The sequence below is a fragment of the Dermacentor albipictus genome, chromosome 7 (genome assembly GCF_038994185.2).
Source record: "Dermacentor albipictus isolate Rhodes 1998 colony chromosome 7, USDA_Dalb.pri_finalv2, whole genome shotgun sequence".
Taxonomy (NCBI): Eukaryota; Metazoa; Arthropoda; class Arachnida; order Ixodida; family Ixodidae; genus Dermacentor; species Dermacentor albipictus.
The window spans coordinates 57,324,902-57,396,990 of NC_091827.1; the positions used below are offsets into that span (position 1 = coordinate 57,324,902).

At 46.3% G+C, this 72,089-nt stretch overlaps 1 protein-coding gene across 1 annotated transcript; it reads left to right on the forward strand.

Moving 5' to 3' along the window:
• The first annotated feature begins 9,889 nt into the window (after positions 1-9,889).
• On the forward strand, positions 9,890-47,304 carry LOC139047993 (uncharacterized). The gene is made up of 5 exons (XM_070522248.1): positions 9,890-10,115; positions 26,710-26,839; positions 37,553-37,698; positions 44,596-44,728; positions 46,935-47,304. Exons 1-5 carry the CDS (start codon positions 9,959-9,961, stop codon positions 47,191-47,193), a joined length of 825 nt encoding a protein of 274 aa, XP_070378349.1. The 5' UTR covers positions 9,890-9,958; the 3' UTR covers positions 47,194-47,304.
• The last annotated feature ends 24,785 nt before the right edge of the window (positions 47,305-72,089 follow it).

Consider the following 72,089-nt stretch of genomic DNA (forward strand, 5'->3'; position numbering starts at 1 on the left):
TCCATTCTTGGTGCTCCCGTAGAGCCTAGTACCAGTGGGCCGCCTAGTAAATTTTGTAGAAAATGTTATGCGTGGAATATGTCTCCTTGCCAGATCTACTTGACCCATCACTAACAGTTCGCGCCTCTCGTCTAAGTTTGCAGCCGAGGTTATTCCGCCGCACCGCCTACTGCACCATTGACTTCAATGTGATGGTGCAGATGCGGCAGCTGGCGGCGCGGACTGTAGCGAACCCTGCGTTTGAGCCAGTGACGGGCGTGGCCACGGTCCGAGTATGCTTGACCCGGTGAACGGTCTCGAGTCCAGTCGGCGTAAAGTTGTCCGCAGAGAGAGGCGTTGGACATCGTAGCGAGGGCTGGCACACAATAGGTGCTCGATGGTTTCCTCGTACCCACAGGAGCCGCACATCGGGCTCTAGGCAATTCCCAAAAGATAGGAGTATGCGCTCTGGAACGCCATTCCCAGCCACAAGTGACACAGCAAGGTTGTTTCGCCGCGGGAAAGGCTAGTTGTAGCGGTAGCGTGGGGTCGAGTTTATGTGATCGGCAATTGAAGGCACTTGAACTCCAGAGATCTTGTGACTTCTTGCGTGTATGAAGGCGAAGTTCCCTGGATGCGTCCGACCTCACCAAAGGTGCTGGACGCGTCTGTGTATCTTCGTGCGCAGACCAGGCAGCCTTGTCAGCTAGGTTGTTGCCGACGATGCCAATGAGCAGGAATCCATTGAAACATAATGTGGTACCCTCTTTCCAGAGCATGGTGGTGCACTTCCCTGATGTCTGATGTCATCTGCTCGAAGTAGCTGCCCGTGGATCGTCACTGCCCGTCACTTGCACGAAAAGCGATTCGTGCACAAGCGCAATACTTGAAGTGCACCGGCTTAACAGACCGGCTTAACTCTAGCAGGTCTAGAGGGGCGGTGCAGTGCTCCTACTCAACTCCACTTATATAGTTTTGCCCAGCGCGAAGGCGCATCTACCACTTTTTTTTTCCTATAGAAATTATATGAACAATCCAGGCACATTCCTGTCGTCGCCGTCGACCGCGCTGTGATGTGCCGCATAAAGTCCAAGGTTGATAAAATCGTCGTCGCGCGCCGTACGCAGCATGTGCGAGTAAACGCGCGTGAGAGTGAGCGCGGCTATCGCGGCCCGGGCGGCCGCACCCGCCCGCCTGGGCCGCCGTATCTTGAAAGACATCTGGGACGACGACACAGTCCGCCACGCGCTGTTTCCGCCGCTTAGTCAGTAGAGACCTTTAGCGTGTCCGGTTTTCGGGCAAGCGCGGGCGGTTTTCCGGTTTAGCGGGGGCGTCAAGGTGAGCGGTCCGACCGGTGGCGCCAGCTGGTGGCGCAAAGCTCAACCACACAAACACAGAGCTAATTACTGTATTCTGCTTAGCTGCTGGCGTAAATTTTCGACAGTGGCGTAATCGTGTTCACAATTACGCCGCTGCCAAAAATTTGCACGAGTGGCGAAGCAGGATATGGTGAGTTACTGCAGTTTTAGCTATGCGTTTGTCTGGTTGAGCTCTACAACACCAGGCGGCTTCACCGCTCACGTTTACGCCCCGACCATCCGGTAATCCGCCCAAACCACTCCCGTTTACCGGAATAGCGTACAAGCTAAACGTCTCTAGTGTTGATGCGGCACGCAGCACGAAGGTCAATTCGCTCGCTGCTGCTGCCAGGCTTCCGCACTGCAGCGTTTTGTCAGCGAGTTTCCGCGGTCATCGAGTGAGATGTGTTCATGTCTGCTTGTGCGAGCGTCACATCATGCTCTTTAATTTAGATACTATGCCCATGTTCACAAGTTTACATTGCTGATAAATCTACTATCCTTACTTCGTATAGCTGTTTACTAATTTGTTATCGCAATCGGTGATTCGCCTCTCGGTAGAAACTGCGACATTTTTTGAAATGCAAAGTATTCTCCGAGCGCTGCCACTTTTTTTCCGAGAGAACGACTAGGCAGGCGGGCAGGTGGGAGGTTGGTGTATCTCGCCGTTTAAGTGGGCCAGTCTCGGTGTTAGTGAAAATTAAAACTACACGTGACAGGGCCGACTCTATTTGCAACTGGAATGAGTAGTTATGTGCCACTGATACTTAGTTTGACTTAAGTCTTGTGTGTTGCCATTGCCAACATTCTGTCTCATTTATAAAAATCTTATACACCCAACAGCTTATATTGTCTGCTTAACAAACATTTCACTTGCTCATGCAACCGTTCTGTACACATCAGGAATGCTTCACATTGGGAAGAGGTCAACTATAGCTTAGTATGCCAATTTTTTTTCTCCACAGTATCTATAACGAATTATTGGACTGTTGCTCCAAGGCCCTTGCACCCTGCGAGAGAGTTCATGCCAAAGAGTTCGTTGTCGGGATCCTGGAGGACATCTTCGGCGAGATAGTCCACCTCGTATGCGGCCAGTACATCAAGAGCACGGATGCCTGCAGTGCTCTGCCGCCTTTGGCTAGCTTGGACGAGGATGACGAAAGGTTCAGCACTTACATCGAGCTCATCATGGAAGCAGCCGCTACCTATGGCCACAGGAACTAGTGCCTCGGTCTCTTCGCTACCTTTGTTGCGCCAATTTATTAGCCTTCTTTCTTTTCACATCTTCGCTAAGTTCTTTCGATTTCGCTAGAACTCAGGAGAGAAAGACGAAAGAAAAAAGATGTTTTTCAGGAATATGTTTGTTAACAGTCACGTCTAGGGTTCATGTGTTACCGCCATGGTGACTTTATACGTGGTGTTAAAACACGCGTCGCAGCGGCGATTGTCTGCGAGTAACAGAACGATCTTGAAGGCTGTGCGGTGCTAGGCTGCATGTGCCGGGAACGATTGCAGGGCGAGAAACACATGATGGCTGCAATCAATTACACGTTATGGATTCTGGCAACCACATTGTGCATGGAAGGACCTTGTGAAACTACTGTGACCACGAAAATGTCAAGTTTAGTACTTTTGTTAACCGTGACACCCTCGCAGTAGCACTGAAAAGCAAGGGGCTTTTTGTAAATTTGCTTGGTCGGGATTCTGCGCTAATTAGCACTTTTTTAGTTGCGTTCTTTCAGAAAACGTTATAGGTCTTCGCTATCATGAATTGGGACGTCTGAAGTCCCGAAGCTAGGAAATGACACCAAAGAGTTCAGCAAAGTATGCATGTTCACGGGAGCGTGCCCTGTTCGTATTTCCTGCTTATACTGCAGGAAGTGTGGGTTTTATGCTGCGCAATGCGCATTTATCAGATGCTTTAGCTTCTCAAATATAATACTTAGAGATGTGTGTACTAAGTCTTATGAGATGATACTTTGTTTAAGATGCTTTCACTGCAACATATCGAGATAAAGCGAAAGAGAAATGATGTGTGAGCAATCAGGGGCTGTAACAAAATGTAGCTCTGGTTCGGTGCCCTGCACCGGGTGAAGAGGCAAAGAGACAACAACAACGAAGCGCTGAGCAGCTCGAAAAACGCAGCGATCGCATGCACTACAGGACTAGCACCACATCGCTCTAAACGAAATATATCACTTAGATTCATAGACCTCAGAAGCGGGAGACGTAGAGGCACGGCATTCTGCGTGGACTTGATTTGGGAGCAGTGAAGTTAAATGTTTGCTCCTTTTAGTCAGCCAGTTTTCAGTTGGTCAAACATATGGCATATCTCATGCCTCTTCGCGTAATGGGATGGAGAGACACTGAGAAGGGCCGCAAAGGTTTCGTCAACGCACCACGTGTCACTGCATGGTGTGCAACGTGTCTTGTGAAGTGTTGTGGGAGGAGAACAGGGTAACTATGCAAAACTGACGTAATATTATAATATTACTTGTCCTCACTAAATAGCACTTTTGGGTTTCGTAATCAGATATCCCACTGCATAGAGCGTGATGGTTTTGAAACTGGAATATGTCTATGGATTGTGTTGCTTATTAAGAAAAGTTTTGCGTTTGAAGTATGCAATAAAATACTTTCTTTTTGTATTCTCGAGTAACAATGTTTGCCTACGGTCGCTGTTTAAGCTTGCGCAGTCATAACCTATTCATTCAGAAGCGATGATGACTCGTGATGCTTGGATAAGACCTCCAATCCTAATATTTACCAGATACCTTGTCCGTTGAACATTAACTCTCATTGATAACTGTTATGCACGCCATGTGCATGAACCATACTGTCTTTTGACGACAATTTGTGTGTTTCTTTTATTATTGCGAAACGTGGTACGTCCCTATCGAGAACGTTTCCCAGAATAATTTGTAGAAAGAAATGTTGTGTAGCCATCGTTCAGATAACATGAGAATTTTTATTGATTCGGGTGATTTGCCGCAAGGCATAAGCATTGAAAAGATAAAGAAAAGGATATTAAACGAACACTAGAGGCAAATATTAAGTCAAGCTAAAGTGATAGATTAATGCTCGAGTACACCTAAGGCGTCAATGTAATCGCGAAGAAAGTTTTAGTAATCGATAAATTGAGGTAAATGCAGGTCGCTATCTGTGACTTACTAGGGACATTATATGGCACAAGCCCGTTGACGAAAGCACTCCTTATTTTATTTCTGTCTTTAGGACGCAACTTCTCGTAGTAAGAAGATAATTGCATTGCATCATGCAACGGAAGAATATGCCGCTTTCCAGGTTCTATTCGATGTTTAGAAAGAGCGACTCATTAACGTTACCCTTGACAACGACGCGGGCAGGCAGAAAAGTTTCGTTTTTGCTCGACTCTGCCCCCCCCCCCCCCGCGTCTTCACATTTCAGTTGCTTCGTTATCGCGTAGCGCTGCGCTGATTTTGCTGGCTCGCAGAACTCTGCTAAAATGCAAGTAGCATAGATTTTCACGTTTATGTGATGTGGCGGGATTCCGAACGGTCCAGGTCACTTAAGCAAAAGCAGCTGCAACGGCGAAGTTAACGTTCTGTCTTGGCTCGGTTTCACGCGCGCGCGTGCACGCACGCACGCACACACACGCGCACACACACACACAAAGCGTAGCGCCGTCTGCTGGGCGCCGTTTTACCCACAGACGGCTGTAAAGGGCGTATGCGTATGCGACGTCAGCACTCCCCCGCTCGAGGGCAGGCGATTTGAATTGCACTAAAGCTATCCGCACACTTCTGACGCAGTTTTCTCTTGAAGTCTTTCCTTGGCACGAAACAAGTACTGCGATGTTTCTGGAATGGTACTTTAACAGTCCACGTTGATTTACCATTTGCCTTTAGTGTCACTTTGAATAAATGCTTACTTTCCCATGTGATGTAGATATTTGGTCAATGAGATGACACAAGTGTCTCCAACGTGCAAAGTCATCTAGGACATCCGGTATTTGTTTGGTCTTCCTGATTATCACATGCCTAACATCCCGAGTACATGCGTACAGCCACAGAAGTTGACTAACGCCCACCGTAGAGGCAAGTAACCGGCACTGACGACTTGTCCTAGGGTTGTCACCCGGAAATAACGTGTACTACGCCAATTATCCAATGCTATGGGGATAATTTTGACTCTGTGGTGTATGGCTGCGCTGCAAGGGTGGTGCACACATGAACACCAACACGAAAAACTAGAGACGAACAGGGACTTGGCGCAAGGTCCGTGCATCTTTGCAGCGGAGCCACTGGCCATACAGTCTAAATCCACGCCATAACATTGGATAATTCACGCCCCACTGGTGATTCTCAAGGCACAGTTCTACAGCGTGTACTAAATTCTCGACACCTATGTGTGCTGTGGACGTGTGTACCACCTGTGCAGTACGACCATAGACCATACAATCGTGCCCAACAAACTATACCCCGTCGATGCAGTTCTAAAGAGGCGTGAGTTTGTTTAACAAGCACGTGCAAACTGTTAATAGTTGGTGCGTTGCAGTTCTAGTGTTAGAAAGCTCCTGTAGATCAGATAAAAGGTTTGGAATTCGCAGATATTTTACCCGACAATTTATTTTCAATGGCTAAATAAATCACGACACTTTCGAACGCGCCTGAACGCTAAATCAAGATAATTTGGATGCAGCATATTACCATATGTAATACTGTGCCATTAGATCGAAAATTTTACAGTGTAAGCTCTCAAGGGCTCATGGCAATAGCCGTTTTGGTTGGCGATAGTGTTTGCCGCTGCCGGTGTCCGGTCCGTAGCAGCTATCGCCGGGAGTAAGAAAAAAGAAACACATCGTTCACGTAGGGAGCGAACCCGGACCCGCTGCGAGGGAATCAGCTACTCAACCAGTGAGCCACTAGACCTTTTATTCGCAATTGTAAGGAATTATGCGTAGTGTCATGCGAAAATTAGTTACATTACATTTGCACTCACATGAAAAAGAAATGCACACATGCTACGCAGTCCAAGGAAAGTTCCTGAATTGGGCAAACAAAGACAAGCATCCCGATTAGAAATCCATGCAGAAAGGGGATCAGATGTTGCAACCACACTACCGTACTTCAGCAGCCTCTTCTCGAAACACAGACCTTGTGGAGTGAGGTGGCTCAGCATATAGAAAGCTAATAGCATAGAAAGGTAATGCGAGGGGAAGAATGCAAACAACAAAAATCGGCAAAGCTTTTAAACCATGACGCATGCACTATGATAAACGTGTACGAAGGAATGCGAAAGACCACGCCACCCAGATACACCGTGAACGCTGCCATTTCTAGATAGTGACACATATACAAGCTAGTTATCAGAAAGGTGCAAAGACATGTTCAAGCAAGCGTGGACCAAGCCCACAATTTGTTCCACCTCTATGATTTGACTCATTCTGTACAGCTCTGCGCAGGAACTGAACGAAGCACTTGCCGGCTCAAGCGCCAGCGAAATGCACACTATAGACCAACTTGCTTGCACAGTAAATACAATCGAACGCTATATACGTGGATGAAACTGTTGAATATTCCCTTACCTGACAAACATTGCTTCAGGAGCCTAAATGATGCAGTATAAAACGAACCAGGTACCTGCTGTCATTAGGAAAAACAAATGTTGCCTGCACAATTGGAACATACCTGTTTTGGCATTTGCGAAGCTACTGTTTGCCAGAGAGCGTTCGTATCACTATGGCTAGTAATGACGCAAACAAATCTGCATTATAATACGTTTTTGGGTAGTTTCATTTACAAAAGTTACAAACTAAGAGCGATGCGTATATTTTCTACATTTTAGTGTTCGTTCTCACAGTATTTCTACCAAAAATAGCAAATGATTACTTTCATTCATGTTCCTTGAGCTGCTTCCTTGGAATCTTACATATAAATTCTCGAAACCTATGTGATAAATTATTACTACTTTATACACATTCATTACTCCACTGATTAGGCTACAATTTTATGTGTACCGGCATACGGTGCGACAACTAAGTCTTGAAATAAAACATTTCAAGATAAGCGGATCGAAAATGAGCACATTTATAACGGTCTGCAAGAGACATCATCCATGTCAGGTAAAACTACTGTAATTTTTCTTCTCTCCAGTCTTCCCTGTCGACCGGCACTGCTTCTTACGGCTAGGTTCCTTCACGACCTTCAGCAAACCTCCCGCCACACACAGCATAAGACATTGAGAGAAACCGGCATTCTAGAGCCGGGACATTTGTGCGAGAAAGCTTCATCCACCTTGTGGTGGCACGACTAGCACAAAGTGCTTTGCAATACTAAGTGCGCAGTCGCATTTTTAACCGGCTTGGAGAGCCTAGACGAGAAGGACAGCAACGCTTTCTCAGCGCGGCTCTCATGCAACAAGGATGCCATCCCGTAAGCAACAGTCTCAAATCAAGGAATCTGAAAGGAATCATTCTCAGGAAGCTCATTCATAACTCCGAAAGGTCGAGGCTCATCCTCTAGCACTTACGGACTGGGCTCGACATATTGCTCACAAGCTACAGGATCTTCCGCTTACAAGACACAAAAATCATCTAAAAACCGGTAGATACTTACGACATTGGTTCTCTGTAACTGTGAAGCAATATACCCGTCAGCCTGTCCCAAGAAGAGGTCACTGAGAATTGGCGCAGTGCACGACCCAAAGATTACCTGACGTTGCAAATGCACACCACCACCCCGGCAGAAACAGTCGAGCTTATGTACAGGGAGAGGAGATAAAAAAAGAAAAAGCTGGCGACTGGCAACCTTGACGTGCCAGAAAAGGTAGCAGCACCAAACGAGTATGTTGCATCATAAACCCACACCTACAGTTTTATTTGGGGTATGAAATGAAAGGGGGTATTTAAGGTTGATTGAAAAAACGAGAAGAGACTGCCCAGAATCTCCTTTAAATATTGATAACCTTATGAACTTTTCTATTCACGAAGGAATCAGCCAGGTCCAACAGCACAAACTTTTCTTTTTGCAAGAACTTTTATTGTACCACGTTCTAAAATAATGGTCCGTAAGCAGCATCGATCCTTGGGGGTCTTCGAGGAAAAGAACATATCCAAGCAGCTATTCTCGCTCTTCACAATGCTGCGAGCCAAACCTTCCGATCGTATTCGTATGTCTCCGCAAAGTTTTGAGCTCATACTTTCACTTCAAACAAGAATACGTCATTCTGGCGACCAAGTGAAGAATCAATAGACTTGCCCGCCTTTTCTTCCGAACAGTTTAAAGGCGTCGTCATGAATTCGCGCTCCGTAACAGACGCGGACAAGCTTAAGTCATTTTCGTGGAGAAAACGCCTGATGCGACCTACTGGTGTGACGACGCAGGACTGCCTAGGCCGTGGCAGTACGCCTAGCTGGTACGTTCACTGTCATCTGCACGGAATGAACATCGATGAAGATTTGTAATTAATGATATACTTCGCTGGTCTGAAAAGCGAAAAGAATCTTGAAGGCCTTCGCGGTTGAGAGGGGTGAGGGGGCGGCAGTAAGCGCCAGCTCTCTGAAAAGGACCTAAATGTGGCACGAGCGGTTGAAACCAGCCATCAGCTAAGAACTCGAAGAAAAGCAGCTTTGGCGTGGCAGGTGTCAAAGTATGGATACCAGTGAGGAATTTCCCCTCAGAGGGCCACAATCTCTTGAAGCGAGGCACTACTCGATCTAATGAGAACGAATTTGTTCGAAATATGTTGAATCGTGAATCCTTCCAATCACACTTTTATCAACCTTTGAAGTTTTTTATTTGAAAAATTGATTACAAGACAGCAGACTTTGAACTCACGCATTTCTTGTTGGAATGCTTGACTTCTTCACTGCAAGGTTTTAATGTCCATGGAGCATGTTGGAGGTGCAAGCAAGTAGTACTCTCGCATGCAGTTATGTTGATGAGATAAACCTACAGTGACATGTCAACCGACTGACCAATGGCGCTACCTCACATTCCTCCTCCTACGTTACATAGCACATCTTTCTTTTCAGTTTTACAGCTACGCCGCTAACACATCCTCGGTCATTGCTTCGCCCACAAGCCTTTTCCTCTCTCCCTTTTAGAATAACTGTACCTATATACCCTGTGAGGAGGAGAGCATATGTCGCCTTGAAAAGGACAAGTCCACTTGTCAAAACGTTGGCTCCTGCTTTCACTTTGCTTTCATTTTGCTCATGCTCTCGAATTTCCATTTCCCGCATTACCCATGTTTCCCCTGCATGTTTATAAACAGTTACTTGAGAGCGAGAGAGAGCAGGACAGACATTTATAATTGTAAAAAAGGTTATGCGTATATGAAAGCCAACTCCAAACACGTAACAATTAAAATATTTTACGCACGTGCGAGTGGGCACAATACCCACACAACGACAGAACAATATGAATATTGTTGTGGTTGAGTTAGCACCAGACTAAGGCAACTGAGCCAGTCCCACACAATTGCAGTGATCCGAGATGCACCGATAACAAAGATGACAATGATGGAGAAGAAGAGGAGAACGAAGGCATGGAAGACTGTAATGGCAGATGACTAGTATAATTAAACTGTTGAATACTTTTCTCGTGTGTGGAAACTTTATATTTGGCGCAGACGACGACATGATCCAGATGTGGGTGGTATTGTATCTCGAAAGACGGGACGGCCACCCCCCTCATCACGGGCTATGCTTTGGAAGATCAGAACTTCATTGCAGCGCCGCAAGAAGTGACTATACCAGGCCTACTGGAAACCATCATCAACAAAGCCACGGCACCGGTAAGCGACTTCACCGAAAGAGGTCCTGCGGAAATCGACATGCAACTGGCACAACATGAATCTATTAGGCAACAAATCGGAAATGAGTGTCATGCTCAAAGCGATACAGATCAGAACGCACTGCCGCAGCTTGAAGGCATATTATATGCGATGGCACAACTAACGCAAGCATGCACAAATGCAGCACATGGAACATCAGGCAATTTTGAGTATATGCTTGCCACTGGCTCGATACACCAATAGACATTAAAGCCGGAAATGTTTGCTGGTAGCGCAGCTGGTGCCGCTCTCTGGCTTGACCTTTTCCAGCATGTGTGTGAGCAGAAGGACTGGTTAAGTGACTCCTATCCGATACTTAACATGAGCCCGCACATATGTGGCAACGCTAAAGAGTGGTATGACCTGCGCATCACAGAACACATGAAATAAACATGGGAAACATTGAAAAAATGTATTTTTCATGTTTGGGAAAAAACATTTGGGAAAAACCCAGTCCACTTGTGGGAGAAAGCAATTTCTTTACAAGCACAGAGACAGCAATATTCTGGATTATTACTTTGACAAGAGGCGTCTACTGCGATTGGCGAATACCACGCTTACAGATTCCTGTCTCGTGTCGCTAGTGATACAAGGGATGACAAAAGATTGCCAGAGACAAGTCCAGGTCTAGGCACCGTCCACTTACGAGCAGCTCCTCTACTGTTTAAAATAAATGTCCTTCAATTCCTGGCCTCAACATCCGCCAATACGTGAGGTGCAACCCAAATTGAAAAGAGAAGGGACACAGAACAGAAGATTCCTCTGTAAACATAAGTTGACACATCCCTAGTGAAGTGAAATCCGCTAAGAACGTGTTCGGGAAATCCGCAAACGTCACGACATCTGAGACGCAGGAGACAATATTCGTTGTGGAATCGAACATTTTGTTGGTCCCAATGATCGTCAATAATGTCAAGATGCCCGCGGACATCGATACAGGTGCCTCGGTCAGTCTCATAATTGAGAAAAGATTTGACAAAGACGAAATTCTTGGCGAAAGAGCTGTCATAGTTCAAGGTTACAACGGAAACGATTGAGAGCTAGCAAAATGGACCGATGAAAAAGGTAAATTCAAAGATCTGGAACTCACTATGAGGGGCCTTGTCATGTCAGGACTGGAGTTCGATGTTCTTTTATCGTGGCCTGATATGAAACTATTCAAGATGAGCATTCTTTGGAGCGACGTCATCACCACCGAAAATTCCAGTCTCATTCGTCACAAGATAGGACAATCACAAGCCCTGACGAGGTTTCGTTGAAATTTCCACCGCTCTTGTGTGGCGACAACTATCCTCCCGCGACGACTGCAATTGAACTGCCTTTTGAACTTGTATACAAAAGTGTTGTGAGGAAGAATCCTTATGAGCTAAGCCAGGCAAATAAAGTATGCCTTAAACAGGAGCTACAAGGAATGTTGGACTCTGGTATCATCAAACCTTTAACCTCTCCGTCTGCCTCACTGATTAACATAGGGCTAAAAGAAGAATCCTACCACTTGTGCACAAATTACCGCCTTATCAACCGACAAAAAGGTTTGTTCCCTTTGCTGAAGCCACGAGTTAACGAGAACAGCAAGTGTGAGTGGTTTTCCAGAATTTACGTATGTAAAGAGTATTGGCAAATACCACTTAAAGAGGAAACAAAGATGTTCACTGTGTTTATTACACCTTTTGGACACCTAGAAATATATCTGGCTGCGATTTGGGTGAAAAAACTCAGTGCCTTTCCACTCTGTGAAGAAGGATGACTAGTGGAGCTGTGTATGTGGGCCTCTTAATGGCGAACTGCACCTCCGCTACGGGTCGGCCCGGTATTGCACTATCTTCGGCATCGGCTCACGTATGGGGAGTGCTTAACGCCTGCTTCACCTCCGCCGCGGGTCGGCCTGGCATTGCACTATTGTAAAGATTTTGTGTCTACACACGGACATTATCCTGAGAGAACTAGCCCTTAACTGCTTCGCTGTAAATGTCAGGTGCATGGTTCCAGAAAATGATGAACTCTGTGCTGAAAGAATTCATTGGCCAGTCTTGTAGTGTGTATGTCGACGACCTACTCGCCTATCCAAGAACAAGAGATGACCGCATTAGTCATTTATGAATGGTTCTAGGTGCATTGAGCAGGGCACGGCCTAAGATCAACGTCAGAAAGAGTGAAGCCTTCTGCCAGATGGTTGTTTTTCTCGGAAGAGTATTCAGTGAGAAGACAAAGAGTATCAAAGACAAAAGTGTTCAACGCATCAAGAGTCTTCTCAAGCCCTTTGATCTGCACTTTTTTCGAGTTTTCTTTGGCCTTGTTGGACATTTCTTGGCCTTCATAGAGGAATATGCAACAGGCAAAATGTCTCACATCCCTTACCCAAGAAGAGGCCCCATTTGTGTGGTCTTGCTGAAATTATTTCTTCAGACTGTCCTGACACTACCAGACGTTAACCTGCCTTTTGAACTGTACACTGAGGCTTCCCATTATGGTACAGGAGCCATTCTTTGTTACAGACATGTCAACAAGCCTGTCGCGAAGCAACTACAAGCGATAGGATATGTTCTAACGCATTTACGACGGCCTGAGTAAAATAGCCTACGACATAAGAAGAAGCATTGGCTGTAGTCATGGCCCTCAAATATTTTAGAGGCCATCTTAAAAGAAGAAGCTTGAAATTGTTTGCGGATAATTAAGTTCTGACTTAGCTCTTGCAACTCACACAGCCAAAATGTAGAGCTACAAGATAGGCGAGTGCAGTTCAACAGTACACTTTCCAGATAGTGCATCGCCCAAGACAAAAGCGCCATGACGCAGGTGCTGTGTTCAGACTTCATGTACCAAGAAAAGTTACCCATGAAGAAGTGAATATGAGCGAATTGAGGGAAGCAACGCAAGACATAAATATACGAAACGGAAAGTTAGAAGTTCCTGAAACGGCAATACTGACCATTCTGCGAATCTGCCACGACTGTCCGGAGTCTGGAGGCCATGATGGATTCACTAAAACATTCAGAAAGCTAACGGAAAGATTCACTTGGAAAGGCAAGAAGACAGATGCCGCTAAACACATAAATACGTGTTGCAAATGCCAACATGGCAAAACCAAGTTCAGATCACGGGGAAACAAAATGGTCTTGCCGGAATATTCGAGTGTACCCTTCGAAACACTACATGATGAGTTTGCTGAGCTCAAAATGAAGGGTGAGAGGGTCAAAAAGACGCAAGCATTTCTAGTTGCAATGAATGAGTGTTCGCGGTTTGTGTCTGCTAAAGCTGGCAGGGAAGATGCGTACTGCGTAACTTCTTTTCTAGAGAGAGATGTCTTCTCCAATGTTAAAGTCCTCGTTGTGGACAATGAACCGGCATTCCGAAGCGAAAAAGTTCTCCGTTGGGCAAGAGGCGTCGAGGTGTTTCCCAGCGCCCTATCGCCCAGCTGCGAATTCCCTTTCAGAAAGGGTGATTCGGGACTTGAAGACATTCCTAGCTCTGTATCGCAGCTTCAAAGGCGGGGGGAAGTGTGCTCTGGAAGCAGCTGTTCGTCACCATAACCGATCTCACATTGCAGCATTGGGATGTAGTTCTCATTTCGCAGCTTTCCAGAAACCCTGTTGGTTACCTGCGGCCAAATAACTTGGGATAGTTAAAAAAGGCTCTGCGAAAGGCCACTGGATTTGAACCAGAAAGACAGCTGTCGTCAAACCATGAAAAGAAAGACTTCGACAAACGTCACCAGTCCGCGATGCCCGATATTGAACAGGGAGACATAGTGCTGGTCGTAAAGAGGTTGGGTTCAAAGTGCCCCTTTATAGGCCCATATTCAGTATTGAAATAGCAAACCACCAAGGGATTCTGAAGGCAGTACATTGTCAGGGACTTCGAGGAAAAACAGAACAGTCGTCGATAGCTAATACTCTTTAGTATTATCTAGTATAGAGATGATAATAGAAGCTCGAGATGATCTAGTGATCCGCAGTGAACTAATAACAAAGACCGCAAAGATGGAGAAGAACAGAAGAAAGAAGGCACGGAAGATCGTAATGGCAGCTGACTAGTATAATTATACTGTAGAAGGCTTTCACCGTGTGTAGGAACCCTATTATAAGAAACCTCCCTCGAACGGAAAAATAATCCGGTTTTGTTTGAAAGCTTCTTCTTATACTTACTGCAAATGGCACACCATTCGAATTTACTTTGGCAACACTTGCTTCCTACCGTGATCTCCTTCACGAAATTCCACTGCTTTTGCATTTCACGCTAAGACTGGCTTGCCTATGTTAATACATTGTGCCTATTCGCTCGTTTGCTTACTTGTGTTGTGAACCTACAGACACCGAACAACTTGAGATTAAGAGAAACAAGTGAGGTGAGCCATTCCTAGTATTGCACAGAATAGATACCGGTGATGGTTTTATGCAGTTACAAAACGAAAGCTATGGGGAGAAAGGATGTGGAGTGGACGGTGCAAAAATATAGCATGGCGTCAGATAGCTGGGAACCCGCAGGTACAAGCTGGAGCCGACTGACACACGCGAGGTGTGAGTGGAGATCGCCGGGAGAAGCCTTCCTTCTGCGCCAACACATAATTAGGCTGATGATAATGATGACTCTACTGCGACAGCATTGCCACCTTGGCTGGCCGCCCTCATCTGCTGCATAGTAGCCGCCTTTCTCTGTTTCTTCATTTTTTCATCGCCTGGATTGTCGCATGGCAGAACGTGGGAATCCAATTACGCGTAAGCGCCGAGACTGACTTCTTGCAGATAGCGCAGCAGCAGCTAATGAAATGTGTTGTTCAGAGCCATCATGCTCTGCATTCTTAAGTTCGCATTCAGTTCTTTTTCTTTGTCGCCGTAAACGTCAATACCGATACTTCTGCCAAACTTGGCACAACGAGCGTTTGTCGTCTTGCCTTTGTGTGTCAACACGACTAAAAGGACCGCTTCTGGGAATAGCGTCTTCTCTTAACCTTGGCACGTGCAGCTCCCGCTCTTCCGAAAGAGGAAATAAAAATATCTCTCTCGAATCTATCGGCTGCATGTTTATATTGCAACATGAGTGAACGCCGACAGACCATCCGAAGTATATGGACAAGGTTGGCTGCGGGTCAGCCCCGATCTTTGTCTTGGAACGGGCCCAAGTAACGTTTGGTGTAGGCTTTGAGGAAGCTGTCTACCGTTGGCGTATGTACTCAGCCATCTGTGATCCGCGGGTCACTGTCGGTTCGCTGCGTAAACACGTGTTGCGCGAATTAGATTTCGGGTTCTGCGCGCCGCATCATGCACGGCGACGGTCGTGAATGCGCCGCTACAGGCGCGTTTTGCTGGGTGGCGTTAAATTTAACGATAAATCTTATGTTTTTACGGCCTTGTTTCTTATCATGCGTCGCGTTGAGCACCGCAACTCGCCGTAAACGGCTGGACGACTGCGTTCGAGTCAGGAGCGAAAGGCGAAAATAACCTATTCGAAAAAGTGCTTCCAATCCATTCACGATGATTGACGATCAAAGCGAATAGCCAAATGCTTTTAAAAAGCTATTCGATTTATCAAATCAGTGATGCACCTGATGGAGTTCTTTTTTCTGCAGTAAGGACGTTTAGGTAGCCTTCGTTATATTATTGTGTTATTCCGTGCAGAACCGAGCCAGAAGACCAGTAGCGGTGGTACAGGTGGCTCTACATATAAGCCGATTATTCACACTCGCGTTGCTTCAAGTGGCGGAAGCACAGGCGCGCAGCGTGGCTGTAATCCTCCTCTCCCGCCACAAGAGCCCTCCCCGGAGCAGCCAGAAGGCGACTCCGGAAAACTTTCGGAAAATTCGAATCTCCCGCACTCGCCGCGGTTGCTCAGCAGCTTTGGTGCTGTGCTGCTAAGCACGAGGTCGTGGCATTGAATCCCGGCCGCGGCAGCCGCATTTCAATGGGGGCGAAATGCGAAAGCGCCCCTGTCTTCGTGGAATGGGGGCACGTTCAATATCGCCACGTGCATCGTCAAAATTGATGCGGAGCACCCCACTGCGGCCCACTGAGGCCTGTCTCATAATCAAAGCGTGATCTTAGCACGTCAAAACCCCGGAATTCCGTCAAAGCTCTCGCGCGACAGCAGGTGCGTTTCAAGGAGGTAAACTAGACGGAGTTCGGCGATCAACGCGCCCGTCAACTCAGTTGCGATAGAGAGTATGCGCATGCTTTACTTACGGTGCACCTCTGTATCGAAAGTGTAAGTGCGTCCACGGCGAAAACGGGCAAAGAGCGAACGAAAGATAAACACTTTAAAAATAATAATTAATGGAAAAGCAACGTAGTTGGGTGAAGGGTACCTCACGGATTCTGAACTCAATGTTTTAGAGATCTGAATCTTTGTTTGCGTTTGCTTTTTATGTTTTGATGAAGGAGAAATAAACCGCCGAAATATGCTAAAGAATCATTATTACTAGAAACTATCATTATTACTAGAAACACGAACAAGACAATGTCTTTAGTTTACCCCAGTGATTATACGTGGATAGGCAGTTGATCTTTGGTTTTGTATACTGATGTAGCTGTTATTGGCTCTTCTAGTGGCGGATTTAGTGTACAGCGGTCTCTTGACCATGAAAGCTACACGCACCATTGGATGCACGCCAAAAAAGGCGGCAAATGGCTAAACCGACCTATATATATTGCTGTGGGTCATCCTCCTGTATATTCTCATATGCAACAACATCAATGCCAAATAATAAACTGATCATGATTCTCATCGACGGGGTGAAGGAAGAAAGAGCCCTTAAGAACAATGCAACAACATAGGCGAGCGCCAAGGTCGTGTGTACCGTACGCTGGGGCCATGTTCTGAAGCGCGGTTTCTACCGTCCTCCATATGGGCCACCAACCGGCCCAAACCAACACTCTGCGGACACATACTTTATGTTGTCATTGTAGGCGCACGAAAACTAAATTGATGGAGGTGCCGACTGAAAAACGAACCCAAAAATGAGCTTTGCTGGGGCATAACTGTACTTAGCACATCAAGTTCGGCAGAAACAGAAGCAAAGCAGAAAAGGTAATAATAAAATAAATTGATATCAACAGGTTTGCGTCCACCTTCAGCCGCCCTTCCCAGTGCACTCCGCTACCGGTTTTGGCGCACCTAGCTCGACATATTATTTAGAGGGAAAAATGAATACGTTTGGCTGGATAACGGTCGCTTGTACGGCATTTCAAGGGCCCCTAAGCAGTCAATAATAAAAAAAATGAAAAACCGGTCGAAAACAATTGTGCGCTCCCCGATAGACTTTTCCGGCATTATATCCATAGTTAATCACAGTGATCCATCGTCAACGTTGTTTCTCTTTTTCTTTACATGGAAAATGTGTGAGAAAAAAAAAGGACACAGTGAAAATACTCGCGACTCAGTCAATAACACAGCAAAATATATCTACATTTTGTTCAAAGCAACTTTTATTCTTGGATATTGTGCGCCAGATAGATCATGTAAGGAACACGGATGAGCAGTTCCCTCGTATTCTGAAAGCAATTTACGAGCGCAGTTTTCCTTTCGTACATAGTAAACACTACAGAAAAGCACGTAAACCCTGGGTGAGCCCATACTTATCAAAAATAATTAAAAGAAAGGAGGGCTGTCGCAAAGAGTTCGTACCAACTAAGGACAAGAACGATTTGAACTAATTTAAAAGTAAAACAAACACTTAGAGAAAGGAAGCGTAAGTAGGCAAATACACCTTGCCGTGTGAGTGCTCAGATATTTTACGAAAAAAAAAATTAATTTTCTGTTCCACTGAAACTTTGCAAATAATTAAGCTGTTTAGTAGTTTGATCTGCTGGGCCATTTGTTGCATGGTGAACGTATAGGGGGTTCCAGCAAGTACAGTGTGAGCCCAAGTAAATGGAACGGAGAAGACAACGCTTAAGGCTATTGCTTTCGAAATTAATACTATTGCGTCTTCAGATGAATAGCCACTGCTGCCATTTTAGCGAAGTCGCTGGTAGATTTAGCAAACTTCCTGTCCGTTTAGCAACCAGCGACTTTTCTTCAGCGACATGATAGAACACTTCGCGATAATTTAGTGATTTAGCAGTTGGGAGAGTTACTTTGCCTTCCTAAACGCACTTCATTTATTTATTAAGCTACATGAAAGCCACTGGAATTGGCTTCACAATGCGTGGTCTCCCTGACCATGACGAAGCGGCTGTTGTCTTCACACCCGGGCCTTCACACTGTGCTTGTGCTTCACAGCCCAGTATTCTTTCTTAATTCTTATTTGCATGCACACAAATTGCGCGCTCACGAAATGCCTGCTAAGAAATACGTAGTTTTTGTTCTTTACAAAATGGATAGGATAGGTCTTAGCGCTGCGGCTTATGCGGCATCCTTAACACGTTTTATTGTAGGACGCTTGCAAGCGTAGAAGTGGAATAATTTACCGAATCCTATTGCAAGGAATTTTATGGTGAGAGTTATAACAAAACAGGTGAGAAATAATATATATATATATATATATATATATATATATATATATATATATATATATATATATGTAAAGTGTATAAATAAAAGCTTGTCGTTGGCTAGTTGGTTCAATGCGCTTACGAAAAAGATACTGCCCAAAAACGGGCAAGTACGAAAGGGACAGAGACATGGACAAGCACGAAGACGTGCCGGTTTTTGCGCAGTAGCACTTTTATAGGCAACTGTTAAGGTGTGGCTATCACTGTGGCCATTGGGCGAATCTGAACACACCGCTTCCGTTTTTAAAGGCTTTTGAGCGATCCATTAATGAGCAGAACTTTCAAGTAGATCAAGGCACGGAAAAACTATTCGAATTGCATAAACTGCTGAGGTAATTGTCATCGCCTCGTTAACCTCATGCAACCAAGTAACCGGCCATTGCAACCGACCACTGGAAAATGCGCAGGAATAATGTGGGGCCAAGTGCACTTTTGTGCTAGAGGAGGAGGAAAAACTTTTAATTTCATCAGGTCTTCCAATTACGTGACTAGTGGGTCATTTCTTCTACCAGGCCGCGTTAAGTGTCCGTAAGCCCTTGACCTTCTGCGATCTTCAAAGTCCAGTTAACGGTCCTAGAAAAATAATTGTGCTGTTCTTTCTAACCGTGCTGTAATTGGAATGCAACAATTTGAAGGTAGGCGCCGGATTTCAGCTGTCAACCTCTGTGGTCATGGAAGCACATCAATAAAGTGAAATACATCTATAAGCTGTGGTAAACGTACCCTTTATTGGTCAACTTCATGGTCACTAGACAAACTTGAAAATATTTTGGTGGATGATTGACGCCATATTACGAGATTATTACGAGCTATATTACTTGTATACTATTTTAAAATGTTGCAAAACGCCTACATTATATTAAGTTCACCCAGTAGTTTAGCGAATTTGCAGCATAATAATTTAGTGATAATTTAGCGCCTATTCTGCCTCACTTTGGTGACGCGTTGCAAAAAGAATAGGTAACACTGTTAAAATTACATGCCAATGTTTAAATCAGTGCATTGTAAATATTAGTAACTGAAGAACACTTCAAACGGGACTCTACAATCTCCCTAAGCACTGTATATTTTTCCGCACTCATTAGCGAAAAGTATCCAATAAATACAATCGGAAGCCTGAACAACAGTGCCTGCCAAGAGATTGATGCAATTCGAGCATACATGCGCTGCTAATCTTCTCACGCTATGCCTTTTACTCATTTCTGACCTTTGTCGCAATCAGCGTATCTTTCCTGTAAAATGCAAGCGGTGCATTTTACGGGAAACGGCGCAACTATCGACCTATTTAAGTGCTTCCACTTTTTTTTTTCAAGAATACTTGAGGAAGTACTTCTTAAGCCACTTACTGAACTTTGCAACAGTCACAACGTATTGGTTCAATCTCAGCACAAGTTGATCAAGAGATTAAGCACGAAATGTGCTTTATTCGCTCAAGAAGAGTATATTCTCAATCTTATCGACGCAGGAAAGTTGGTATTCGGTATTTCCTATCATGTTCAGAAAATCCTTCGACCATGCATTATCATGAACTCTTGCTCGGAAAACTGGAATCATATGGCTAATGTGGAAAGGCTGCATAATTTTTCAATAGCTATCTAAAAGATCACTATCGCAGTGTCCGTTTAGATGGGTCCCTTACAGAGAGGCTTCCAGTTCATTGCAGTGTGCTCCAAAGTAGTATTCTTGACGCTTTTGTTTTGAATAGAGAGTTTTAGTGTAGCGCATTACAGGTGGCAGCAGTTAAGCCTAAATCTAAAGAAACCGTGCCATATTGATGTGTTACCTACACTGCAACGCAAATTTGTGCTATTTGCTTGTCGTGTGCCCGCAGTTTCTATCACTACTCATAGTTAAATTCGTACATTTAGATGTTGCACCTGTAATTGTTCGTCTTTTTCCGGTGAGCGTTTATTACAGGCTTACAAATGTTACGAAGCCGTCGCTCAGCGAGAGATGCACAAGATGGTAATTTTCGATGTGATTAACACCTCGTGCACGTATTTCAGTGCCACATTAATCGCTGCTAGCTCCGCAGTGGTTGGTGAGAGTGGATGGGGTATATGAAATATACGTCGTACTTTTGTCGAAGGGTAGAAAAAAAAAGCTGCAGAGGTGCCTTGACAGTCGCTGTGTACAGGCGCATCTGTGGATATTTTAAGATAATCTGGAAATATTTCTAACATGTGCAACTGAGCCGATTAGAGTATTGCCGAAACAGGCATATCAGGCTGTTTAGGTGTGTCAGAGATTGTGAGACAAATGGCGAATACGTGTTTGGCGATATATTACGAAGGTGGAGGCGTAACTGAAGCAGCATGTTAAGAATTACCAGCAATATTCATAAGTAATGCTGCCATTGTCTCCCATGCGAGAAAACGGCCGGTGAATCGGACGACGAAGGAGCGATTGGCCATTCGATGAGCGGTGCAGACGCTCGATATAATACAGAGCTCTCTGGTCTGCTTGAAACCTCAAGGATAACTGATGCGCTTCAGCGAGTTATGCAACAGAATGCGCCTCGGGAGGTAAACGAAGCATTAGTTATGAAATGAGGACGGACGCAGCCCGGCCACTGACCGGTTTATTTGCATGTCGCTTCATACTTTGCAATTGATTGCGCCCAACGAGAGCACTTTTCAAGTCTCATTTACGACAGCGCTTGCCTGCATCTTAGTGAAACGAGTAACGGATGTAATGCTCATAACGTGGCGATCACGCGCCCAAGAGACGCGCGTGACAGGAACATGCCTGATGTGACGCAACGGTGCCCTGCTTCAAATACGACTCGCCGCGTGGCCGCAGTCTCGCGGCTCCGCTAACCGCACGCTACTTCCTAGCACGCATGCGCATTTTCATTTGACTATATAGCGGTATAAACAGGATCGTCGCCTTCCTTTACAATCTTGTGTTTTTTTTTTCTCACTCCCTTCCTCTGTTCGCGCGCCTCCTAAGCGGAAATACTGTCACTGCCTGAAAGCCTCTCGCATCCCGTAATGGTAGCAACGAAGGGGTCGCTGATACACGCCTTGAGACGACATTGACCTTCTCTCGACATTCCTTTCTCACCGCTCCTTTTTTCATGCGTGTGCGTGTGTTTATCGTGTGGACTGTGCGAGAACTTTCCGGCTACATGCGACGGCGGGTCATTTGGCCTCGAACACTGCGCGAGGCCACAGCTGTCTCGCCATGGCTTCAGGTCGTGGTTACAGCCTTCTCATTCTTCTGGTGACACCGCTGCTTGGTGAGTTTTCTTTGTCGAGTGCGCGGTGCCTTCCTTCACTGAATTACGCTGCCTAACCGCTGTTGCGGCGTGCACGAAGTCGCCGGTTCGATCTACGCCCGCCACGGCTCCATTTCAATAGAGGCGAGTTGAATTGGAGTAAAAGACAGCGGGCGTGTTACTTATATTTAGATGCACGTTAAAAAAAGAGACACTTGAATAAAATAATCAGACGCCTTTAATTACGGCTTCTCTTAAAGCCCCCCTGTCCCTTTAGGACGTTATATTGCACGAATCGATCATTTTTCCTAGCTATCCTGCTGTCTTGCTCAATAGGAGCTTTATTATTTCCTTCCATATTCATGCCACATTTATTCTCTGTAAAGGGTAAGGCTTGCATTCACAGGAATATTTATGTTCCAGAGTACGTGCTGATCTCAACAACAATGCTTTGAATTTCCATACTGTATCTTTTGGTATTTATCACTGTATCGCATCGTAACGACGTCGTCGTCGGTGGTCTCTGCTACGAAAGGGACGCCTCTCAAAACGTTTTTGTAGAAGACCTAGGTAGCTTTTTTTCCTGGCCTTTCAGTAAATTAACAGTCGTTCAACCACTTCTTCGAGTAAATGCCATCGTAAGAAGCTCTGATACATCGTGACCCAATAAACCTGCGTTAAGAGATTTTTGCACTTTCTTTCATCCCCTTCCAATACACTCTAGGTTTCATGTCGGTGCGTGATGCTCTTTTCGATATTTTAGCTCCCAGCCGCGTTGTAGTCATTGCCTGCACGTCCACCTTTCTACGTCACCGGTAGGTGGCTCCAACTTGAATCAACAGTTCAACTTAACCTACTTGCAATGAATCAAAGGTAGAAAAGGAAATTATGATCTAGGACAACCTACAAAGGAGTGCAGAATACGAGTGCTGTCTGAAAACTCAAAATTTGTTCGTATTTATTAAGGATTTGTACATATACAGCAAAAACCACCAAACAACCAAAAACAATTCACAACGCATGGAAAAGGGACGCAAAATCACACGTGACAGTCTCAAGCTGTACATTCCGATTATAGCGAGTTATCAACGAGCAGATATTATGTATGATGTAAAGTTGATAATTCTTGGACCATTCATGCACCATTCTCTTTTCGAACGAAAAATTATCGGTCAGCTAACCTATAGTTTGGTCCCTAGCTGCTCCTATACAAAATTGTGCAACTGCTCAACGCTGGTGTGCAGACTCATTCGTTGCAGAATGAAGACACGGGCAAGTTAGAAGTTCCTTTTAAAGAAGCGCAGTATACTGCCATAAGCTCGCGCTAACACAACTTCTTGTTTGTCTGATGTGCACGTTCATTACATTCAGCATTTGTCACGTGTGATGTTACTAGCCTTTTCACTCTGTTGCAGTTCCTTTTTTGTTTCTAGTTTTTTTTTCACTTTATTTATTTGTATATTTTTTGCTCCTGTATACTCATAGAGCATGAGTAGATTCGAATAAAATATCAGTTCTGAGACAGTGCTCGGTGTTAGGCATTCCTTTTTTGCCCTTTGTCTTAGCGTTAAGTTTTGCTCGTTAGCGTGAATCCTTTATGGAAATTTTTTTAGACGTCTAGGCAGTTTCTACAGAAACCTAGTGATTAATCATTTCGAGCTCTCACCTATAAACTGCAGAAACCCTACCGAACATTGCGAGTTACCCCTTAGCGGAAAGATGCGACGTGAAGAATGAATGAATAAACTTGACTGAAAAAGGAACGACTTTGTGACCTATACTGGGCGCGGGAAGATGTGTAGAGTAAATAGAAGAGGGACGGGGGGTAATACGACGTGATCAGGACAGTTTTGACCTCCCTTTAAAGTGAGGTGCTTTTAACGCGCCAATTCAAAACACGCTTAGAGATTCAAAATAGGGAACCATAAGGTTAGCTAGGGCGGATTGAATTATGAGGAATAAATTGGAAATAACATCAGCTGCCTCAAACTGTCCTACAGTGTCAGCGTTGGAGAAGCAATAAATTGTGAACGGATAATTCCGTCAATTACCACCGCACAGAAAACTTACACAACGTATATTCTCCTTGCTGCCCACATACCTCGCGATTTGCGACGGCAACCCAGTTAATTTCCCTGAAGTCTTCGTCGGTATTGATCAGTCGAACCATATCTATGAACATTGCTTTACATAAGGCCGCAGAAGAACCACGTGCATAGTCACGCACGAGGCGGCGAAAAATAGATGACAGTGTATTCCGTGATGTATATGCCATTTCTCTTCGAAAAAGTGCGAAGGTCGCGATATCTGCACCATTAGCACCATACACCAACCTCCTTCGTCCAGCATGCGAGAACAAGCGGCCAACCCTGTAGTGCCTTATTAAGGCAAATTACTGCAGCCTTCACCAAGTTCCACAAAAAGAGAGAGGGGAAAAAAAGAGATCCAGGCTTTGTCGCTAACGTCGAGGACTAGATCAGACAAAGGAAAAAGGCATGAAGCGCTTTCACGGCGCTGTATACTTTAGTTCAAGAAATTTTACGCCATTCGCCTTCTGCGATGGCGACAGTCTGGAGCTCACACTGACACACCTCCTTTCTTTCGCTAGTATCTTCAATTCTACCCGACTAGTGGATGGACACAACTTTGTTTTTTTTTGGCAATAAAATGTTGATTATTCCTTCGCTTTCTCCGGTGGCTCACTTGCGAAAAGCCTGCAAGACAAGCAGGAAGAATGACACTGATGACTCAGGAAAGCCATAAATGCTATGACGTGTAAAATAAGGAAAACAGAACGGAAAATGTATTGCTTGAAGGCATACGTGCAACCACTACTTTCCTGAATTCACACTTAGCTTTTAAAAACATTTTGCGCACTACGGTAATAGATTGTGATTGCACAAGACAATTACAAATTTTCAAGTATGCTATGAGCGTACAATCGCGCCACCCTGTTGGTGACTGCACGTCGGCTGGAGACCTTGGTTGCCCTAATTATACATAAGATACCACAATGAAGCATCGAACAAATGTAAATTAGAGGCTTCATGTTCCCAGTGCTTCAGGAACGTGCGCATGAGTTACGTAACGAAAATAACAAACACGAAACATCGAAGGCGGCTGCTTACATATTGAAACATATTGGCTGCTTACAGCGGTTCGTTTGCGGAGCGTAATAGAGATGGCGCTACACGCTCCGACGCCATGCGATGCCTTCTGAGTGAAGACAAATACCTGAATCGCCGCAACAGGGGAATGGCCATGTGCTAACTTTATTGACTTTATAGGGTAACTCAGTGCGCATATGCAACATGCAACATGCAACAAAATTATCGCACGGTAAACGTGAAAAGCGTTCTCCGACAGCATGCGACATCGGCGTACCCTAGATAATCGATAAGAGGAAGGCGAGTTGGGGAGTTCTGCGGACACTGCTTTTTATCAAATAAATGCTTTATCTGTCAAATCGATATTTTTACGGATTAGCTACTCAACTCCAAAAAAAACAACATATTCATATCAATGCCACACTTACGAGCACGAAGGAGCTGGGAACGAATGAGTGTCTTTTCATGCACATTTGTTGTCGCAGCATGGTTGTGCTTCTTGACGAAGATTTCACCTCCCGTAATACGTATTTTATTACCAGCAGGAGACTGCTCATCCCAACTCGTACTTCCGCATAATGACAATACACTGCGATGGCAGTCATGATGATAAAGAGTGACCACATTTCAACTAAGCACATTTGCCTTAGTATGTTGTTCCGAGCACATGAATAAAAAACGTGCTTATTTCCGTTACTGGCAGCAGTTACGCTAAAGCGCAAAACACGAAGGCCCTTTTGAAGCAGAATTTTAAGCTCTTTTAGCCTCCTTGCATTCGAATGACTCATTCGGTGACATAGCGTACCTACAAAAGGGGCGAACCGTTATGTATTTATATATATAGCTCTGACTGCTGTAGCTTATGCATTTCTAGGCACTTTCAGTCCTTGTATCTCAAAAGAAATTATGGTCGCGACAGGTACTGAAAAGAACAGAAGTACACTTTAATGGCACTGAGAACAGTATTATCGACAAATTGCTTGCACATTATCTCCACCACAACCAAGCACACTACCCGCCGTGGTTGCTCAATGGCTATGGTGTTGGGCTGCTGAGCATGAGGTCGCAGGATCGAATCCCGGCCACGGCGGCCGCATTTCGATGGGAGCGAAATGCGAAAACATCCGTGTACTTAGATTTAGGTGCACGTTAAAGAACCCCAGGTGGTCGAAATTTCCGGAGTCCTCCACTACGGCGTGCTTATAATCAGAACGTGGTTTCGGCACGTAAAACCCCATAATTTATTTTTTTTAACCAAGCACACAGTTCTGAGGGGGTAAAAGGTATGGTGCTGCTACGTGAAAACAGTGTAATTCATTGGAGGACGCACATGTGTCGACTTGGAGTTTTCGCTCACCGCGATAAAGCTAACAAAAGCCATCTGTTAGATTATTACCATTATTTCGCTTCCGCCTGCTTTTTCGGTGAAAAGCTCCGCATTCGTGGCAAATAATAATGCATCCAGAAAGCAAGAAGATGTCATTTCTTCATTTACTGAGCACGTCGCCGTTATCGGGAAGGGGAAGCCAGAAGGCACTCACTGGTTGCGCGGTCACCTGTCAAAGACGGTCGCGCCCATGAAGCGGCGCTGCAAAACGATCTATGCTAGGGTGACATAGAAAGTGATGCAGTTAGAGCCAATAGCGATCGCCTCTGTTCATCAGCGGGCAGGGCGGAATTCTCAGATATGATAATTATTATCTCGACTCGCGGCCTGCGCTCGACCCTATATTTCCTCGCAGGCACGTGCCAGCTACGCCTAAACGCCGGCTGCAAGGTGGAGACCCTGCACGCGTGCAACGAAGACTACATTCCATACACCAAAGGTCCATACCTGTACGAGCCCGGAAATGAGTTCGACGACGGATGCAAGTGAGTGAAGCGTATCTGTTTATTGAGAGGCACTTGAGGCCGTATTGACCAAGCTTGTCGGTGGTAAGAGCTCTTTGTAATTGGCCAGCCACCTTCCCTAATGCGGCGCCTGTTAGTATCGGCCGGCAAATCAATTTAAGAGCTGTTCAGTGTGCGAATCGCTTTGCAGCGTGGTTGTAATCGATGCCGAACCAAAGAATCGGGTGCTAATTGCGACACAGCTTTCTCTTGAGAGTACAAAATCATTGCCAAAGTTGCGTCAAACGAGTCTAAACAATGCTTTCTTTTGCACAAATACGGTGACAGCGGGTGACTGGTAACTCAACAATGATTCTGCCGAGTGCGAGTGGCTTGAACCCATTCTTTATTATTGTGAAAATGTTGAGAGTACTGAGCCTCCATGTGACGCATCTTTCAGTGCAGTTTCAGTGTATCATATCTAATGAGCCCTTCTTTGGAACATGGAAATGCCTGTGTTCTCAGGTGATCTAGTAATAGTAATAATGGCAATTGTTATAATAATAAATCAAAAGGTTATTATAGTGCCAAGGAATAGCTACGGAGCCTTCCTACTAGTGCACTTGAAAAGTAGTACGCAAATCAAAATGTAGAAAGAATACATATGTGGCACACAATACAATCATACATGGAGAAAGGAAGTGGTAAACAGAAAACGAAGAGGCAGGCGTAAAAAGCAGTCAATCATACAAGATGCTTTTCTACATTCCTACGAAACACAAGAAATTAACTGTGAAATATGTCGATACAAACAGTACACATATTACATGTTCTTTGGAGTGGAGCTACATGACAGTCTTAACTGCAATAAGGCCGGGCAGAAAACGTGCATTATTTCCTGGTGCACATTCCTGGTTCGGAAAATTGCACTGGGTTGAGAAATTAGGGGCAATGTATAATGCCATAGACCACATTAACAAGGAACAATTCGTCTGTCTTATTATGGCTTGATTTTAGAGCGTGAGTTGAGGTAAACTTGAGAGGGCTGAACTCTGGTCAGCAGAACAGAAAAGGCCGTGTCTGAAAATAGATATCAGTTTATTTCTAACGCGTTCAATGAAGTCTAAATTAGATTTGCACGTTCCACCCCCAATTACATAAGCATAGTCTAGTAGGGGGAGGCATACAGTAGAATACGATTTGAGAAAGGCAACAGCAGCGTGGAAGTCATGCAACATATGGCAAACAATACCAAGAGCACGAAGGGCACGTTGTTTCTCATATTTAGCATGTGAAGAGAAACTTAGCGTCTTATCGAAATACACAGCAACACATTGGGCAGTGGAGCATCCCGGAGATTGTATGGTAATTGCACATGGCGTTTTTTTCCGGCAACGTAGTTTTCGAAGCATTTAAGACTAGCTTATTGTATATACGCCAGATTGAGAGTGAAAAAATGTGTTCTTGGAGGTCAACGCAGTCTTAAACAATACTGACAGTTTTACACAGCTTGAAGTCGTCAACATATAGAAAGAAAGAAGAGTGTAGAATTGCTGACGAAATGCCATTCATGAACAGTAGAAACAGAAGAGGGTCAAGAACAAATGCTTGAGGAGCTCTGCTAGGGACCTTCTAGCTAATATAATTCTTTCAATAAAAGCGAACAACGCACTATCTATTGGTCAGGTAATTTGATACCGGGGCAGTGGTGGAAGAAGGTATGTCTATTCGCGTGAGATTTGTAATAAGGAGATCATGGCAAAGTGCAGCAAACGGTTTACTCATATCAAAGAGCCCCTAATTGGTCCCTATTATGCACCAGACTGAAAGCGTGGGTCGTAAACCTGACCAAGATCATTGTTGTGGACGCCCCACTACAAAACAATATTTTCATCTATTAAAATGTTTTAGCACTGACATTATAGGCATTAATAAGGACAAGCGTCCCACGATTTTGACTGCAATGCTTCCAAGATCAGCCCGCATTACAAATGACACTAAAAGCTTTGGGAGCACATCAAATCGTGCAGTGGCAAAAATATCGGCCCACCGAGAAACATTCTGAGCACACTGTCTTCAGTATCGACCTAATAAACTCGTCCAGACAGTGGACATGTCAGATTGTGGTGAATTATTCAGTGCAGGTTTCACTCGAAAGGGGGACCACGTTTATGAGTGAATAGGTGAATGTTACGGCCATTTAAATTGCCCAAAGAGTAACCACCGTATCCATAAATGCATCTTTACTTGAAGTCAATGACTGACTTGATTTAAATGACGCCTGTCGTGAACGTGCCGAAGGAAAAACAATGAGCGTCTTGGTCACGCTCCCGCAGGCGTAATCTAGATCAAGTCAAGCATGGGCTTCAAGTAAAGATGCATTTATGAATGTAGGAGTAATAGTCCGCAGGGCAAACTTTCGATAGAAAAAACAGAAAGACAGAAGAGTCACACAAATGTTCAAAAGACAAATAAGAAGCAATCAGCGGGTCTGCTATTGCGATAGCGAATATACGGAAGCTACAAGCGAATTTTAGTCGTTATCATCACCGCCGCCGCGGAGCTTCATATATATTTACGTGCATCTATGCTATATGCTTATTCATGCCCGCACGCAAAAGTTCACTGCTGTACAATCAATCTGTAAAGTTTCTCATACAAGGTCTTACATATACGCACCTGACAAAACTATTCCCCCGAATTTTGAGAATGGCAGCCCGCAAACAAATGCCGTGAAACATAACAGCCACAACGCAGGCTTGTTACCTTGAATCTTCTCAGACTATTAAATATTAAAAGTACAAAACAGTGCCAGTGCTCAAACATGAGAGTGATGTAATGTTACTGGTGCAGCTCTTTACGGGCAGCATAGTGGCGCCTGCGCGATGTCGTTACGGGCTCTACTTGGTTCGTGGAAGCTCTCATGGCTGCCAGAAATTTTTGAACACCCACGTATGTCGCTTTCTCGTTAGTCGGACGCGCCTATAGTTAGCACTATAGTTAACTATAGTTATAGTTAGGTCTGAGAAATTGAAGCGGGACGCTAGACCTTTTTATCGCACTGAGTGCTTCGTTCTGTTTTTTTTATGTTCATGATAAAAGCAATCGCGAGCTGAAACCAAGCTTCGTAAACCATATGTATATGACAAGCTCCATTCTATGGAGCACGCAAACAAGTCTTTCTATAAATATATATCCAGGCTGTGTTTTAATTGATTATTAAAAAAAATTCATGAGTTTTCTTCCCATGACCGTGTCCCTTGCTCATGCCGTTGAGCGAGAATTTTTCGTTCCAGTGCATTCCCCCCTCCTCCCTCGCTTTGTCTTTGCTCTTCCTGCAAAATTCCTTCCTGAGCAGGCGAAAAACACGCGACTCAATCGGAAAGCCCACATTTCTGTCAACAAAGTTTTTTTCTTTTTCTTTCTCTTCGAATCTGGCCACATATGTTAACTGATGCGACATCAGGCTACATTCAAGTAAAGGAATAGTAGAGGCATTCCGTGCACCCCTATGCAAGGTTCAGCGAGGAAAGTAAATGCTAAACTCTGTGCTTGCATTGCACCAGACTAGAACCTGGAGTTGGGAGCACGCGCACGCTATGCGTCACAGTGAAAAGGCGGATTTGTTTTGGGTACCTGAGTGGAGTTCAGCAATACATTTATTTTTGGCCCACGCGAAACATGAGAGCAGCGACGCCGCAAATTCGTGGCGTTAGGTTCTGAAGCCTGTCCATTGTCTAACAAGCTTGTTGCGTTCATGTAAGCCACGGAGGTTCAACAAGGGGTGTTTTGAGCTAAATCAAAAAAGTTGTCAGTTTGTGCGAGTTTCTACTGCGTTTTTGGTGCATTTCGAAGCTGCACACAGAAAGGTACATGCTGAATCGATTGGATGTATCTCAAATATTTAGCTGTTATACAGGCCCTAATGTGCGTGGTACCAAATTCAGCAGTGAAGTCAACATGACTGACACGTTTCATAAAAGTTATACACAATGTGAGGTTGTGCTATTTACATATTTTTCACTTCTACCCTCTCTCTAGGGTGTTTTGGTTTCTTCTTCTCCTGCACTGCAGAGTAACGTCTAGGTGAATAACTGTATGCTGGTAAACAGCTCTACATTTAAATAAAGGGCTGTATGGTGTATTCACAAGATATAGCATCATCCAGTTTTGAAAGCTCAATTCGTTACGACCCCATCTTATCGTTCAGTCCAATTAGGTCATCATCACAACGCACACGTTACTACTTGTGGCACTAACACTTTTCTTTTTTTTTGTCCCATGCACGTACAATGAGTGGAACCAACTCTCCGCTCCGCTATCTTTTTGACTTCGGACCATGAATTATTTTGTGCAACCATACACAATCACTTATTTGCTTGCGAGTGAATTTGCTTGCGAGTGCGAGTGAATTGTGTGTGTGTGTGTGTGTGTGTGTGTGTGTGTGTGTGTGTGTGTGTGTGTGTGTGTGTGTGTGTGTGTGTGTCAGTGTGTGTGTGTGTGTGTGTGTGTGTGTGTGTGTGTGTGTGTCAGTGTGCGTGTAAATTTTTTTGTGTGCGCTGTTTTTCGCGTTCTAGCTTTACTACAACTTTTTGTTTTGTCAGCATAACATTGCTTCCTGATATGCATTGTAGATGTTATTAAATTTGATATTTTGTATTGTTATTTCATGTACGCCGCTCCCCTCTGTAAAGATTTCTGCGCTTGAGGGTAAAATAAATAAATAAGTAAATAAATAAATTGTAGCGGGTAATATGCATGTGGCACTGTAGTTGTAGTGGGTAATATGCATGTGGCACTGTGCGGACTGCCACCGCTGCGGCGCGAGACACGAGCGCGGGTTGTTGGTGCGAAGCGCTAGGACTCGTATCTAGAGCTACTTGCGATCCCTCGAACGAGCTACATAAACCCCACTTCATTTGGTGGAGCTGCGGGGTAACCTCAAAAACTGGAACTCCGAAGCAGGACGCTACCGACTGCTGCGACCATGCCTGACGAAACCACCCAGGAAGATGCACCCCAGCCTCCGACGGTCATCGTTTCCGGTGCATTGCGCCAGCGTGATCCTGCCATCTTTAGCGGCACCGATGATCATGACGTGGAGGATTGGTTGTCATCTTACGAAAGGGTGAGCCAGCATAACAAGTGGGACGACGTCACAAAGTTGCACAATGTGCTGTTTTACTTAACCGGCGTCGCGAACCTCTGGTTCCGAAACCACGAACACGATTTCACAACGTGGAGCAGATTCAAGACAAGTTTCACAGAAGTGTTCGGGCGCCCCGCTGTGCGCAAGCTTCGCGCAGAACAACGCTTACGGGGGCGCGCGCAACATCACGGTGAAACGTTCACAAGTTACATCGAAGATGTCATTGACCTGTGTAAGCGCGTGAATCCGTCAATGGCGGAACAGGACAAGATAAAACACATTATGAAAGGCATTGATGAGGACGCATTTCAAATGTTGCTAGCGAAGGATCCGCGTACGGTGGCCGAAGTTATCAACTTGTGCCAAAGTTTTGACGAGCTACGGAAACAACGCATCTTAGCTCGGCGCCCACCGCCTACGGAAGATTCGTTAGCAGCATTGGTTATTGGCGACAACCACGCAACTTTGCTGACGCAAATAAAAGAATTTGTGCGCGAGGAGGTCGCGCGACAGCTCTCGATTTTGCCGACCACGGAGAAGCCTTCTCAATATTTGGCTCCAGCGATCCGACAGGTAATTCAAGAGCAAGTGACCGAAGCTCTTCCACCTCCGTGTCAGCCGGCTCCCGTGGCCGCGCCTCTGACGTATGCTGAAGCCGCTGCACGGGCGCCTCGTCTGCCGGGATTCTCTCCTCCGCCTTCAGCGCCTCTCCAGCCGGTGTTCTCTCATCCGCCCTCGCCTCGCCAGCAGGTCGCTCCCTTTTTCAGCGCACAGCAGCAAGGCACAAATCCTTGGCGTACTCCTGACAACCGCCCAATATGCTATGCCTGCGGTACACCGGGGCATGTAGCGCGCTTCTGCCGCCGGCGCTTGCCGGCCTTCGTGGGCACCGCGCGACCACCCAGCTCCGGATTCCGACCATACCGTATGCCTCAGCGACCACCATCGGAAGTCTACGCTGCTGATGACATACCAGCACCGCAGTCACAGCTCTACAATACTCGTCGCTCGCCTTCCCCTCGTCGGCGCTCACTCTCACCCATGCGTCGTAGGCCCAGTGCCAGTACTACTGAGGCGGAAAACTGATTTCCGCAGTTCCTGAGGCACGAACTGCGTCATCGTCGGAACATCAAAGTCCTCGTTTTTCCCCCGCTAACGTTATTGAAGTGTCTGTTGATAGCATCAAATGTCTTGCCCTCGTCGATACAGGTGCTGCTGTATCTGTGATTAGTGAGAAACTTTGCCGTAAATTACGGAAAGTGACCATGATGCCTTCGGTATTATTGCTTAGAACAGCCAGTGCACAGCAAGTTCAGCCAGTCGCTATGTGCACTGCCAGGGTGTTGATTCGAGACATTTTGTATCCGATTGATTTCTTTGTGCTAACTTGTTGCTCCCACGATGTGATTCTCGGTTGGGATTTTCTGTCGCGCCATCACGCCGTCATTGACTGTGCACGTGCTGAGGTTCAGTTCTCCGTTCTGTGCGATATGCCATCTCACGACGTTAAAGTTCATGATGTTACCAGGATCTGTGTAGCTTCCGATACTGACCTTCCCCCTCACAGCGCGGTATTTGTCCCTCTTTCATGCGCATCGCTTGCCGAAGCGACGGTCATGTTTTCACCCGCTGCCGTCTTCATTCGCCGCCAGCCTATATTGTTGCCTTTCGCTCTCCTCACGGTGCACCATGGGGCTGCAGAAATACTGATTTCTAACCCAAATTCGTACACTTTGGCTTTGCACTGTGGCGAGACTATTGGTACCATCCAGACTGTGGACGCTGACGTTATTGTGCATTTCCCTGTTCCCGACGACGTGGATACTGCCAACGTAACAGCACTGGCACCCCATGTGCCATCTAACCGAGTACCACCGGATGTTTTTTTGTCGCTCTATTGCCGCTGACCTCGAGCCGACACAACGTGAGCGGCTTATTACTCTTTTAAATGATTTTCACGCCTCTTTTGACTGCAACCAAGCATCATTAGGCCGCACAAGTACCGTCTCTCACCACATTGATACGGGACATCACGCACCATTACGCCAGCGTCCGTACCGCGTGTCATCCACCGAGCGTCGTGTCATCGCCGAGCAAGTTGAAGACATGCTTGAACGTGGTGTTATCAAGCCATCCTGCAGCCCTTGGTCATCTCCTGTAGTACTCATTAAGAAAAAAGATGGCTCGATTCGTTTCTGTGTGGACTATCGTCGCCTCAACAAGATTACACGAAAAGATGTCTATCCTCTACCGCGCATAGATGACGCCTTAGATTGTCTTCATGGTGCCGAATTCTTTTCTTCTTTGGACTTGCGATCGGGCTATTGGCAAGTGCCAGTGGATGAATCCGACCGCTCCAAGACAGCTTTTATTACGCCTGATGGCCTGTATGAGTTTACCGTAATGCCATTCGGCCTCTGCAATGCACCCGCGACATTCGAAAGGATGATGGACAATCTTCTACGAGGCCTCAAATGGAAGACATGCTTATGTTATTTAGACGACGTGGTAGTTTTCTCCCCTGATTTCACCACTCACCTCTCTCGTCTACGCGAAGTCCTTACTTGCCTTACCACCGCCGGCCTTCAACTTAACTTGAAAAAGTGCCGCTTCGGAGCCCGCCAGCTGACCATACTTGGCCATGTCGTGTCCAAAGACGGCGTCCTTCCCGACCCTGACAAACTTCGTGCTGTCGCAGAATTTCCGCGGCCGACTACAGTGAAAGAGCTCCGCAGTTTCGTCGGTCTTTGCTCTTATTTTCGCCGCTTTGTGCGCAATTTTGCCTGCATCATCGCTCCCCTGACGAAGCTCCTGGCTGGCTCTGGTGACCTTCGCGACTGGACTCCGGCGTGTGACCAAGCCTTCACCACTTTGCGTCGTCGGCTTACCTCACCGCCTGTTCTACGCCACTACGACCCGAGTGCACCGACTGAAGTTCATACCGACGCCAGCGGCGTTGGTCTTGGGGCCGTCCTTGCACAACGGAAGCCTGGCTTTGCAGAATATGTGGTTGCATATGCGAGTCGTGCTCTCACGAAGGCAGAATCCAATTATTCTGTCACGGAAAAAGAATGTTTAGCTATTGTTTGGGCCTTAAACAAATTTCGCCCTTACTTGTATGGCCGTCCGTTCGACGTTGTGACAGACCACCACGCGCTCTGCTGGCTTGCGTCACTGAAAGACCCGTCGGGGCGTCTTGGACGTTGGGCTCTTCGGATCCAAGAATTTGACATTCGCGTCATTTATCGATCCGGGCGCCAACATTCTGATGCAGATGCGCTCTCCCGTGCGCCCATGCGATCCGACGAAAGGCCACCTTCATCCACAGAGTGCCCGGTTGCTACGCTTGCTGTTACTGACATGCCGTCTGAACAGAGAAAAGATCCGTGGATTGTTTCTCTTATTGACATTCTTAGCAGTTCTTCAACGTCTACATGCCCTCGAGCCATTCGTCGCCAAGCCACCCACTTCGTGCTACGGGACGCCATCTTGTACTGCCGAAACTATCAGCTCGACGGTCGCAAATGGCTACTAGTCATCCCTCGCCATTTGCGTTCCGACGTATGCACGTATTTCCATGCAGACCCACAACAAGCTCATGCTGGCGTCCTGAAAACCTACGAGCGGCTCCACCAGCGGTACTACTGGCGCGGCATGTATTCTTATGTCCGCAAATACATTCGGTCATGTGCAGCCTGTCAGCGACGCAAGACATCTCCTCATACGACAGGCCCTCTGCAACCTTTACCGTGTCCTGCACGTCCTTTTGATCGGGTTGGCATCGACCTTTATGGGCCTCTTCCATGCAGCGCTACCAGAAATCGTTGGATAATTGTCGCAGTAGACCACCTGACAAGATATGCTGAGACTGCTGCACTTGCTTCGGCTGCTGCTCGCGACGTCGCCGCATTCATCTTACGGCATTTCGTCTTACGGCACGGCGCACCGCGAGAACTGCTCAGTGACCGAGGCCGCGTCTTCTTGTCCGAAGTTATTAATGAGCTACTCGCCGCGTGCCGCACTATTCACCGCACCGCTACGGCGTATCACCCACAAACTAACGGTCTAACGGAACGATTCAACCGCACCCTTGGGGACATGCTCACCATGTATGTTGCGTCGGATCATTCCAATTGGGACGATGTCCTCCCTTTTGTGACGTACGCATACAATACCGCCGTTCAGGCTACCACAGGCTTCTCACCATTTTTCCTTCTTTATGGGCGTGAACCATCCACTACCCTCGACACCGTACTACCATATCACCCGGATGCCTCTGAATTCACCCCTCTTTCCGAAGTTGCTCGCCATGCTGAAGAGTGCCGCCAACTGGCTCGCTCGTTCACGTCGGATACCCAAGGAATCCGCAAAGATCGCCACGACAACGATCAGCCCACACAGTCCTTCGCCGTGGACTCTCACGTCTGGCTTCGGCTGCCCTTCCAAGCTCCAGGCCTTAGCCCAAAGCTTGCCCCGAAATATCAAGGTCCGTACCGGATCGTCGCGTGTACTTCGCCTGTGAATTATGTGGTCGAACCGGTGACGCCATCTTCGGACAAACGCCGCCGTGGCCGCGAGACTGTTCACGTCAGCCGCCTGAAGCCGTACCACGACCCCCTTATCGTATCATCGCCTTAGGTCGCCAGGATGGCTCCTCTTCGCCCCGGGGGAAGTTGTAGCGGGTAATATGCATGTGGCACTGTAGTTGTAGTGGGTAATATGCATGTGGCACTGTGCGGACTGCCACCGCTGCGGCGCGAGACACGAGCGCGGGTTGTTGGTGCGAAGCGCTAGGACTCGTATCTAGAGCTACTTGCGATCCCTCGAACGAGCTACATAAACCCCACTTCAAAATAAATAAATAAATCCCTCAACATGTATTTGTCCCCTTCGTTGAGTGCCCTGGCGTACAGTCCAACAGGTGACGATGCTTCGATGACGACATTTGTCTTCGCCGCAACGTAGCAGAATACCTTTGTCGAAACGTTGTTTTCAGCCTGTGGTACACTGTGGTTCGCAACTACTGATCACTTGGTCTCAATCTTCCTATGAAGCAGTATTTTTTGGGATTCTTTGTGCTTATAAGACCTCGTTCCTCTGTCTCTCTTTTTGGGGTTTCTTTGTGTTCATAAAACCTCGTTCGTCTGTCTTGTCATGTTTTTTCTTTCTGTGACGTTCAGCATCTCCTACACTTGGTAGTGCAGAGTGAACTCGACAGCTGAAAGCATATCCCAAGCCATACGGTATCGTTAGCCTTTTTCTCCGCTGAGGAAGGAGGAGATGAGCCGGAATCCTAGAGATCATTATTAGCATTGGCTACATTTCGTGACGTCAGAGAGCTCATGCCTCAAGTGACTAGCGCAAAAGTGGACACGGGACACTAAAAAGCGACAAAGACAAGTGCAACACATGCGCTTGTCCTTGTCACTTTTTAGACTCCCGTGTCAACTCTAGCGCCAGTCACTTCAGCATGTAATACCAACTAGCCCGGTCTCCCACCCTGCTCATGCCTTAGACGACAGCCCTGCCACCTGCCTCGCTCCCGCCGCATCCCCGTTAGTCGATATTGCTACTGACACTGATAACTCCGTGTGGTGCACTCGTAGGACTCACAAGTTGCAGATCGCGTGTGCTCTGAAGTTCGTCAATGAATGCACGGAGGGCCTCGCCCGTGCCGCGGCGCTGGTAGCAGTGGAGGCACTGGAAGAGCACATCGAGGCTATCTGCAACGTGGGCTCGGATCCCTACAAAGGTGTGTCTCTCGCTCTGCACCTCTCCTTTCTCTCTTTCTCGCTTTTTTTAATATTCAGCACGTACAGTGCTCAGCGATGCAAACGCGACAAGCACACCGCATGCCGGCCGGTGCTTTTCACGCCAGCGGTGAGCACTATATCATTACTTGGGGGGGGGGGGGGGCACCATCGGGCGCAAAGGCCCTCGATTACAATGCATACCACAATGCATCAGTACGGCGTCCACAAAAAGCACGTGGCACGGAATGCGACCCGAGTATAGTGTTTCAGTCGCATAAGTGGTGCACAGTACACTGCATGCGCATCTCTAATAAATGTCACTTCTATGAACGAAGGTCCGCATTCTATTCAAGCGTAAACCACGTTACTTTGACCGTCAGCAGAAGCCAGTCATTCAGTCGAAAGCTCAGTTAACAATAACGGCACACCGGGAGAGCACTCAATGAGTAATCGAACGTTAACGTTCATCGACCGGTCGCACAGCGTCTAGCATATCGTTACAGGGTCGTGATTTCGAGTGTACTATATTTGCAGGAATTATAGCTCATAGACATAAGGGCGAGGTGCGCCCCATGATTGAAGCACGACCTGTCATTATTAGCGGTAGCACGTGCATAAGCCAGCCCACGAATGTTACCTTCCACAAGGGGGAATAGTCCGGTCTATAAGCAGTTATCTTTTGCGAGTAGCTGTACGTGTCCGTGATACATGGGTAGGCGCTGCCTTTCTATGAGCATACGCGGATAAGTTTTGCGCTTTCTTTCTTATCTGACCTTGCATGATCTTTCGGATAACAACCGGTGCTTGTTTCATTAAATAATCTTCTGAATTGAATTCAATTCAATTAAACAATTAAACTTAGATTTAGGTGCGAGTTCAAGAACCCCAAGTGGTCCAAACTTCCGGAGCCCCTCCCCCACCCCCCCCCCCCCCCTCTTTGGCGTGTCTCATAATCAGAAAGTGATTTTGGATCGTAAAACCCCATAATAAAAGAAACGATAACTAGTTTTTGGAGAAATCGGTGACAAATCGTTGCTATTTCTATCTTGCTAACATTTATAATGTTGCTAACCTGTCCAAAATGTTAAAAAATTATGTGTTCGCAACATTAAAACGTGCACGATGACCGTAAGTGCTAGCCCACCTGCCGACGCCGTACGGCATGCCGAAGTTGCACATCACGTCATAAGCGCGGACGAGTCCTTTTCGCACTATTTAATTTGTATATGGTGCGATTGAACACTATCTCCATCGCTGTCTGCATGATGGATTGTTATGGATGTAGTTGGCAATGTAAGCAACGATGTAAATTAAATATTTTGCTGAAAGTATGGCAGTCATGATTGAAACTGCATACTTGGTAGGGTGCACGGACGGATTTAGATAGCCTAATTGGCTCAAGGCTGGCACCTTGCAATTATTCAGCACCCCTCTTATGTCTGCAATAAATCTACCTTGGGGATCTTTCTTTCAGCAGAGACATGTTTGAACCAGCGCAACTTCTTTGTCCAGCGCTACGAAGATAATTTTCCATTACGTGCAGTTTTTTGGCTTCACTAAGATATTGCAGTTCACTTTGATATTCAAAGTGAAGTTTAGTGTGCCTGTGTGTGTGTTCGTTTGATTGTGTCTGTATGTGTGTGTGTGTTTGTGTGCGCGTGTGAATGCATGGGTGTGTGTGCTTGCGTATGTGTGTTCACATATGTGTGTGTCATTTCATAGCCGATTTTCTTCACTTGTGGTTGGCTAGTATAATTTTAGGGATACCTATTTAGATTTCTGGCACGATCTTCAATCGCAAGCTCAATCTATATTGACAGTCATAAAATAGCCCGTAAAGCGCCAATGCTTCGTTTTTTTTTTTGTACAAGGCAGGGTAATTGTACCTTCGACATTAGCCAAAATTCAGACAAATAAAGCTCAAGGCGCGAAGTTCAGCGCAGTATAGCTGTAGTTTACGCTTCTATGTATGAGAAATAGAAGCTCTTCTGACAACATGCGGTTGCATACGAGATGCTCGGAATGTTGGACCATCAGATCATGCAGCGTATACAATTGCGCCTAGGGATGTGACACTTCCGATCACTTGGAAGACCTGTAATGCTGTGGCTTTCCAGAATCCTGGAAAGTCTGCGAGCTTGCTGTTACATTTCAGGCGAATCATTTTTGTGTAGCGTGCATTGGCGAAGTTATGCAGAGAACGGCGCAATTGAGTCTTCAGCGGCTGCTGGAAACAAGTAAGGCGTCGGGAACACAAATGACCAGCTGTCAGCCGAGCCGGATCGCTATCGTACTTACTGACGTACAGGAAGCATGAGAAGCCATCAGGGAGGGCGCCAATACCGGTCTTTCTAGGTATTCGACGGTTGTTTGACACTGCTCGTTATATGAAGGCTTTGCATGGGCATCACAGTCTCCAGACGGCTATCTAAGGTGCTATAGTTGGACGCCTCTTATTTTTTTCACCCTGAAGCTATGTACGACACCAAAACTAGGAGTCGTAAGCGTGCGCACGATTCGGTTGTCTGTGCTTCCGGTTTCCGGGTTGCCGGTATCCGTGTCGTACATTGCGGAACAAGAATAACCACTGTCGTGAAACAGGAAGCCAGCTTTACCACTGCATTCTGGATTTTCTATCTCCTCAGCATGTTCTTATTCTGACCACAGGTGAGCAGAGCACGCACTATGAGTACGAATATGATGGGCCGCAAGCCAGTGTCTTTTAGCCCAGTTCTACTTATTGCCTGATTTTCAAGCTGGCGGATTTGTTGACTCAATCTCAATCAACACGGATGATATCAGGTTCTAGGCATTGTTGTTCAGTTGCCGCAATATTTATCAGTTTGTACACGAAGGAATCGACATTCGTGCATGGTTTTATTAGTATCTGGCATTGATGTTCTGGGGTTTCACACGTGCTATTGGAACAAAAGAACGACAACAAAGTAGTGCAAACAGTCACAAGGGCATACATTGCACACTACATACACTAATGCCAGCTAGCCAAATTGCTATCCATAGAACATGCCAATGGGTGCGCGGCAAATCTAGGAAGCCCGACTCACCGCGACTGCATGTCGAGCGGATATGTTCGCCGCACGCTGGTCATTCACGTGTACGTGCATGCGAACGGTGGCGGGTTCAAACCATCATGTTCATTCATTCCTGTCTCCTTTTCCTAGGCCTCGCGAGACGAGCTCGCAGAAGCATGGGTCGGCGCAGGCGCGGAACGTCCGTGCCACTTGCTAATCCCGAGCCAAAGACGTAGAGGCTACTCCCTGTCGCGTCCCACTATCCCCGCCGTTAGGTGGCGTTAGCAGTTCAACACTCGCGCCATCTCTCGTAATGCGCCGCAACCACACCGACCGCTGCCGCCGCTTAACTACTGGGAGAAGCCGGTTTACATCAGACGCGAGAGGGGACGCATGAGAGCCGAGCGTCCCCGCAAAGTTGATGCCGAGAAGTTAGCAGTGCTTGCCTACCCGAGGAGACGTCTTGATAGTCTGCTGCTTACAGTGAAACAGATTGCAGAACCTAATATCATCTTACTGGTTCCTCGCTATTATATTATATCAAACATTTTCTTGGGCCGCTCCCAAATTGTATCTTGAAAAGCGTGGGAGGAGCACAACAAATGTTATTTGATGCGGTGCAGGCACAAAATGAGGGACACAACAACGTAGACCATGACACTTCCCATCGCTTATTGGTCGAGTCAACACTTACTCGTTGCTTTGCCAGTTATGCATGAAATATACAATTCTAACAACGGGAAAACATCACAAAAATATTGGCCAGCAGTCCTAGAACATGTCTTGACTTGCCGTTTGCAATACAAATCACTCTGGTATTAGCGATAGCGAGAAAACCTAAAGTTTATTCCATTTTAGAGTAGAGCCTTCACAAAAGGTTCGTCTTCGAAACAAGTTGCTAACCGAACTGGACAAATTTGCAACGTAGCACGGGCACATCAGGTCATTTTGTATGTTTCCGCATCCTCTATGCCTTGAGTATCAATAGCCTACTTGGCAATTTCCCAAGCTGCGAACATTTGCAAGAGATTATCTCTTTATCCCTTGGAAGCAGAATGCCTAACACTTTTTCAAATGAACCGTCCGCAGGACTTTGCATTTGTTTTCATAAAGGGGTCATGAACAGATGATTTTTTGACGGCGCCATTTATCGTCTCTCTGAGTCATGTGAGCCACAGTTACCGAATGTCGCCAGATGTCATCTGCGGCAGCCGAAATCATCGCTTTTCTGCAAGCTGCGAAGTTCTCGAAGTTCTGCGAAGTGCTGGAAAGTGTTCCCGTTAGCAGATAAATAGTCTGCTTTCAGTTGAGGTCACCTCTGTAGACGCTAAGTGCAACGCACGTACTACCATAATAGTTGTTTATTACCTCACGAAATCACAAAAAGCCTACAGATTGATTCTTTGCCTTGCCACCAAGTCACTTTCCAGTGCGTTTGATGTCATGTAGCTACTGAAGGAAGTCAGGGAGCTGACAGACTGGCCGACACGGCCCATACACGTTGGATGCGTTGACCCCTGTGTGTTATTCAACATCAAAGGAAAAGCACTTTTTATGCAGACTGTGATGCATTGCGGTTCCACGGCGAGACAAAATCATCTCTGCTATTCAGGATTGAGTCTGAGTCTCTTTGGCGCTCAAGGAAATAACAACGTACCGATACCTCTTGTACCACGCTCATTTATCGCCGACGCTTAGAAGTGGCCTACACGGCTTCATGCGAAGGATAATGAAGAGACTATCAGATGCTTGCATGCACTGTAACACAACAAATGCGTCTGTGGAATTTCCTGCAATATCGCCGGCTGCGAGGTTCCCCGCGTAGCTAAATGAACCGGCTGGGCAAGGTTATTGGCCTCGAGCCATGCGTAGAAAAAAAAATATATATATATATATAATGTGACAGTATTTCGTTGCTTTCTAATAGACAGTGACATTATACAGTCTGCTTTCATGACAATTGTTTATGAATGCTTTCATATCTGACTTCGTGGACAATTAAGTGAATGTGCACTAAAATTTCCTCCCTTATTTTGTGGAATGTACTGTAATGTCTTACAAGTAGCATACGTAATTCTACTTTAATACTTGCGGTTGCAATGTTCTCTTTTTTGTTTGTCACGTAGTGGCTGTACAATTAGCGACTATTCTGGTAACGAGCGCTGTAACTGCAAGTTAGTTTGTGGCCGATCCATCTCAACTGTAACTGTACATACAGTACAGTTGGCTATGCGCTATGGTGCGATGCGCGGTGGCTATGCGCGATGTATTTTATGGTCATGTCTTCCACCATTCTTTATCTGCGCTTGTTTCTTTCCCTTTTTGTTCCTTTTGACATTCCTAAGTCACTGGAGTTTAATGTTGAAGACTGGATAGCTGGCTCTTTCGAGGGCTATGTGACTTGTGGCATTATTTGGTAAATAATAGAAAATGTCCGCCAAAACTAAGCATTGCAAGCTGTAAGAGTTTTTTATTCAGTTGCGGTGTTTATATTTATATTATATGAAGTTACGTATCTTCATAGTTCTTCTGATTCTTTTCTTTCTTCACTTTGGCCGTGATTTCACGATTATATGCATGTATTAAGTTCGATTTTTCTGGCACCTGGCTGCCGAACTGTTTTACCATGTCTTTGTTTTTTCTATTGCATGCTCTTCAGAACATGCAAGCAGTGTGTTTTTTTTTTCTGTATCAGGCGGTAAAAGCACTAGTTAGTAGGCCACTACTATGCATTAAACAAGTAAACCATCTATGAGGGCTCACATTACCAAAATTGTAGCTGACAAGCAAGCACCTCTCGAATAATTGTAAGGGCAGCGCGGGCTTGGATATTCTGATTATTTTATGCGAAGCATATTACGAGGGCTCAACCCAGCTCCTCAGGCGCGGCGGTGACCATGAAATCACGTGACACCGTGACGTCACGACAGAGGAGAAGTGGCTTTGGCTCAACTCTTGCAAGACGGGCTGGGTGGGAATCGAACCAGGGTCTCCGGAGTGTGGGACGGAGACGCTACCACTGAGCCACGAGTACAACGCTTCAAAGCGGTACAAAAGCGCCTCTAGTGAATGCGGTGTTGCCTTAGAAACGCGCTGTTTCTAAGGCGTGCGTCTCTTGCTCAGGCGCACATTTCGTTGCCGCGCCGAACGCTGCTTTGCTCGACGCTCACCGCGTCCAATGCGGGGCGCGTAGTCGCTGCCCTGTAGCCCATTGTCTTACACCCCTTGGCGGGTCGACGGGAACGCTGTCGCGTTCCACTCTTGAAGGCGAAGAAGTAATGCATGAGTTGTTTCTTCGTCTAGCCGAACCAAATATAGCCAAGCAACAGCAGTTCACCAGGCTAAACAGTGGTTCAACAACTAAAATAAAGGCTAGTATGCTTCGCATCCTGGGCTTAACCTTACCTAAGCCACAGCCATTTTTTTAGTAGGTGAACAGCTTGTATTCATGTTATTAACACTTGCCAAGGCAATACGCACTTAACCACAATTGCATGTGTCACGTTACACATGTTATATGACGCCTGGTGCTGTAATTAACCACATTTCACTATATTTCATTTTGCACCAGATAATTACAAATTTGGGCTTGACCGAAGATATCTAAGACTTGCAAACCCGCACTGATATTATTGATATTGTTATGAGTGCTGGTTGTCTTTATGATGTTGGCGCTAGGAAATTCACATGTCCAGAGTGTACGTCTACTTGTATTACTACACTTACCAATGTTAGTATTAATATATATAACAAGTAAAATAGAGGCGCCGCATACATTTGTATCTATAAATAAGCAAAGCCCTGGTGCCTACGTAAATGCATTAGTAATTTGGTTTTATTTGTTTCATTCTATTCTCACACCAGAGTACCAAAGAGACATCAAATGCATGAATGCTCATGGTGAAAAAACCCACAAGTGCTTCAAGGCCTTCCACAGTCTTCTGGAACGAGCCATCATCAAGGGTCCAGCCAGTGAAGTTATTCGTTACGCGTGCTGGTCAGAATTTTTTTCATCCACTAAACGCAATTGCTTTGAATAGCTTGGAGTGAGATTTCCCGTTGACATGCTGACAAAATCTCTGTTGTCGCCAAAATACGTTGGCTTGCTTATTGTCAGCTTACGCGTAAAACAAGCATAAGTGTTTGTTCAATCTGTGACGAAATCACTCACTGTCTTATAACTGTCGGAAAAACCTCACCGCAGAAGACAGGCTGGAAGGTTTCACGTACGCCATTTTTACGCTTCAAGATGAAACGCCGTAATTGAACTTAGAGCGCCGAAAACGCTGAACCGGTGAAGAAACACACAAAAGCAATATTTGTTGTTCTCAGCAATCTGCGGCATGTATCTGTAAAAATTAAGTACCGCACAGGTACTTAATTCCATCGGCTAATTGAATTCCTACAAAAAACTGTTTTTGCTAATGCTTTTCAAGATATTACTATACCGTGTCTTAAGCGGCAAATATACCTGAATAGCTGACGGAGCAAACAAAATATCTGCCGGGAATGACACCAAAGATTGGTTTAGAACCACTACAAATACCCATCCAAAAAAATTCAGCAGTGACCAAACTGAGGACACACTGAAATTTGGGAAAGAGAGATCCAGAAGGCTCCAGGCCTTCTTTTGGGCCCTACAAAGATTTCGTAGGGCCCAAAAGATACTTCCGTGATGAGCCTTAATATAGCTGTTTCGTATGGGGCAGTTTGGAAACGTGGCACGTGCTATTGTCTGCGGTAATTTTTAACCTCTAAGCCACAAAGCGTGCAGTGCACTCAACTCCTTGCGACAGTTTAATTCCGTAATTACTGATGCAGTGAAACGTCATTACTGAGCCATGATTCGCTCCAAAACGTTTTGGCTGTTGTGTACAATATCCCGTAAAAGAAAAAAGCATACGCACCAAAGTTTGTCGCTGTTGTGCCTTAGGAAAAGATTCACAGCAATACAGGTCCTTCAACGTCGGTTTCCGCGTACGTGTCGAGTTCGGGTGCAGCGCTGCCCATTCTCCGTAGAATTTTTTTGCGTATTTTTGCAGTTATTTCACACAGAATCTGAGAACCTCTTTATTTCTCCCTCTCTTCCTGTTTCTTTTTGGTGCCTTTACTTTGTATTGTATATTGTTCTTCCCCTATTTTTGTACACAAATCTGTGCCATTTGTTCTCGTTTATTTTTAGGTGAAAGTGATTTCTCAGTCAATGTTTTAGTTTTTCTCTCTATGTTTCTCTGATGTACCAAGTCCAGAAAGTGCACTGATGAAGGTGTTGAATGTCAGAATCAATTTATTTCTACCTCACTTTTTGTTTCTTTTTGTGCCCTTACTTTAAAATAACACATTACTACTGACAGACATTATGAAGGGCCAGCAGCACTCCGGAGATGAATAAATCGCCATCCAATAAACTGCCGCCAAAACACCGATAGCACGAACACGGAAATTTAAGAAGTTGAGCACCCAACTTCATATTAAAGTGCAATTCATGTGTTCAAACAAGAACACCTATTGCACCTCAAATTCTTATCACGCACTAATCATGTCTTCAAATGCAAACTTCGGCAGTATTTTTTGTTTACTTCAGTGTTCCCATTATGTGCTAACTTATTTTTGCTAGTTCTTGTCAGACGCCGAGAAACTAAAACTACTATCTCCAATTATTTTTTTATGGGCTTTTACGTGCCAAAACCACTTTCTGATTATGAGGCACGCCGTAGTGGAGGACTCTGGAAATTACGACCACCTGGGGATCTTTAACGTGCGCCTAAATCTAAGTACACGGGTATTTTCGCATTTCGCCCCCATCGAAATGCGGCCGCCGTAGCCGGGATTCGACCCCGCGACCTCGTGCTCAGCAGCCCAACACCACAGACACTGAGCAACCACGGTGGGTTCTCTCCAATTAAAGCTAGGCGTCATTTACCCTGTGTTGAATAGTTCTAGAATACTCAGCTTTCTCATTTTTCCAAATAAGATAGGCGCAACCCATGTGTGTTTGCTTTTCATTGTGGGGATCAGGAGCAGAGGCTAACTGAATCCACTGAACCATATTTGCACCAAGAACGCAAATCGTCTGCGAGCGAACCTCAATTTCCATTCGTACCATACGGAAAAGTTCATCACGAAGTGAAACATTTATCGCTTACTCTAGTCGATCAGGCATTCACTGATATGTTGTACCACAATGCTCTCTTGCATCGCAGCTCGCACTATGTCGCGGTCGACTGCGTATCAAACGGCCTTGCCTCATGCGAGAGCGTCGGCCCCAAGGATTTCATGATCGGAGTCATCCAGCAGATGTTCGGTGAAACGCTCACCCTCGTCTGCGGCCGCTACACGAAGGATTCGGAAGGCTGCAGGTCCTTGCCGCAGTTGCCAGAGCTTGATGCCAAAGACCGGCGGATCGGCAACCTCGTGGAGCTCCTCTTGGAAGCAGCTGGCAGCATTGGACGCAAAAGCTAGCCCCCTTACACGACATACATACAAAACAAATGCTCGTACACGTCGATTTCGAACGTCAAAGTTAACGCCAGAGATCCAACCTTGTTTAGGAAAGCTGTTCTCACTCATTCATTAAAGGAAACATTCTGGTATTGTGATCATGTGAATGCGTCCCACGTATTACACTTTGATCTTAGCGAAAATGAAGTCGAAAACGTCTACTTTGGAAGTTCTGCTGGCATTAGAGCCACAGAAGTCTCGGAAAGTCTGCCACACTGACCGCTGATTTGACAAAAGTAGCCCTGGTCAGCAGTAACGAGAACGACATGCGAAGTTCTGGTTTCGGTCAGAGAGTGGCCATAAAACACTAGACGATTCAAGATGACGTAGACATCTCGTCACACCGAAGCTGCGGACCACAACGTGGTAATGGAGACGTACAACATTCACCTACTATATAAGCAATGAGAGTATTTCCGAAGCAAACGAGACGCAATATTTAGGCGTAACATGTTCTTCTCACTTAACAAGGAATACTCACATGAACGCTATAACATTAAAAGCCAACCGCGCCTTGAATGTCTTCAGAAGAAATTTCTAACATTCCCCTCAAGCAGCAAATGATATTCTTTACAAAGCTAACATTCAGCCGATACTTGAATATGCCTTCATAATTTGGGATCCGCATATGCAATCTTTGAAAAAATGTGGGGAACAAATACACAACCATACAGCCCGATTTACCGCTAAAATATAAAGACTTTCCAGCAGCGAGAGTGAGATAAAGATGCAGCTTAATTGGCCTGACCTTTATAGAGGACGCGCATTTCATTGACTTTCTTGTGGGGCGCTTTTAAAATGCAGCGCGATCCATAGAGATCATTATTCTCACACTCCAACGTATGTCTCCCTACGCCGCCCCTACCCAATAAAAATAAAGGCAATAGGTTCACGAACCGCTGCTTATCAAAACTCATTTTTCAGTGTACAGTAAATGAGTGCAATAAATTACCCATCAAAGTCATTAAAGCTGCACATGACTCATTTTTGTTATGTTCTCAATTGTCGTCTGCAGTTACTGTCATAACAGTGCATTCCTGTACTTTATTTTCAGTGTTGTTTATGTACATAGTGTACTCTTCTTTATGTACAAATTGTCTGTAATTTCTCATTCTTTTTTCCATCCTTATATTTCATTTCTCTTTGTTTACAGTGGTCCGTAATATTCAGACGGCGTATTACGCTCCACTAGGAATGTGTTAGGCCTGTACCAGTTTGTTGCAAGGCACTGTCTCACTTGGTGCAGACAGAATGCTGTGTTTGTTGTTGTAGCCCCATACTGTGATGTCTTCGGGTAAAGTATAAATAAATAAATAAATAAATAAATAAATAAATAAATAAATTAGTTACATGCCTGCGTGGCACGCCCAGCAATGTCACAGCATATAGCTGGAGGAGTGGCTCCTACTAGTTCCATTTTCGGCAGCACGCACTAGAGGGTCTTTGCGATGAAGTCTCCTTGCGTCGTTTTCATAAGAACTACTTCGACGACCCGCCCGGCGTCGATGGCGAGAAACGGCTTCTCCTGCTTTCCGCACAGCTCTCATCCGCAAAATAGTCAATAGGGCTCTCGGGCTACCCATCACAACACATACCGAGGATGTCCTCAAGCTGAGGGTACATAACACCGCAGAGAAGATTACCGAAGCCCAAGAACGCGCACAACTCACTCGCGTGACCACCACAGAGGCAGGTAAACGCATGCTCGAAACGCTGGGTTACCACCCTGCGGGATTCCCGATGATCAAAACCCTGATCCGTAGGTGCATTCTAGACAAGTTCGACGTGACCTCGTGCTTCGAAAATGTTCATCCAGTCCACAACGAGGGAAGACGCAAGGCCAGAGCAGCAGCGATCCTCAGACAGGTCAAGCGACAGGACATCGAAGCAAGCTTCGTCGACGTCGCGGCGTACAGTGATGGGAAGACCTTTGCCGTCTTCGTGGTTGACTCCAGCGGCAAGATTTCTAATAGCGCCTCGATTCACACTTCAGGCCCTGAAGACGCCGAGCAAGCCGCCATCGCCCCCGCCCCGCTATAGGCAGTCATGGGTCTGAGATCTATAGAAATTCCAAAATGGCAGTTTACCCCGACGTATATCGCGACGACGCCTGCACGTCCTGCGGGCAGACCTCCACTCCAGCACACATGTTCTGGGAATGCGGGTCGAGATACCCCAAGTTGAGCAATGAAGAGTGGGACTTGCTTCTGCGTAGTGGCACTCTAGACAAGCAAATCCTGGCCGCCCGGCGTGTCCGCAACCGGTCTGGTGGGGTACACCTGTCGGTCCCGACGTAGGGCTAGCCGGGTGCGCGACGAGTTCAGGTCCAATAAGTCCAACTTCCAATAAGTTTTTTTCACTCACTCACTCACTCACTCACTCACTCACTCACTCACTCACTCACTCACTCACTCACTCACTCACTCACTCACTCACTCACTCACTCACTCACTCACTCACTCACTCACTCACTCACTCACTCACTCACTCACTCACTCACTCACTCACTCACTCACTCACTCACTCACTCACTCACTCACTCACTCACTCACTCACTCACTCACTCACTCACTCACTCACTCACTCACTCACTCACTCACTCACTCACTCACTCACTCACTCACTCACTCACTCACTCACTCACTCACTCACTCACTCTGCACAGCGGTCTCGCCTTCCGGTCGCAGATGCGTGGCTGCAACCAGGAAACATCGGGCTCAGCGGACCACTGTGCAGAAAGCAGTACAGGCCGCGGCTCGCCGTCGACGCCGGGCGGACAGCTCTGATTGTTTTCGTGAAAACGACGCAGAACGACTTCACCGCGAAGACCCTGTAGTGCATGGTGAGGAAAATGGAGCACCTACGCAGCCGTTCATCCAGCTTAGGCTTTGACTGCACTGCAGGTGCCGCGCAGGCCTCTGAGTTTTTTCTAGTTTTTTTTTATCGTTCTCAAAATTATCTAATGGTTGAAAATGCATGCCAAATATGAATAAATGGTCACAAACAAGAATTAGTGATGAAAAACAATTTATAGTGTAGGCATCAGCAAGGTCACTTGAAATCGTGCAGCCGAAGCTATTTGTAAGTTCCCTGTAACGTCCATCGATCCTATGCTAGCCAAACAGCTGCGGTATGTTAAAGGGAACATTTGGGGAATGCGAGAAGACACACTAGGACATCGTGAGTACCCCCGGCGCGTCTCAAGGCACCAGGCAAGCAGCTCGAGGACCAACGGGGTGGTCAGCAGACCGCTGTGCAGAGAGCAGGACAAGCTGCAGCACAAGCCGCAGCTCACCGTCTGCAGACGCAACTTGGATGATGGGCCTTAGTAGGATTGAGTAGCACCCTATTATATAGCCGGGAACGCTAGCACTTCACGTAGCTCTATATCTTCAACCATCAATAAGCCCACTTCGTAGCCAGTTCAGTTCAGTCTAGCGATTCATTTAGCGCATGTCAGTCGTGATGGGGATCATCCCACTACGAAAAGCGACAAAACAAGCCAGAAAGCTTGATGCTTCAGCTAAGTTTATCCGAGAACAATTGACTTATATAAAAGTATTACGAGGGGTAAATGCAAACAACAAAAATTGGCTAAGCTTGTGAACGATTACGCGTGCGCTATGAGAAACGTGTAGGAAGGAATCCAAAAGACGACCCCGCCCAGATACACCATGAAAGCTCCAATCTCTAGATAGCGCCACATATGTAAGCTCGTTATCAGGAGGGTGTAAAGAAGACATTCTCAAGCATGCGTGGGCAGAGCCCTCACTTTAATCCACCTCTATTCACTCATGCTGTGCAACACTGCACAGGGAATGAATGAAGAACTTGTCAGCTCAAGTGCCTGTGGAAGGCGCACTAGACCAACTGGGTTGCACAGAAAAGATAATCGAACGCAATATACATGAATGAAGAGACTTATTCATGTTCCCTAACCTGAGAAATCGCTTCGGGAGCCTAAAGAATACAGCAAAACCCGAACCAGGTACCTGCTGTCATTTGTAACGCTGTCATTCAACGGGTCCCGCTGCAGTCTCGTACTTTGGGACCCTCGTCTGTGTAACTCTTATATGCTGTAATTAACATACGATGTATTACTAATAATAAATTGATTTGATTTTATTAGTAAAAAGAAACGCTCCCTGCACAATAGCAACCTATCCGCTTTGGTATTTGCGAAGCTACTGTTTGCCAGAGAGCATTTGTATCACTATGGCTAGTATTAACGTAAGCACATCCACATTATAATAATCTTTGCGTAGCCTGACTTACAGTAGTTGGAAACTAAAAGCGAGGCATATATTTTGCATATTTTTGTTTTTCTTTCTCTCATCATTTATACCAAGAATAGCAGATTATTACTTTCATTTATGTTCCTTGAGGTACTTTAAAATTTCACATAGGAATTCTCTAAACCTATCTGAGCAGATATTAAAGGAGTACTGACACAAAAATTTGAAGTCGAGATAACTTGTGAGATCGATTTAGTGGGTCACACACACATCGTGTGCAAAATATCAGCGGCGAATATCGCTTAGAACATATTTAAAATCAATTTTAAAGTACGTGCGCGCAGCCAATCGTAAAACAGAGCACCTCGCGACATTGACATCACCCGGGTCTGTAAATAGCCAAGAAAACGCTACGTCATGTGGCTACGTCACGAATTTTCGTTGGCTACCATGCGGCTTATTCGGGACACACGGTGCGTGCATCCGAAAGATTGAGCGGCGCGTAAGCTCCGCCCAGATCCAGCCCTCCAGCTTGACTTCAGAGCCACGTCGAGAAACGCAATATAAACAACTCTCCACAACACTGAGTCGCTTTACGTGAACACTGCCAATAACGTTATGCCCCTGCGAGTGACAGAACACTTCACGACGGCGCGTCGTCCACTGACGACTCCGCTAACAGCCAGCGATAGGGCCGGTAGGCCTAGCTAGGCAGACGCCGTGGCCGACGGCGCTTACGATCCAACCCGAGCTCGTCGAAGAGCGCTTATGTTTGCCAAAACAATTAACACTGTACACTTAGGTATCCCGTAATTAAATACAATTGGTTTACTCGACGCAGTCGTTGCGAAGGGCAAACGTGCAAGCAAAGCGAGCAGCCTCGCTCAGACGGTCGGTGTGTGCTGTCTGCCCGCGAAATGCCCTCGCGTCGCGTCTCCTGATCTCGCCAGTAGCTTAGTCCTAGTGTACTAGGCGTTGCTTTGAATAACAGGCACACGTCGAGATAATTTTACTGAACTGGTAACTATTTCGTGTCGGAAACAAACTGCAGCAGGCAAGGCAAAAAAAAAAAACACTGCGAGAAACCGGCCAGCCAGCGCCGCCTCCGTGGAGGGGACGTCACATGCCAGCCGCGCTGTCATTGGCTGCGGCCAGACGACGGTGCGGTTGTCGGACGCGTCGGACGATGAAAATCTGCCCGGTTTGTCGCACGCCGGACGTCCGATCCAGCGCTTCGGCACGGCAAAACACCTCGATTCCGGCGCGTCGGACGCCGGATCGGACACCAAATCGGACCGTGTGTCTGTCTCCCGCTTCATCGTATGCCGCATGCCGGAGCATGCGGCGCCGCACGTCGGATCGGACGCCGAATCGTACCGTGTGTCTCCTGCAGTGCTCGCCGTCGCCGGCCGCAATATCCGAGTCGCTGCTCTCCAGTGGGTCAAATTGAAAGTGATTGTCCACGTATAATACGGCGGCGACTCCCACATGCAGGAAGTCGTCGCCGCTGGACGACGACGACGATGATGGCGAGGACATGGCAAACCACGTGCAGGCGTAGCAGACGACTAGCAACACGAAGCTCGCGTGCCGGCGCGCCGCACGCTGGCTGCGCGGCAGAGTATACGTCATGGCTTTTTGCGAACACGTGACCACTTTGTTTACACACCCGGTGAACCGTTTCGTTGCTCTCTGAAACCGAAACTGGGACTGGTCGCTACAAAAAAGACTGCAAATAATTACCTGTCGCGCTCTGAAGTAAATGAGGTCTCGTGCCGTGATTACTGGGTCATTAACTACTTATTAAAGCAGAAAAAACCACATGGATTTTTTTTGTGTCAGTACTCCTTTAATGCTTTAGGTACATTCATTACATAAATGATAAGGCTATAATATTGTATATAGTGGTATACTTTATGGCTGCTACGTCTTGAAATAAAACGTGTAAACATAAGAGGATGGAAAATGAACTCATTTCTGACGGTACGCTAACAGTGTCGTCTGCGAGAGAGATCGTCCACGTCAGGCATATATATTGCTCAGAGGCTACAGGATCTTCCGCTCATAAGGCACGAAAATCATCTGCGTACCGGAAGATACTTACAACATTGGTTCCCTGCAACCATGTAGCAGTATTCCTGTCGGCCTGTCCCAAGAACCGGTCACTGAGAATTGGTGCAGTGCACGACCCGAAGATCCTCTGACTTTGCAAATACACACCACCATCCCGGCAGAAAAAGTCGAGCTTAAGTACAGCGAGAGGAGATAAAAAAGAAAAAGCTGACCACTGACAACCCAGACCTTCCAGAGAAGGTAGCAGCACCAAACGAGTCTCTTGCGTCACCAACATACACCTACAGTTTCATTTGGGGTATAAAAGAAAAAGTGTCTTTAACGTCAATTGAAAACGCGCGAAGAGACTGCCCAGAATTGCCCTAAGTATTCATCACCTGATCAGCCTTTTCAAAGATGAAGTAGTAACCCATGTATAACAGCCCAGGATTTTCCTGCAGGAATTTTTGCTATACCACGTTCTAAAATAATAAATGTTAAGAGTTTCCAACCTTGTGGGTCTTCAAGCAAAAGAACTGTTCGCTCGCAGCATTGGCTGCGAGTGAACAGTTCTTTTGCTCGAAGACCGACAAGGTTGGATAATGCTGCGAGTGAAACCTTCTGGTCTAATGTCTCCGCACAGCTTTTAGTTTAGCTTTTGACTCTAATGAAGGACACGCCCTTCCGGTGGCCAAATGAAGGATCAATAGGCTTGCCCACCTTTTCTTTCGATAGGTCTAAATGCCTCAGAATAAATCTACCCCCTTGTCAGACGCGGGCAAGCATAAGTTATTTTCATGGAGGAAACACTTGATGAGACCTACTGGTGCGAGGACGTACGACTGGCTAGCTCGTGGCAACACGCCTGGTACGTTCATCGTTCCATGTCATGAACAGTGATGAAATTTTGTAAATAATGCGGTGATGAAAGCGAAAATAATCTGGAAGGCCTTCCGGATTGAGAGGGGTGACGGGGCGGCAATGAGCCCCAGCAGGCACAAGGCGCCTGACATCTGCAATTTATCGATAGCTTTCATGAAAATCTAAACGCCGGGTATACTGTCAACGCCGTCGGTGCCGCCACCTTGCCTAACGCTTTCCTCTTTAAAAGGTTTTCCTCCTTCGAACCCTATGCTTCGTATGAGCTGCAATATTGCGACGCAAATTTCTTATGCCAGAGTGCAAACAATACTTTTTGTATCTTAAATATTCGACACATTGGCTGTGCCAAAATATTTATCGCAGCAGTCAAATTTCGGGTATATTATTCAGAACGTGTATTCTTTTTTTCTTCTTCTTCAAGTACGCAGACTCCTATTCATAATAGATCTAGATCTTACTACAGAATTATTCTTAAGCACCAATGCTATCAGGTGGCCGATGTTAACGAACACTTACGAACGAAACTGCTTATAAATTTGCTCACATAAGTGTACCTGAATACGATGGCCGTTGGTAAATCAAAGCGTTCCTACGCTTAGCTAGTATTTCAGCGATAAGATTGTGATTTGCATCGGTCTACAGCTTCCTCTTTAGATATCTCAGTTTTCAGAAGAGCACGCGCGAGACGTGTTTGGCATGCATGTGAAAACGACATGCCGGCATAAGGACATGGTTATACTTTCCGGAAGCGTACTGCAGCAAAAGCTCAATATTCTTGGCGCTTGCAACGTGATTATCAAGCTAAGAGTGTATGCCCAACGGCATTTTGCACACCGCTCCTACTTAAGCGGTCTCCACGTGCCGCATGTGGATGAGGCCTTCCGTACCTCCTTAGGGAGAGTGCGTTTAACTGAAACTCGCTTAAACGCGACCCTCCCTCCCCGCTAAACCAGGAAGTTTGGCACTGATATTCATCCACAGGTAGAATTATTGGGCACCTTAGTTTGAGGGCACCATTTTTTCTATGAATATGGGAATGAAGCCAACCATGGCATGAAGCTTTTTGTTTTGTTTTTTGCAAGGCAGGTATAGTGAGGAAGGAAACTAGTTATTACTATTTCTCTTTTGAAAAAATATACACCTTTAACAGGAAAGGGAAAGCGAGCAGCAGGTTGGCAGCTGCCATCGCAAGGGGCGCAACACCTGCCTACTCTTCAGAAGGGAGGTAACAGCAACACAGAAATGGAAGATAGGAAGGTGGGGACGAAAGAGCAAAGAAGAAGCAACAGGAGAAAACTAAAAGAATGAAGTACGACACACAGTACGGATCACACGCAAGAGCGTCGGTCACGGAAAGTCCCGCAACTACAGAATGGCAAATAGAAGAAATAGTATCTACGCTACAAACGTGAACCTAAGTTAGTAAATTTAAGAAAACTAAGTAGAGCGCGATGAGCCTGATCACGTCGAGACGCACAACAACTGTGGTACAAACGTTCGACGAGTGTCGTACACCGCAGGCCAAGGAGATGATAGTCCCTCACTAGCGACATGCGCTGCGCACTGAAAGCGGGACACCCCAATATCAGGTGTTTAAGTGTCTCGCAGCAGCCGCAAGACGTACACGAGGGACTGGCCACACGTCCTTGTCTGTATAAAGGTTCGCACACCTTGAGGTAGCCAACCCTCAGCTTGAGCAGTTGCGCTCTAGCTTGACTAGGCAAACCTCGACTGCGAACAAGGGGCGGAAAAATTCCATTTGAGACGCGCTGGTCGGGACGCTGCTTGAGTAGGTGGCGACGAATCATCACACGAGCGTCATCAAGCTTGCACAAAATTTCAGGGCAGACACAGTTTTTATGAGCTAAAGTTGAAGCCAGTCGATCAGTGTCTTCATTTCCGGCGATTCCTACGTGTGGAGGAATCGATTGAGCAACGAGAGATACCCCACGTGATGAAATTTTGTTTACAGAGTCACTGCGCACAACTGGGAAATCAATCTGACTACGTTGTAACCTATTGAGGGCAGCGCGGGAGTACGTAAAGATGGCAATATTCGATGTGGGTAACTCCTAGCTCTTGCACGTATTTCAGTGCAACGTTTACTCCTGGTAGCTCCGATGTTGTTGGCGAAGATGGATGAGGTATTTGAAAGATACGTCGTACTTGAGTCGAAGTGCAGAAAAAAGTTGCACAGGCGCCTTGACTGTCATTGTGTACAGATGCATCTGTGAATGCCTGAAGATAATCTGAAATTCTTTCAAACATGTGAGACTGAGCCAAATGGAATATTGCTCAAACACGCATATCAGACTTTTTGTGTATGTAAGGGATTGTGAGGTAAATGCGGAATACGTGCTTCGTGATATCTTTTGGAGGCGGAGGCGTAACTGAAGCAGCGTGTCCGAAATGCCAGTGATCTTCATAAATAATGCCGCCATTTTTTCCATGCGAGATAACGGGCGGTGAATGCGACGATCAAGGAGTCATTGACCGTTCGATGCGCAGTGCAAAAGCTCAATATGATATAGAGCTCCCTAGTCTGCTTGCAGCCTCAAGGGCTACTGGTGCGCTTCAGTGAGTAATGCAACAGACTGCGCCTCACGAGGTAATCAAAGCATTAGTCGAAGGGCGACACGATGATCTCGTTCCAGTTGGGCCATATAACTAGGCGGTATGTTCAGGTCTGGTAACGCATACATCATGCCTGAGGGTATAGATGACTCGTACACCTGAAGAGCCGTTGTTTGGTCGCAGCCCGCACCTTAGTAGTCAAGGCGTCCACATACTTAAGGAGGGATAGCAGTTTGCGTTGTACAAATTTAACGGCAGGACGCCAAGAGATGCCATCATCCACAATTAACCCAAAACAACGGTGTCGTCGCACTTAGCTTATAGGCGTTTCATCAAGGTACAGTCGGCACATTTTCGACGAGCGCATTGTTTAGGGCGACATGCTACTGCAGCCGACTTAGCAGGTGATACGTGCAGACCAAGTTCACCTAAGTTTTCCGAAAATTCAGCTTCTCTATCCTGACATCTAGGTGAAACAACACCATTCGGTCCATTGACTTGATGACATTTGAAGTTAGGGATTTTGGCCGGTAGCACTCGAGGGGGCCTGCAGCGCGCCCGGGCTTTAAAATTGGTATCACCACGAACGATTTCCATTCAGCATGTATTACACCGATTCTCATTACTTCATTATACTTGTCCAATATACGGTCATGAAAATTCCTATCAACGTTCCGTAATGCTTGATACGTCATACCATCTTCAATTGAAGCAGTGGGGTGTTGGGAGAGGCTGAGGGCGTGTCGCAGCTCCTCAAGGGGGGAAGTCTGCCTCGTCCATCTGGCAGGTTGGACCGTAGGAAGTGGTTATGGTACTGTGACTTGTCAAAGAAGGATGATCGCCATTGCTGGTGCCACTGGATGCAGAAGGGATGAAAAGGTCTGCAAATGCCTCGACTAGAATTTTTAGTGACTGGCCAGTCGCTATGCACAGTGCAGCCATAGAATTTTTGCAGATTTTGGGAGTGCGGAGAGCCTTCAGTATGCGCCATACATTTCCATAACCGCTGCTAGTATGCAGCGAACTACATAAGGCTGCCCAGCTCTTGCGATGAAGCTGTATTGTATGCCGCCGTATGGCTGCATCAATGCGACTATACGTAGTCCAGTCAGTGTGTCGTTTAGAGCGCTGTTCCCGCCTATAAGCGCGGCGCCGATATGCACGGGGCAGCAAAAGCTTTAGATCGAGGTTTGGTTTGCCCATACTCCGTCGTCCTTGTGCTGTAGGTTCTCGTAAACACTCACTCATCAGTTGGAACAGGCTGTCTTGAGATGGTGCCTCTGAGATCGACTGACGCATCTTGTCCCAGTTTGTCACCGTATACACGGCAGTCTGACGGCCCGCAGTATGTGGTGGTGTTAACCAAATGCGTAGGTCATCTGAGCCCCACGGGTCAGGTTCACATGACCAGGCTAAGCACACATCTTGTTGACATCGCAAGGTCTACAGTAAAACGCTTCTTTCCTAAGCATATTGGAATATTTTTACACTATACAGCCCCAGGAGCCCTATAACGTAAAACTATTCCAATATGTTTTTATTCCAATCTCCTGACGTCAGATTTGCATAACCGTTGACGCAAGCATCGGGCGGTCACCGTCAGGGTTGTTTGAACAGACCAATCAAACGTTCTCCTCGTTCATAGGAGGCCACTTCTGTTTGCTTGAAAAACGAATAACAGTGCCTGCGCTGAGCGGCTTGCCTTATCTAATTGGCTGACAAAAGGCCAGGAGCATGCTCAAGTGGAGACGGATTCGATGGGGCCGAGCCAGTGCACTGAAAATCGATAACCGGATGAAGAGGGTGGTGCCGGCATCTGCGATTGGTCCGCTTTCCTTTACATAGCTTACAGTGGCTGGTCGACAATCGCGGTGGCATGCAACGGAAGCTTAAGAATGACGCTAAAAAGGATCTTCAGCAAAGAAGAGTTGGAAGAACGAGGTTGTGAACGTGCCGAAAGTGCTCGAAAACGTTACACGGCCACGCAAAAAGTTTCATAATACGCCAATAAAACCATGCTTTCCGGCAGGTGCGAGTAGCCAGTGCCTGAGCGATCGGCGGCAGACATCCTTTATTCCTTTGGGAATGGGGCAGCCTGCGGCTGTTCAGAAGAAAATTCAGTTTCGCTCGGCACATAATTGCATCTTTAACGCGTACACGTCACTTTGACGCGGGGAGTTTTCGCGGTTTTGTGATGTTGCGTGACCGGCAGGTGAAGTGGGTGCAGCACTGAAACATTTGACCAATAGCCTAGGCCTAATCGCGAAAAGGCCTCGAATCAGAAATAACTGTTTTTATTTTGTTTCGTCAAATCATACATGAACAGTGTGTACGCGTCATATCAAATGGGGAGCTATCGCGGTTTTCGTGACGTCGCGTGACAGAGAGGTGAAGTGGAGGTGGTCCCAAAACGTTTTCGACCGATTGTGGAGGGCTGATTGCAAAATTGGAATAGAAAAGTTTGGAATAGTTTTACGTTATAGCGCGCCAGCTCTCGAACGCAAATTATTTTGCATTGTGGAGTTCAAACGATCACGCTATTAAAAACGCCGTCTTTTAGGTCCAAGTCGACATCAGATACGACACCAGCTGCTATATGTGTACCCTGTGGTATGTAGGACCGCCTGTGGATCCCACAGATTTCAGACAAACAAAGCAGAGTTTGCACCATCCTATCATCTCCTTTGTCAACAGCAATGACATTTCTTACAAAGGTTCACGCGAACCTCTTGGATTAGTCCAGGGGCAAGTTTGAAGAAGAAATCACTGAGTTTATGTCGGGAGATAGTATTAGGGCTTACCATTGTGTCGACGGGCATGAAAGCTACTGTCGTAGTATTGATGCTGTTGTATATGATAGTCGCTTCACTTGAGGACGATGCCGGAGACATCCGTCTTGGACGGCGGTGCTTGGCAGATATGAAAGCATCCGAATCTTGCGATCTTGAGTCAGGGAGCTAAGAATCATCAGTGTCAGATCCTAATGCCGAACTGAGCCGCTTCCGGGCCGCAGGCGGTCTGTGTTAACCGTCAGACGAGTCCAAGACCGTATTTTCTATGACAAGTAGGAGTTTGCATGGTTCAGCACAAATGTTGTTGCCTGTTACTGGTGCACGAAAAGCACATAAATAGAGAAAAACTGCAGCACCAGAAGCAAACCACCAACCGAGCACAAAAAAACTTCGTTGTCGTCGTTTTCCTACTGTTGCCTCTAGCAGCTGTTACAATGCGTACAAGACTGCACCAAGTCGACAACCATGATGGATGCGACAAAATTGGGGTAGACATCCCTGCCCACTCATCGCCGTCTGCGGTCTGATTGCAAGGAAGTCGCTTCTCACTAGAGGGCATCAAGTTGCCGCCTTTGTAAAGCAAAGAACAGCGACTCGTCCAGCGACAACTCAACGAGACTGGTCGCCTTTCGGTAAATGATTCTTGTTGATAGTGCTGCTAGGTTATTATGTGAGCAGGCCTCACATGTGCAACTGTACAGGTCATGAGATGCGCGGTCACTGGGCTACGAAAAAAAGAACGAATTACAATAAGCAGAGAAATCCCGACGATGCTGCCGACCCTACAGCATACTAGCAATGTCGAGAGTCGCTTTGCGCGATTCTGCCTCGTACCAAGAGAACGGGCCTATACCGAAAACGCCTAGGATTCGTTGAGGATGGCTGTTCTAGCTGCTGTGAATGTTTGCATAATAGGAGAGGTCAAATGGCTTAGGCAATTGGTAGCACTCGGATTTTGTGTAGCACTATGCCTCTATAGGCTCTTGCTGTGCGTGTATGCTTCGGCGTCGGCACGTGCGACAGGTATTCACAGGTGCACCATCCATGCCGGCTGCGGGTCCGCACGCTGAGCAGCAAAGTCCCAGACCACTAACCTTCATCAACCAACCTTGATCAACGTATAAAACAGTTCTCATTTCCTACTCTCCGAAAACAGTAGTGCTAGTGCTGTCTGCAATGCTTGCTGGCGCTGATCGCAATTCTTAATCCACGTGGTAATTAGGCTAGCCAACATCAAGCGATGAATCAGCTAGCGATGGCGCCACGATAGGTGGGGTGCTACGTGATTCCTAATCCTTGGTGCATTTTCTATAGAGTCAAAGTATCAAGAGGGCTGACAAGCGAAATCTATTAGGATATCAGAAAAACTTTAGTCTAAACGCGAAGACTTTGTAACCGTGAACCACACTGCAGAATTCGCCGCCAGAGTTTCAACAAACGATAGCCCTTTGGGTTTGACACGTGTTTCGATTTCCACAATAGGCTACGACGCAGAACACAACTTGACTGAGCGACACAGCACATTACACCAACTTATTTGCCTTTCTTGCGCATAGCTGGCTGATGATGATGATGATGATGATGATGATGATGATGATGATGACTCCACTGCGACAGCGTTGCCACCTTTGCTGGCCGCCCCCATGTGCTGCGTAGTAGCCGCCTTCTTTCTTTCTTCATATTTCTTCACCTAGATTGCCGCGTGGCACATTGTGGGAATGAAATCACGCCCAAGCGCCGAGACTCGCTTCCTGCAGAGAGCGCAACAGCGGCGAACGAAATGTATTATTCACAGTCGTCATGTTCGGGGTTCCCAATTTTGCCTTCCGTTCTTCATCTTCGTCGCCGTCAGCGCCATTACGGATGCTCCTGCCAAAGTTGGCACAAATGGCATTTGCCGTCTTGTCCTTCTGCGTTGAGATAACTCAAAGGACTACGCCGCTTCGGGAAATAGCGCCTGCTCTTAACCTTCGCACGTGCCGCTGCGCTTTGCTCCAATAAGGAAAAAAAATATCTTCCCTTGTTCGTGTTTCTTTATTTGCAACGTCAGCCAGCACCGACAAAGATACAAAGTATATGCATATAAGGCGTATTGCGAGTCGGCCCTGAACTTGGAACGGGTCCAAGTAATGTTTTGCGTCGACTTTGAGGAAACCGTCCACCTTTGGTGTATGTATTCAGGCAATCTGTGAACTGCGGGACACTGTCAGTTCGCTACGTAAGCACGCGCTGCCCGAAATAGACTCGGTGTTCCGCGCGCCGCTTCATGCATTGCGACGGTGGTGAACGGGCCGCTACACAACCACTTGTGTAGGGTGGCGTTGATTCTTCCTGCAATGAAAAAAAAAACGTTATGTTCTTTCCAGCTTTGTTTTTGGCCGTCAATGGCGTGGAGCACCGGAACCCGCCGTAAATGGTCACGAGGCAGCATTCGAGTCAAAAGTGAAAGGCGAAAGCAACCTTTTTCGAAAAAAGAGCTTAGAATCAGTTGGCGAAGATTGACAATCAATGCGACTGGTTTTCAAAAGACATTCGGCTATTCGCACTGATTGTTAATTATTGTTAATCGAATCTAAGCACAATCAATGAGAATAGCCGAATGCTTCTGCAAAGATATTTGATTTATCAAATGAGTGATGTCTCTAAAGGTGTTCTTTTTTTTCGCAGTCGAGACATTTAGCTAGACTTTGTTGCTTTATTACCCATTTGCATGGGGAACTGAGCCAGAACCCCAGGAGCAGTGGTATAGGTAGCTAAACATTTAAGCCGATCAGTCATATATGTGTGTTGCCTCAAGTGCCGCAAGCACAGGCGTGAAAGGCGACTGTCATCCTCCTCCGCTGCCCCCAGAGCCTTCTTGCAGCAGCGAGAGGGCGCCGGCGAAACAGGAAGGCAGTCCTGCCCGATCACTCTCCCACACAATACAAACTTTCAGACAGCCCAAAGCTCTCGGACCCGCCGTGGTGGTTTAGCGGCTTTGGTGTGGCGCTGCTGAGCACGAGGTCGTGGGACCGAATCCCGGCCGTGGCAGGTGCATTTCGATGGGAGGCGAAGTGCAAAAGCGCCCGTGTCCCGTGCATTGGGGGCACGTTAGAGGTCCCTAGGTGGGGAAAATTGATCCATAGTTCCCCCTCCTCCCCCTCCCTCCCGACTACGGCATGTCTCATAATAAAACCGTGGTTCTGGCCCGTCAAACAACAGAATTCATTCATTCCTTCAAAGCTATCGCGAGACTGCATGTGTGTTTTAAAGAACAAAAGTGCTTGGCGTTCGAGATCAACGCGCCCCTCAACTAGGTTGTGCTATAGGGCGTACGAGCCCATTACTTCGGTGCGCCTCAGTGCCGACAGTGAAAGCGCGGCTACCATGAAAACGGTGAAAGAGCGAATGAAATATATTCACTTTAAACATGAGGGACTTTTCGAAAGTAAGTTTCGTCACGTAGTTTCACATGGAAACTTTATTGTAGAAAAATCGCGAGCCATTCGACTCTTCGAAGGCAGCTAACCAGCGGAGCTGTTGAGCACACGACGCGTAGGTGACACAAAATTTTGAATGAAAGTACGAACTCTTTTATTTTCTTGATGGGTGTTCATTATTTTACCCGCAACCGCAATCACATCCTTTGATAATGTCAAATCGGCGCACATATGCCGCAGGGTGGTCGGTTGGGCCGGATCGGTGTGGCACCGCAAGCGCTATGTCTGAAACACGGAACGCGTAAACCGCTCCCTTCTTGGTACCGACACATCCACATTCAAATCCGTGACAACGCTAACAGAGGTAGTGCCATCACAGCAAGTTCACGCAAAGTGGGCAGCCATGACGCCCACGGGACTATAAATCATTGCATTTTTTGCTTGCTTACGGTGGTAAGAGCCATTGCTCATGGGGGTATGAGCCATTGATGACGACAGTTTTCGACATGCTGTTCTGATGTTCGGCGTGATTAGTGACGATTTAAGCACTGTTCGCTTCCCTTTGCGGAATGCTTGTAGCCTCTGCTTACGGGGCTATGACTCATTGCATTTTTTTTCTTGCTTACGGGGGTATGAGCCATTGATGATGATTGACAGATTTTGTTCAAGGAGAACAAAAACGCACAAAGCTCTAGCCATATACAGCTTCGCTGTAAAAAAAATTGCACCAATAGGGCTATGAACTACACACTTACGCTATTCTGCACATAGTCGCCACCGACATTGATACATTTGTCGTAGCGTAAAATCACTTTGAAGAACCCACTCTGGTAAAACTTGGTGCCCTGCGATTCAAGGCCTGAGACGTGACCTCTTCAGCATACACGATCTGTAGGCATTCAAAAATGACGGACACGCTAGTGCCGCACACCCATTCATAGCGGGTAGGAGCACGCACTTTCATTGGCAACTACATTGTCAGCACTCGTCTATATGCCATCGGGATTGGTACTCGAATAACCTCGGGCATGCCGGTCTGCTGCGACTCTCTCTTCTTCAGCCCTCTGCGCATGCCTCATTCCTCTTCCGCTGACTCTCCTTCCGTCGTTGAACGAGCAACGGGCACGGATTCGTTTCACGTGATGTACTACCTTCTATTAAAAAAAAGAGATGGGCTCAACTTACTTTCGGAATGTCCCTTGTAACGTAATTAAGAAAAGTACAACGTAGTTTGGTGAAGGGTACTTCACGAATTCTGAAGTCAATCTCTTTGAGATTTGACTTCTTTGCATTTGCATTTTATGATTTGATGAAGGAGAAATTAACCGCAGAAATGGTCACCTTCATGGTCACTAGACAAACCTGAAAACATTTCGGCATATGATTTACGCCATAATAATTTATTTTAACCTTTTAACTGGCAAGATCAGATATACCTTACTTAGAGTGTATTTATTTCTGTACTTCTTCTTGATATTGTTCAACTACATGTTAAATGAAATATTAAAGGGTTTCTCTGAAACCTAAGTGACATACAGCGTGTCGAAGTTATTGTTGACCAGCTGAGTAGAGACCAATGTATGGTCCAAACCTTGTGTTTGGTGCTTGCTTTGACAATGCGAATGTGTGTTCTTGAGATACACCTCAACGGAGAAAAAAATCATAGCTTTTTAAACAAAAGAACTAAAATGTCGCAATAGCTATAATATAAGCACCACGTCCGTTAAAGCGACACCTACGAGGTCGTCGAGTTTCATCACGAAAACATCTGCTGCTGCTCGTGGTCGAAATTTTTGTGTTTACCACTGTTGAGCAGGTACATAAATTAAGGTAAATTGAAAGGAACAGGCTAATATTTGTTTATGTATAGTTTTTGATGTTATTTTTATAATGTCGACAATATTGCTCAGCTGCCAAATTAAGGGTTAAAATCGTGCAAAATGCCTATATTATCTGAAGTTCACACAGCAGTTTTAATGAGTATTTTCATGAATTTGCAGCATATTTTAGCGTCAAATTTAGCGCCTTTCTTGTCTCGCATTGGTGACACGCAGCAAAAAGAACTGGCAACACTTAAAATTACTTATCAATGTTTTTAATCAGTTTTTTTTTTGCGGACATTACTAACAGAACACTTGAAAGGGACCTCTACAATCTCCCCTATTAAATTGCTCTGTAGTTTTGACACCAATTAGCAAAAATTATCTAATACATACAATCGGAAGCCTGAACAACAGTGCGTTCCAATATATTGATGTAATTCGAGCTACAATATATATATATATGCTGCTTTTCTTCTCGCGCTATGCATTTTACACTTTTCTGACGTTCGTCGCAGTACGTATGTTTCCCGTAAAATGCAAGTGGTGCGAGTCACGGTAGTACACACAAAAGGAACAAAAGCGCATGGCTAACAATTGACCTATTTCAGTGCGCAGACTTTTTTCAAAGATACTTTAGAAGGTAATTCTTAAGCCCCTTACTGAATTTTGCAAAAATCACAACATTTTGTTTGAATTTCAGTCCAGGTTGCTCTAGGGCTAAGCACAGAATTTGCTTTAGTTGCTCGAAAGGAGCCTGTTCACAATCTAATCGACGCAGGAAGGCTGGTACGTGAACTTTTTTTTATCGTGTTCAGAAAATCCTGTGACAATATATCATAGTGAACTGTTGCCCTGAAAACTGGAGTCTTAAGTTTACCCTAAAACACTGCATAATTATTGAATAGCTATCTGGAAGATCACTATCAAAGTGTCAGTTTAGATTAGAAGCCTCTTACAGAGAGACTTCCAGTTCATTGCAATGTGCCCTGAAGTAGTATTCTTGACGCTTTTGATTTGAATAGATAGTTTTAGTACAGAGCATTTCAGGTGGTAGCCGTTAAGCCTACAGTTAAAGAAAGTGTGCCATATTGATTTGTATTACCTACATTACGATGTAAATTTGCGCTATTTTCTTGTTGTGCGCCCGCAATTTCTATTTTTACTGATCGTTTCTTGTGTGCGTTTAGATACTGGCACGCGTAATTGTTCGTCTTTCTCTAGAGACACCATTTATTACCGGCTTATAAATCTTACGAAGCTGTCGCCCAGAGTAAGATGCTGCAAGTGGCGTAAGATGGTAGACTTAGACGCGGTTAACTCCTCTTGCACGTATTACAGTGCAACATCAATCGCTGCTAGCTCCGCAGTGTTTGACGAGCCTCGATGGGCTGTGTGAAATATATGTCGTACTGAGCCTAAGGGCAGAACAAAAGCTGTAGAGGTGTGTGCAGACGCATTTGTGATTCTTGAAGATAATCTGGAAATCTTTAAAACATGTGCAGCTAGAGCCAATCAAAATATTGTCAAAACAGGCATTTCAGAGTTTTTCGGTATGTCAGAGACTGTGAGATAAATGGGGAATACGTGTTCGGTGATATATTTCCAAGGCGGAGGCGTAATAGAAGCACCATGTTCATAAATACCAGCAATGCTTGTAAATAAAGCCGCCATTTTTTTCATGCGAGAAAACGGTTGGTGAATCAGAAGACCAAGGCGAGATTGACCATCGTATGCGCGCTGCAGATCCTCAATCTGATGTAGAGCCCTCTGGTCTGCTTGCGGCCTCACGGGTAATTGATGCAACAGATTGCGCCTCACGGGGTAATCCAATCATTAGTTATGAAATGAAGATGATCGCAGCCAAACCTCTGACAGGTTCATCTGCACTTGGCTTCTAGTATTACAACTGATTGGCCCCAACAGCAGCCCTTGTCAAGTCTCATTTATGAGAGCGCTTGCCTGTGTAATAGCGCAACGAGTAGCGGATGTAATGCTTCTAAGGCGGCGATCACGCGCTGAAACAGATGCTCATGACGGGAAGACGCGTGACGTGATGCAATGGCGTCACTGCTTCAAATCTTCTGCCACAACTCGGCGATTACCGTAGCCAGAAGACTGGCAACGGTCCACGTGCCTCCACTATTCACAAACTACTTCCTAGCACGCATGCGCATTTTTCATTCGGCTAGCGGTATAAACCGGATCGTCGCCTTCCTTTACTATCTTCTTTTTTTCTCTCCCTCCCTCCTTTTTTTTTTCACGTGCCTCCTAAGCGGAAGTCCTGTAACCGCCTGAAAGCATCTCGCATCCCTTAATAGTAGCAGTGAAGTGGACCCCAATACAGGCCTTGAGGCGACATTGACCTTCGCTCGCTATTGCTTTCTCACCGCTCTTTCTTTTTTTGGTGCGTATGTTTCGTGTGGAGACATGCGACGGCCGCTCATTTGGCATCGACCACTGCACGAGGCCGCAGGTGTTCCGTCATGGCTTCAGGCCGTGGTTACCGCCTTCTCGTTCTTCTGACGGCACCGCTGCTTGCTGAGCTTTCCTCTGCGAGTGAGGGGCGGATTCCTTCACCGAATTTTGCTGCCTAACCGCTGCTGCAGCTCAGCGGCTGCGGCGTCCCTCTGCCGGGCACGAAGTCGCGAGTGCGATCCCCATCCGCCACGGCTGCGTTTCGATAGAGTCGAGTTGAAGTAAACGAAAGTGGTCGTGTTACTTACATTTAGATGCGCGTTGAAACAAAAATGTGGCTAATATAATCGGAAGCATTTCGTTACGTAGTCTGTTAAGGCCCCAGTGCCAGTTTGGGACTATAGATCGCACGAATCGATCACATTTGTTGGCTATCCTGCTGTCTTTCTCCACCGCTGCTTTATTATTTTCTTTCATAGTTATGCCATTTTTGTTCACTCTCGAGGGTAAAAATTGTATTTTGAGGACCATTTCTGTCCTAGAGTACGTGCTGATGTCATGCTTTGAAATTGTAGTGCATCGTCTGGTATTCATCACTGTATCGCATTGTCACTATGTCGTTGTCGGCGGTCCCCGCTACAAGTAGGACGACTCTCGAAATGTTTTTGTAGAATACCGTAGTATCTTTTCTCTGGACTTTTATTAATTGAACACGGGTTCATCCACTTCGACTAAAAACCATCGCAGGAACTTCTGATACATTACATCCAAATACAAGCGATGTTAACAGATTTCTTGCGTTTGTTTTCATCCGCCTTTCTACACCTTGTTGCGCCGTGGAAGAGGGGCTGGGGTTGGAAACAATTTATGGGAACTCAAACGGGAGCTGATTACTTTTCGAAGTGAGATCAGGGTGCCTGAGAACACACACTTATAACGCGAGATAAGAAGAAAGAAGAAGCATGTGCTCGCTGCGGTAAAGCTAGGGAAACGAAGGAGCACGTGTTATTAGAATGTGAAGATATGTGCCCAGTGGTCGATGAACACGGAACGGGTGCGCATGACCTGTTTTTAAAGTCCTCCACGCTGATGACCTTGAGGTTCCGGTCTCCGCACTGGCATCGCACACACTACTGCGAGGGTTAGCGGCAAAGAATGATAAAACACCTGTTTCCGCTTCTTGAGCAACCGTCGCAGTCCTGGGCCACTTTCTCGTGATGCTACCCGTTTCGCAAAGGACTTCATAGGTCCTAACTGCTGCTGACAGGCTAAGGCGTCCTCTACGATGTCACGTCCCGAATAGCGGAATAGCTTGGCTGTCTGCCTCAATTGTCGCCGTGTGCCGCCCCCAGAGCCAGGAACATTTTAGCCTTCCGATCATTCGTGGCTGTCTTCTTGAAGAGCAGGTCACTGGCGTGGTACCCTTGAGATCTCCCATTATTATGCACGCACTAAGACGTCAAGCAAAAATGATTTACGCAATCGACAACAGCACATGCCGGCCGTACAGATCCGCCGAAGCGCATTAGATCGACATAGCCTGCACAAGGTTTGTTTCTTTCGTTAAAGAGAACAAGAGGAACATACGTTCCGGGCGCGCCTATCTGAATAACAGAATCAGTGCCTAAAATTAGTCCTAAGTGCGCCGTCATGGTTTCCCGGCTTCGATATCCCCCACTCCACTCCTACGGCTCCGCTACGCTTATGAATGCGTCAGCGGCGTGTTCTCATGATGCCGCGGCCATCACATAGCTTGAGGCGCTGTTTCGAGTGGCCGCCGCTAATAAACCCATGTATCCGTGGCTATTCGCTTAGGAGCGCTTGAGCAGGCGCGCGCGAACGTGTATATATTCCGTACTTTTTGGATGTTTCGCATGCTTTAGTTTTTTTCTCGGAAGAACCAAAGAGGCAAAGCTGAGCACGAAACAAATGCTAGAGTCGGAGGTTATTTGAGGTGCCTTACAACTTTTTAATTGAAATGTTTGCGATTCAAGCAATAAATAAAAAGCTCACTAACTGAAAGCGATTTATTAATTAATGAACACTTCCCGATGAAAAAAATACTGGCTATGAGTACACACGACTACGGCTGCTATCAATCGCTAGGATTTCTCTAGATCTCTTGGTTTTTTATAAAACATTGTTCCTAGTTAACTGGTACACCCGGTATAGCTCCGACTGTTGTCGTTGCTTATGTATCTCTGGGCCCTTTCAGTCTTTGCATGTTCAAAATAATCGATGGCTGTGACAGGTAATGAGAACAGAAAAAAATTCTCAACGGTACTGAAAAAATATATACTTATTTATTGACATATACTGCAGCCCCCTATAGGGCGATAGCAGGAGTGGGAACATTATGCACTATTGTACATTATACATTAAAAACACACAACTACACAAAAAGATGAATGATTAAAAAAATCAGTGCCCTTCCACTCTGTGAAGGATGACCAGCGAAGCTGTGTATGTGGGCCCCTTAATGGCGAACTGCCCCTCCTCCTCAGGTCGGCCCGGCATTTCACCATCTTCGGTATCGGCCCACGTACGGGGAGTGCTTAACGCCTGCTTCACCTCCGCCGCGCTGATCGGCCCACGTACGGGAAGTGTTTAACGGCTGATTCACCTCCGTTTTTCGCTTACGACACGAAAATTTTCTCGGGCGGTAGAGCTATGCAGCTTCACTGTAAAAGCGCTTTATATGTTAGGGAGGTGCTTGCCAGTGGTAGCTATAAAATCTTTTAGTAATTGTGAACGAATTCTACCGGGTAGGAAATTACAAAGCTCTATTATATGTGGTGGGGCCGCTGGCAAGCTTTAGCCTGGCTGTTGTCTGGAGAGCGTTGTGCTGCACAGCGGGAACATATCGTAGACTTAGCACTGACGGTGCTCACGTGACCGAATTTCTGTCATTTTCTGCACTGAAGTGGCTTGGAAACAGAGGGCCAGACAACATGTCGGAAATGACCTACCTTCCCATGTGACCGAAGACAGTCACCATTAAAGACAATTTTTAAACGTGTGGAATTTCCAAGACGGGTCACCTGTAGTAGGAATGTAGGAATATCAGAGAGTTAAGAGGCAACTATCCGTTTTGAAGAAAATGGTAAGGCACCAGTCGACAATGAAGAAGCAGCTGCTGACGTCGGGCGACGTCGCTCTCGTCGCAGGCGCTCATCATGGAATTCTGCTCTCCGCACATAGAATACACGTGCCGCAAAGCCTCTTGCTATTGAATCCGCTCCAACACCACTGCAGAATGTGTCCAAACCACGTAATTATAATGGATCAGCTGAAAAGAATGCCGTGGATGAAGCATGGCCACTACTGCCAAGGATAAACCCTGTGGGTAAACCACAACAAGCAGTGGCACTACAGTGCTCCACCCCTCACTGAGATGAGCTGACAGAGCATGACCGCCGAATTATAACAATGTTCAAGTCTTTGGTAATGCGATTCGCATGCTTGTGGGCAACTCGAATACGCGAACAGCTCAAAGCGCAGTGCAAGTGTTGGATGCCCTGAGCCCAGTGCTTGCCAATCTTGCGTAAGCACAATGGTCTTCCACTGCCTTCACTCCGTGGTGAAGTGCGTAGTGCGACGATTTTCCAGTGGAATTCCTGAGGGGTGAAATCACAGATGTCATGTTTCCGCCAATACGTTTTTACGAACCCATTTACTACAGTGATAATACGTGAACCAAACGTGTCAAAAGCGCTAAGGCTTCTCTGGGTACGAAGCCTTTATGGCGTCGACGTGCGCGGACTCCAGCAAAGTAATTATTTACATCCGTACAGAACTAACTTACATTCCCCACTCGGTGCAACCTTATCATGGAAACCAATATGTGTGTCTGCGCCTTAAAAAGCATAAAGTGGCATTCACCCTTATCGGCGCCTACATCTCCCCATCTAGTCGGTTCGACGGCGACCGACTGCGAGACATTACGACGGCCACTTCTGGACCCTTAAATACCACTGGTGGCTTTAATGCTCATCATTTGGTTTGGGGAAACTCCAGAATAGGTTCCAGGGGCCGGAATCTTGTGGAATCTGTTTCCGACCATGAACTCAGCATTATGAACAATGGCATGAACAACGTACTTGCGTGGCTCGACTTACTGCAGTTGCTTAGATTTGACTTTGGTGTCACGGCATCTTGGTCAAAATGTTCAATGATTCCCTGACATCGAGACTCATGGCAATGACTATATTGCCACCTACTTAAGAATCACGGTTTTTGGAAAGTTATCCTTTTCTACTTCCCGATATTAAGGTGGTCAACATATAAGACAAAGTGGAGGAGGCATGCAAAGAAGGATTTGTCTGCACCATTGAGCACCTCATTACAAGTGTGCTGGAAGCGTCTGAGTACACCTTTACATTTTACACCTTTTTCAACTTACACCTTTACCGATTTCGACAGGGAACTTAAGCGACTTCGAATGATTTCGACACTCTTCGCCGAACTAAATTTGTCCTTCTCACTTGAGGAATCGGACGCTGCTCTGGTCACATGCAGGCGCTCATCTTCGCCAGGACCGGACGGCATGAGCTACACTGCTTTATGCTACCTAGGTGAAGATAGCCGAGGTCGACTTGTGGAATGTTACAACCATTCATGTAATGATGACGTCGTTCCTGAGCGGTGGAAGTCCAGCCACTTGAT

What these genes read in the sequence shown, in the direction of transcription:
- LOC139047993 (XM_070522248.1), top strand. Translation starts at nt 9,959, where the DNA reads ATGATCCAGATGTGGGTGGTATTGTATCTCGAAAGACGGGACGGCCAC. An exon ending in TCAACAAAGCCACGGCACCG is followed by an intron (nt 10,116 to 26,709) that starts GTAAGCGACTTC and finishes ATTTCCTCGCAG; the next exon opens with GCACGTGCCAGCTACGCCTA. An exon ending in GAGTTCGACGACGGATGCAA is followed by an intron (nt 26,840 to 37,552) that starts GTGAGTGAAGCG and finishes GTGCACTCGTAG; the next exon opens with GACTCACAAGTTGCAGATCG.